The sequence below is a fragment of the Neofelis nebulosa genome, chromosome 10, assembly GCF_028018385.1.
Source record: "Neofelis nebulosa isolate mNeoNeb1 chromosome 10, mNeoNeb1.pri, whole genome shotgun sequence".
NCBI classification, from domain to species: domain Eukaryota; kingdom Metazoa; phylum Chordata; class Mammalia; order Carnivora; family Felidae; genus Neofelis; species Neofelis nebulosa.
The window spans coordinates 100,444,067-100,516,155 of record NC_080791.1 but is presented as its reverse complement, the minus strand read 5'-3'; the positions used below and the strand labels follow the sequence as shown (position 1 = coordinate 100,516,155).

Below are 72,089 nucleotides of genomic sequence, written 5' to 3'. Positions count from 1 at the left end.
TTAGTAAGCTCAGCAATCTGCAGACCAATAGACAGACAAGAAATTAAAGATATACGTGGGAAAAAAACATATTAAAAAAATAGTTTGCTGCAACCAGCTTTCCATCTGGAAGTTAGTACAATTGTACCTATAGCAGATTCTACATATAACATTTTTTAATGGACTAAGGTTTAATATAAAACTAAAGCAAGATTTATATTTACTCCCCAGTTAATAAAAGAAATGACTGGCTATGTTCAAGAATCCTTTTAACTAATAAATGAAATCCCAAGTGATGTATTTTACAACTTCAAAACATCTTAAGGATTTAAAAAGGATATCATAACATCAATAGACAAAAGCACTTAGGGAAAAGATTTACATTTTAAAGACATACACAGAGTTAATGTCAAAATGAACACAGAACTCTAAGCATTTAAATAAAGGACAAATGAATCAATGGCAAAGTTAGTAAATCATATAAACAAGTAATAAAAGGATTGGGCAACACAGGTATGCTTTCATGCTGAAACTCACTTATGAACAGAAACACAGGAACTGAAGTAACACTTCGGTAAAGAAATCGTTACTTGGACGCTTCAAAATCACTCTTTCAAGACGTGTGGTTGCTACATCATCCTCTAAACTTTCACAGATTAGCAAGCAATGTTCAGAGAACATATCAGTTGAAACTATCATGAGATTTACAAGGATCTCCCCATTGAAATATCCCTAAATAGTTACACCTGAAACTAATGTGCAGAAACACTGATGTTAGAGGAAGAAAATTTATTCTGGATCTTCGTATGTGAAAATAACCAAAAGAATATTACAGAACTGAGTCAATCCTCATACATGTTAGTAATCACAAAGAATGTCTAACATGGATGATTATCAGAACCACACAGAGGAACTTTTAAAGAACTGTGAATTCCCTCACGACCAAAATCGAAAATGTAAAGCCTAGGCTGCAATCTTACATCTAATTACCCTTCCTGGGTTACCTGCATACTAAGCCGTTCAGTTCACCGTGTGGGTTGTAGTCCATTCGTCCTTGTCTTTGGTACACAGGTGCCACCTCTGTGCACACAAAGCAGGAAAACAAACGCACCATCACTGGACCTTGAACCATTTCCATGTAAACAAGGCTTTCCATGCTCTCAGAAAGCCATTCATTCCAGTCTTTCAGAAAAAGGCTACCTCTTAATTGCTGGGTTTTTCAAAATGACTACAAAGTCCTGTAACCTAATCAAGTTTGACTCTTGACTGGGATAAAAGAGACCCCAAGTCTTCATTGTTGGCAGAATTTGTCCTAACAACAAATGAATGTTACACCAACATTGTGAGGTTACACAAAAGGGAGGGCTCAGCTGTATGGGAGAGAAAATTGTGATTTGTTTAAACAAAGATTTTTATATGGTTTGGTTTTTATGTCAATATAAGTAAAATAGTGAAATATCTTTGACAACATTCCACTCTCAATCAATTATACTGACCTGTCTTCACAAAGTACAGTTAATTTTGGATTCCCTGAATGATGGAGAATAACTTAATATACACACTTAATTATGTTCTAAGTCCATTGTTTCAAGTCCTGAAAGAGCCAGTTGTGTGAAGAGTGATACAAACACTCTCTGGTCAAGACAAAGGTCTAAACACTTTATCTGGGGATGGACTACAATACATATGCATGAGTCATTCAGTTGGTACATCTCCAAGAGTGATGCTTTCCTAATTAAATTCATTGGGACCTTCTTCTAACTTTGATCTCCAGAGATGCCACCTGCATCTCCAGAGATTCCAGCAGGATAATCACCATGTACAACAGGACTTCCAGAAACATGCCCTCTGGGGGTGGGATGCAGGGAAATCACAAAAGAACAGCTTGAGATGGAATCATCAAAAGGGAAATGTCCAGTATGGCCAGAAATAAAATACGTGAGAACTCTCTTCTTTAAAGCATGACCTTCAAAATAGGCAAAGCTATATCAGTTAGCTTTAAGCTACATCTTTGCACACTGGCACCTGAAGTGACTCCCAGAAGACGATGAATTTCAGAACAAGACATTTAAACTAGTCTTGGGGCTCCTGGGTGGCTCAGTCAGTTAAGCGTCCAACTTCAGTTCAGGTCATTCATGATCTCCTGGTATGTGAGTTTGAGTCCCGCATCGGGCTCTGTGCTGATAGCTCAGAACCTGCACTTGCTTCGGTCTTGCTCTCTCTCTCTCTCTCTCTCTCTCTCTCTCTCTCTCTTAAAAATAATAAAACATTGGGGCACCTGGGTGGCTCAGTCAGTTAATCGTTCGACTTCAGCCCAGATGATCATCTCATGGTCTGTGAATTCAAGCCCTGGGTCAGGCTCTGTGATGACAGCTCAGAGCCTGCTTCAGATTCCGTGTCTTCCTCTCTCTCTGCCCCTCTCAAGCTCATGCTCTGTCTCTCTCTCAAAAACAAACAAAAATGTTAAAAAGGTTTTTTAATTTAAACTTGTCTCAAATGTAGATAAAGCAAGCTTCCCCCAGAAAAGGAAGAGTTTGTCACATAGTGGCACACAGGCAAGTTGATAACATCTGTGTTAGTAAGGGAGGAGGGAGGGAGAAAAGAGTGTGGGACGATTCCAGTATCTCTGAGTGCTCAGGAAATGCTCACAGAAATGGGCATTACGGGAGCCCAGAAAACAATTGGCAAAGCATTTCAATAGACTGATGTCACAGATTTTGAGTCTGGAGTTCTCTCTTGCCCAGCAAGAGAGCAGATGCAGAATTGAATATAAGAGAGGCTAATGTCAGGGAAGAGATAAGAGCCCTGAGTAAGGATCCTTGCTCCATATTTACTGGATCAGGAGGCTTACAAACATGATGGACGTGCAGAATGAAACACGTGAGACAATGAAACAGTGATCATTAACTCAAGTGTGTGAGAGAAAGGGGGTTTCAAAGATATATGGTGTTAGGGGTTTGGCTCAATGCAAGACAAAATCCTGGCAAGGAGCAGATAGCTGTTTACAGCAGGCACCAGGCACTGGTTCTGTTCATCTTAACTGGCCTAGCGGATAAGACATATAGAGCATGCTACCTCAGGGTCAACAAGTCACTTTTTTTTTTTTTGATAATTAGCTCCAGACAATTTCACCCTGCTACGACAGATTATTTCCCTGTTTCCCTATTCTGGACGCTTTCGTCCTGTGGAAGGAGCTTTCTGCTCAAAGCTTTAGTTCTATGCTGAGGCACTTTTGCCTGTTTACTGATTCTCGGATACTTCTGGCCTAAGCCTTGTTAACCTATTGGTGCAAGCTCAGGGAATTCCTAAACGTATTTCCCACAGATTTAAATCATCCAGAATATATATAACAAAGTTCACCTGGGAATTGATAAGAACAATATAACAATGTTTCCTAATTATTTACAAATTAAGCAACGTAAGTATGAATTACCGTGGATTAAAGAAGAAATATCAGTGAATAGTTTTTTAAATAAATTTTAAGCAGAGATAATGAGGGATATGTGTGTGTGTGTGTGTGTGTGTGTGTGTGTGTGTGTGTGTGTGCTGGATACAGCTTAAGGAGTGCTTAGAAAGAAATGTATAGTTTTAATAGAAGTATTATAAGACAAGAGATATTACAGAAATGAAGTAAGCTTACTAGAAACCTAAAAAATGGAAAAGCAAAATAAACACAAAGAACATTGTAGAATGGAAATAGTAAATGAAAGAAATAATGGAAAGAGAAATTAATTAAATAGGAATTAGCATAGTATTAAAATAGAACAGAGAAAATCTATAAATCCAGGAATTAGTTCCTTGAAACATTCATAAAATTGATGTTCCTAGCAAAATGGATTAAGATAAACTAAGAGAAAAAAGAGATCAAAATCAGAATGAAGGGAGAGTCACTACTGCATTCTACTGACATGTAAAAGATAAAAAAAGAATACCATAAATGGATTTACGTTGGTAAACTTGCCAATTTAGAAAGTGGACAACTTCTATGAAAGAAACAACTTGCAGGTGTTGACCATGGTAAGTTCTTTATAGATTTTGGAACCTAACCCTTTATCTGATATGTCATTTACAAATATCTTCTCCCATTCTGTCGGTTGCCTTTTAGTTCTGTTGATTGTTTCCTTTGCAGTGCAGAAGCTTTTTATCTTGTTGAGGTCCCAATAGCTCATTCTGCTTTTATTTACCTTGTCTTCGGAGACATGTAAAGTAAGAAGTTGCTGTGGCTGAGGTCAAAGAGATCGATGCCTGTTTTCTCCTCTAAGATTTTGATGGTTTCCTGTCTCACATTTAGGTCTTTCATCCACTTTGAGTTTATTTTTGTATATGGTGTATGAACGTGGCCCAGTGTCATTCATCTGCATGTTGCTATCCAGTTCTCCCAGCACCATTTGCTAAAGAGACTGTCTTTTGTCCATTGGAGACTCTTTCCTGCTTGGTCAAAGACTAGTTGACCATATATTTCTGAGTCCGCTTCTTAGTTCTGTATTCTATTCCACTGACTATGTGTCTAGGTTTTTGCCAATACCATACTGTCCTGATGATTACAGCTTTGTAGTACAGGCTAAAGTCCAGGATCGTGATGCCTGCAGGATTGGTCTTCTTTCTCAGGACTGCTTTGGCTATTTAGGCTCTTTTGTGGTTCCATACAAATTTTGGGATTGTGTTTTCTAGCTCTGAGAAGAACGCTGGTGCTATTTTGATAGGGATTGCGTTGGATGTGTAGATTGATTTGGGTAGTATTGGCATTTTAACAATATGTGTTCTTCCTATCCAGGAGCATGGAATGTTTCTCCATTTCTTTGTTTCTTCTTCCAATTACTTTCACACATTTTCTACAGTTTTCAGAGTACAGAACATTTACCTCTTTGGTTAGGTTTATTCCTAGGAATTTTATGGTTCTTGGTGCAACTGTAAATGGATAGATTCCTTCATTTCTATTTATGTTGCTTCATTATTGGTGTATAGAAATGCAACCGATTTCTGGACACTGATTTTATATCCTGCGACTTTGCTGAATTCATGTATCAGTTCTAGCAGTTTTGCAGTGGGGACTTTTGGGGTTTCCATGTAGAGTATTATGTCATCTTTGAAAAGTGAAAGCTTGACTTCTTGCCCACTTTGGATGCCTTTTATTTCATTTAGTTGTCTTCTGATACTAGGACTTCCAATACTATGTTAAACAACAGCAGTGAGAATAGACATCCGTGTTATGTTCCTGGTCTCAGGGGGAAAGCTCTCAGTTTTTCCCCCAGTGAGGATGATATTAGCTGTGGGCCTTTCGTATGTGGCTTTTACGATGTTGAGGTATGTTCTTTCTGTCCCGACTTTCTTGAGCGTTCTTATTAAGAAGAGATCCTGTATTTTGTCAACTGCTTTTTCTGAGTCTATTGACAGGATCATGTGGTTCCTATCCTTTCTTCTATTAATGTCATGTATCACATTGATAGATTTGCAAATATCGAATGAGCCCTGCAGCTCATTGACACTCATATGACACTAAAACCACAGGCAAGAAAAGAAAAAATATATAAATTACTTTATCAAATTTAAGAACTTCTGTACATGAAAGGACACTATTAACAGAAAAAAGACAACTCACAGATGAGATAAAATATTAACAAATTATATAGTTGATAAGGTGTTAAAATCCAGAATACATAACAAATTTCTACATCTCAAAAATACAAACATCAAAACACCATATTGATTAAAAATGAGCAAAGGATGCTATAAAATTTGAGGTCAGCCATAAGAAAATATATGGAAAGACCTCAGGACAATGGAGGTTAAAGAACATCCTGCTAAAGAATGAATGGTTAACCAGGAAATTAAAGAAGAAATGAAAAATACATGAAAACAAATGCAGATGAAAATATGACAGTCCAAAATTTTGAGACACAGCCAGGGAAGTCTTAAGAGGGATGTACGTTACAATTCAGGCCTCTCTCAAGAAGCAATAAAGGTTCCAAATATACAACCTAACCTTACACCTAAAGGAGATCGAAAAGGAACAGCAAATAAAGCCTAAAGCTAGCAGAAATAGGGAAATAATAATTACACTAGAAACAAATGACATAGCAAAAACAACAACAACAAAACAGTAAAACATATCAACAAAGCTAAGAGCTGATTCTTAGAGGGAATTAAAAAAATTGATAAGCCCCTAGCCATACTTCTCAACAGTAAAGGAGGAAGGTCCCAAATAGACAAAATCATGAATGAAAGAGGAGAGACCACAATCAATACCACAGAAATACAAACAATTAGAAGAGAATACAACGAAAAATTATGTGCCAAGAAACTGGGAAATCTGGAAGAAATGGACATCCTCCGAAAAACTCACAAACTACCAAAAATGAAACAGAAAGAAACAGAAAGTGTGAACAGACCTATAGCCAACAAATAAATGGATTCAGCAATCAAAAATCTCCCCAAAAAGATGCCTGGGCCAGATGGCTTCCCAGAAGAATTCCACCAGATATTTAAGAAGAGTTAATACCTTCTCAAACTGTTCCAACAAATATAAATATAAGGAAAATATCCAAAAAAATTTTTGAGGCCCGCATTATCTTGATTCCAAAACCAGATAAAGACCCCACTAAAAGGGAGAATTATAAGTCAATATCCCTGATGAACATGGATGCAAAAATTCTCAACAAGATACTAGCAAATTTAATACACGAGTACATTAAAGGAATTATTTCCCAAAATCAAATGGGATGTATTCCTCAGATTCAGGGTTATTTCAATATTCACAAATCAGTCAACATGATAATAAAAGGAAGGATAAGAACCATATGATCTAGTCAATAGATGCAAAAAAAATATTTGACAAAATACAACATCCATTCTTGATAAAAGCCATTAACAAAGTAGGGATAGATGGAACACACCTCAACATCATAAAGGCCATATGCTAAAGACTCACAGCTATCATCATCCTCAATGGGGAAACACTGACAGTCTTTTCCCAATGGTCAGGAATAAGCCAACAATATCCACTCTCTCCATTAGTATTTAAGATAGTACTGGAAGTCTTAGCCTCAACAACAAGACATAAAAAGTAACAAAAAACATCCAATCAGCAAGGAGGAAGTCAAAATCTCATCATTTGCAGACAACATGCAGATGACACTATTTTCTTCGTAAGGTTTCTATGCGGAAAACCCAAAGTGCACCAAAAAATCACGAGAACTAATACATGAATTCAGGAGAGTCGCAGGATATAAAATCAACATGCAGAAATGTGTTGCATTTATATACACCAATAGTGGAGCAGCAGAAAAGGAAATCAAGGAATCAATCCCATTTACAAGGGGACCAAAAATAATATGATACCTATGGCTAAACCTAAGTAAAGAGGTGAAAGTGCTATACTCTGGGGGTGCTGGGGTGGCTCAATTGGCTAAGCATCTGACTCTTGATTTTGGCTTAGGTCATGATCAAACAGCTTGTGGGATCAAGTACACCTCAGGCTCTGCACTAACAGCATAGATCCTGCTTGGGATTCCCTTTCTCTGCCCCTCCCCAGCATTTGTGTGCTCGCTCTCTCTCTCTCTCATTAAAAAGGAGAACTACAGACCGATTTCTCTGATGAACATGGATGCAAAACTTCTCAACAAGATACTAGCAAACCGAATCCAACAATACAGTCAAAGAATTATTCACCAGGATCAAGTGGGATTTATTCCTGGGATGCAAGGCTGGTTCAATATCCACAAATCAATGAGATACATCACATTAATAAAAGAAAGAATAAGAGCCACATGATCCTCTCAACAGATGCCGAAAAAACATTTGACAAAATTCAGCATCTCTTGATAAAAACCCTCAAGAAAGTAAAGATACAAGGATCAGACCTCAAGATCATAAAAGCCATATATGAAAGACCACTGCAAATATCCTCAATGGGGAAAAACTGAGAGATTTTCCCCTAAGGTCAGGAACAGAACAAGGATGTCCCTCTCACCCCTGCTATTTAACATAACGTTGGATGTCCTAGCCTCAGCAATCGGACCCCACAAAGAACTAAAATGTACCTAAATCAGCAAGGAGGAAGTCAAACTTTCACTCTTTGCAGATGACATGATATTATATGTGGAAATCCCAAAAACATTTCACCGAGAAACTGCTAGAACTGACGCATGAATTCAGCAAAGTTGCAGGATATAAAATCAATGTCCAGAAATCGGTTGCATCATTTCTTCAATACGAAGCAACAGAAAGAGAAATCAAGGAACTGATCCCATTTGTGATTGCACCAAACCCCACAAAATACCTAGGAATAAACCTAACCAAAGAGGTGAAAAATCGATACACTGAAAACTATAGAAAGCTAATGAAAGACATTGAAGAAGACACATGCACATGCACACACACACACACACACACACACACACAAAGGAAAAATATTCCATGCTCTTTGATTGAAAGAACAAATACTTTTTAATGTTGATATTATCCAAAACAAACTACATATTCAATGCAATCCCTTTCAAAATAACACCAGGATTGTTCAACAGCTAGAACAAATAATCCTAAAATTTTATGAAACCAGAAAAGACCCCAAATAGCCAATGAAATCCTGAAAAAGAAAACCAAAGCTGGAGGTATCACAATCCCAGACTTTAGCCTGTACTACAAAGCCGTAATCATCAAGACAGTATGATACTGGCACAAAAACACATACTTAGATCAATGGAACAGAATAGAGAACCCAGAAATGGAACCACAAATGTATGGCCAACTAATCTTTGACAAAGCAGGGAAGAATATCCAATGAAAAAAAAAACAGTCCCTTCAGCAAATGGTGTGGGCAAAACTGGACAGCGACATGCAGAAGAATGAACCTGGACCACTTTCTTATGTCATACACAAAAATAAACTCAAAATTGGTGAAACCCCTGATAATAAGACAGGAAGCCATCAAAAGCCTAGAAGAAAAAAAAGGCATCGATCTCTCTGACCTCAGCTGCAGCAACAACTTAATGACATGTCTCTGGGGGTAAGGGAAACAAAAGCAAAAATGAACTATTGGGACCTCATCAAGATAAAAAGCTTCTGCACAGCAAAGGGAACAATCAACAAAACTAAAAGGCAACTGAGAGAATTGGAGAAGATATTTACAACTGACACATCATATAAAAGGTTAGTATCCAAAATCTATAAAAAACTTATGAAACTCAACACTGGAAAAACAAACAATCTGTGAATAAATGGGCAGAAGACATGAATAGATGCTTTTCCAAAGAAGATATCCAGATGGCTATAAGACACATGAAAAAATGCTCAACATCACTCAACTCATCACCAGAGAAATACAAATCAAAACCACAATGAGATACTACCTCACACCTGTCAGAATGGGTAAAATTAACAACTGAGGCAACAACAGATGCTGCCAAGGATGCGAAGAAAGAAGAACCCTTTTGCACTGATGGTGGGAATGGAAACTGGTGTAGCCACTCTGGAAAAAAATATGGAGGTACCTTAATAAATTAAAAATAGAAATACCCTAGGACTCAGCGATTGCACTAGTAGGTATTTACCCAGAAGACACAGGAGTGCTAATTCAAATGGGCACATGCATCCAACTGTTTCGAGCAGCACTATCAACAATAGCCAAAATATGGAAAGAGCCCAAATACCCAATCAACTGATGAATGGATAAAGAAGATATGGTATATATCTTCTATATATGGTATATATGTGGTATATATGGTATGTGTGTGTGTGTGTGTGTGTGTGTGTGTGTGTGTGTGTGTATATATATATATATACACGTGGATGTGTATATATATATATATACACACACACAACACATGTGTGTGTGTATATATATATATACACACACACACATATATGGTATACACATATATGTGTATGATATACATATATATGTATATATATATATATATATATATATATATATATATCATATATACCATGTGGTATGTGTGTGTGTATGTGTATATATATATATATATGTGTGTGTGTGTGTGTATATATGTGTGTGTGTATATATATGTGTATATATACATATACACACACACACATGAATATTACTCAGTGATCAAAAAAATGAAACCTTGCCATTTGCAACAACATGGATGGAACTAGAGTGTATTATGCTAAGTGAAATAAGTCAGTCAGAGGAAGACAAATATCATATGATTTCGCTCATATGTAGACTTTAAGATACAAAACAGATAAACAAATTAGACAAACCATAAGAGACTTAAATATAAAGAACAAACTGAGGGTTGCTGACAGGGTGTTGGGTGGAAGGCTAAAGGAGTGAAGGGCAATAAAAAGGACACTTGTTGGGATGAGCACTGGGTGTCACATGTAAGGGATGAATCACTAAATTCAATTCCTGAAATTATTATTACACTATATGTTAACTAACTTGGATTTAAATTTAAAAAATAAATCTTAAAAAAATTTTAAAAAAAGAAAACGCTTTCAAAGCATAGATGATGTTCCATATTACAATGAAAGCAATTCCATTTTATTCCTAGTTTTCAGTGTTCCAGGATGGCCACAGACAGAAAAACCTGTTGTTGAGGGTTTTTTACATAACAATGAAAACCAAAATTTTGTTTATACCAAAGCAAATCATTATTAAGTCTATCAGTACAAAGTACTTAAGTTGAATACAGCTATTGGGGGACACACTGTTATGCAAAATAACACATTTCTTTACCCATATCTTCAGTATCATAAAGACAAAATAAGACATTCTGTCTGCTCTTTGAAGAATGGCAAAAAATGTACATAACAGCTAATGAGGAAAAGCATAAAAATATGTTTATTATGGGATTAGTATGACTTTCTCTGCTCAAATCAGGAACCAGTATCTGTTTTCATCATCAACCATCCCATACAAGTTCATCCCAACCTGGGAAAACATCCAACGTCCCATTTAACAACATTTCTTACTGAAAGTATCCAACCAAACACAATAACATCTCCCATATAAATGTCCTGAATTACAAAAGCATAGGCATTGACCTCAGGAATGGAAAAAATCTTAAGGACAAGATGTATAATGCAGCTACAGAAAGTTGCTGCGCTGATAGAATAATGAACATTAAAATCTTTAAACTACTTTTTTGCCCCTGTAATTTGTTCTAAGTATGACACAAATTACTTTTGCATTACTTTAGGTGAAAGTAAATTTTCAAAGGTAGCTTGTTTTTCCCATTTAAAATTTTAAAAACTCTTGGGGCACCTGTATTGCTCAGTCAGTTAAGCATCTGAATCATGATTTCAGCTGGGGTCATGGTCTCACGGTCCTGAGTTGGAGACCAGCATGGGGCTTGGCTATGAGAGCATGGAACCTCCTTGGGATTCTCTCTCTTCCTCTATCTCTCTCTGCCCCTCCCCAACTCATTCTCTCTCTCTCTCTGCCTATATAAATATTTTCAAATTTTTAAAACTCTTGTTTCTAAGTCCCACTTCAATATAAACAAAGAAAAATAAGGCTACAAAGTGATATTAATTATCTTTTTGCTTGTAATAGTACAAATACCTGTGCCTTTTATTCAACCTCCAGAATTTCCCTATTGCATTGAGTCTTAATTCAAAAGACAATTTATTCTACATTTTGATGACTTTATGTAAACAAAAGAGAAACATCACTAGAGAATCCATTGATAGACTAAATTCATTGTCAGAATTTACAACCCTTTTGTTGCTTTAGGATTAATCATAGGGGTGCCTTGGTGACTTAGTTGGTTAAGTGTCTGATTTTGGCTCAGGTCATGATCTCACAACTTGTGAGTTCAAGCCCTGAGTTGGGCTCTGTGCTGACAGCTCAGAGTCTGGAGCCTGCTTCAGATTATGTGTCTCCATCTCTCTCTGCCCTCTTCACTCATGCTCTGTCTCTCTCATTCTCTCAAAATTACATTAAAATGTTCCAATAAATAAAATAATTAATCATAAATGTGTTCAGTGTTAGTGACACATTTATTCTACCTTTGGTTAAATTTTTACACCAAAATTTTTCCATAGCATTTTTTATCTCTGAACTTCTCAAGGTGTATATTAAAGGATTTAACATGGGAATGATAACCATATAAACCAGAGTTATGGATTTATCAATGGGAATGTTGGAAACAGGTTTAACATACATGAGAAAGGGGAACAAAAAGAAGAAAATCACTGTGGTGTAGGAGCTGCAGGCAGACAGGACTTTGCGCTCCCCTTCTGGTCTGTGACTTTTAAAATAATTTAGAATGACTCCATAGGAGACGAGCAGAAGGATAAAGATGACCATGCAGATGGCTCCACCATTGACAACCACTATGAGTAGGTGTTGGTGCAGGTAAGTTCCAATAATGGGCACGTGTCACAGATGAAATGGTCAGTGACATGGGGGCCACAAAACAGGAGGCTGTACACAAAGAGAAGTTGAACCATAGAGTGCATAAGACCTCCAGCCCAGGCCACCACCAACAGCAGAATGCAAACCTGTCGATTCATGATAGTCAAGTAATGCAGCGGCCGACAGATGGCCACATAGTGATCATAGGCCATCACGATCAGGAGGAAGACCTCAGAACCCCCAAACAAGTGTTCTAGGAAGAGCTGCCCCAAGCAAGCTGGGAAGGAAATTGTCTTTTTGTCACAGAGTAAGTCTATAATCAATTTGGGAGAGATGACAGTGGAATAAACAACATCCATGAGTGACAGATAGGTAAGAAAGAAGTACATGGGGGAGCCCAGAGAGGAGCTGTCAAAAACAGTCACCACAATGAGCAGGTTGCTCATTATTGTCACAATGTAGGTCAGTAAAATCATGACAAATAATGCTTTTTGCCCTTCAGGATCCCGGGTGAGGCCAAGGAGGACAAATTCCGTCACATTGTTACTATTTCCCATTTCCTCTTTCTATATGTCCTGTTTCAGGGATGAGAGCTCAGGACAATGCAATCTGTAATTAAATCGTGAACATGACTATAAATACGTCCATTGTTAAGAGCACATCTTCATCATTAAGTGTTTTCTACAGCAGTTTATACGCAATAAACAGTTAGTGGTAACTATTGAGTTCTTCCAAAATGCCTGTTACACCTTCCCTTGATGGTCCTATTTGTCTTCAGATGATCTTGTTGTCCTACAAGAAAGAAGTTCTATCTCTAAGTCTTAGGGGATCGTCTATAGAGAGGAGTAATCAAAAGCTCAGCTACCGACACAGATTTATTATAGCCTTATTTAAACTATGTCTGTTCTTGGCACAGAAGTCAGCAGTCACAAACGAGGAAAGGATTCCTGCTCTCCAGAAACTTACTTTCTGCTGGTGGCAATAAACGCTACATAAATCGGCATAGAGTCAGACTTTTGAAGTGGTAGTACGTAGTTGCAGTGAGTACCTTTACGGTGTGATGTATCCAGCACCAAAAATAGCCTCTCTTGTGTAATAATTCACTTAATAATACTATGGCATTCCACTATTAGATGTTCAGACTAGACTCTGATGTAAAGACTAGATTTAACTGTACCAAATAACTGCAAAACTATTTAGCACATTGTTCCCTATTACAATGACTTGGTATGATTCTCGATCAGCTTTGTAAGGAGTTGGAGTTCTCTCCATTTAATGTTTGCCCACCCCACAATATCTTAACACAAATAACTCTCTAGATTTTCAGCAAATACATTTGAACTGAACTGGAGAGACTTGCAATTTTCACAAACTGTTACATTAGCAACTGTTTTGCTTTGTTTCTTTTAACTCTGGCAGGATAGTGATAGATAGGAGAAACAGACACTGAAATGAGGGGTAGGGGACAATGAGACATGGTTTTGCTTATAATGCTTTATAGGTACTGAGAGTGCTCAAAAATACAACTTCGTTGCCCTGGTTGCAAAAAGCGGCACACTCAGGGGAAAAGTTCAAGCTCAGTGTAAGAAGACATGGGTTTGAGTCATCTTCTAAATGTCATTACAAGCTTGTCTCAGGTTGTTCATTGGAAAACAAAGGGGTCAAACTAGTCCATCTCTGAATCCTTTCCAGTCCAATGCTCTGTGAGACCTTTCCATCAGCCGCACCCCTCTATTCTACTGACATTTTTTTTCTTTTTTCATATTTTTGTAATTAATAAAAATTTCTAAGCTTATTACTGTTACTGTAGAAATGCTAGCCAGTGGTAAATGGATTTGATATTCACAATGATCAAAGAGGAGCAGATAGATGGGCAAATATGCAGAAAACACCTAATTTGAACATTAAAAAAATGTTTAAAAAAAGTAATAAATTGTGAGTTTCATATAGGAAAACATTGAAGTTAGGGAAGTCATATTAGGCAGTTAGGCAAATGAAAGGAGAACCAGTCTCAGGCTGACTTACCCAATCATATCCTCAGCAAAGGAGGTCTTTCCTCTAGGTGTTAGAATCTCTGTTCTAGAGGCCCTGAGGTTCAGAGGCAGGAGGCCTTGAGATGAGGGAAGTTACTGAGGTTGACATCGCAATTGTTGAAAAGATAGGTAATCATAGTTCCAGAGTCTGCGATGCAGTAGATGCTGTTGATCAAGGCCTGAATCTATGTCAATTGACACCATAATGATTTTCAGTTCATTAATTCAGTCCCTTAATTTGAATAACTGGTTCTATAAGAAACAAATTATTTTCTAGCAAGAACCTGCTTCTACATCAAATCTGGGTGCTTCCACACTTACTCATTTCCCCATGGCTTACGATGGGCCCCATTGAGCATCTTCATCTCCACATGCGTGTGATTGTATATTACATTTTCTAGGTCATAAGGATCATATATAAAGAGTCTTTAACCAACAAAATAAAAGGCAACTGAAGGAAAGGGAGACAATATTTGCAAAAGACATGTCAGAATAATAGTATCCAAAATCCATAAAGAACTTCTCAAAGTCAACACCCCAAAAACAAATAAAACAGTGACAAAATGGGCAAAAGACATGAATAGACACCTTTCCAAAGAAAACATCCAGATGGCTAAGAAACAAATGAAAAGATGCTCAATATCATTTATCATCAGAGAATATGAATCAAAACCACACTGAGATACTACCTCAGAACTGTCAGAATGAGTAAAAATAACAACTCAGGCAACAACAGATGTTGGAGACGATGCAGAGAAAGGGGAGCCCTTTTGCACTGTTGGTGGGAATGCTAACTGTTGCAGCCACTCTGGAGAACAGTATGAACGTTCTTCAAAAAATTAAAAATAGAACTATCCTACAACTCAGCAATTGCACTACTAGGTATTTATCCAAAGGATACAAAAATGCTGAATTGAATGGGCACGTGCATTCCACTGTTTATAACAGCACTATCAATAATAGCCAAAGTGAATATGGTGGAACAGCGTGGAAGTTTTTTGTGTGTGTCACGTCCATGAAATACAGCCAGACCAACGCTAAACCATCCTGCACACCTAGAAAACTGATTGGAGGATTAACACAACAATCTGCACAACCGGAACCAGAGAACTCACCAGGTACGCAGTGCAGAGAGGTGAACTTGGGGAGTGAGAAGCTGCAGTGGGCAGGGAGGTGCTTTTGCGGGCACAGAGTGGATAGAATTGGGGTGGGGATAGAATATGGGAAAAGCACCCCTCCCCAAAAGCAGGTGGAGAGAAAGTGGAAAATTGGAAACAGCTGCAGGGACTAAACTAAAAAGGGAGAAGGGAGAAAGGAGAGGGTTTAAATTCCATTAAGGCTGTAAGCAAGGGGAGCACAAAGTCTACAACTCTGCAGCTCAATACCTGGCGGTGCTCTGGTGGGAAGGGTGAATCCCCAGGAACAGAGTGGGGTCCGGGAGGTTCTTGGGCCACACGGGGAAAAGTGGTTCACTGCTGGAAGGACATTTGGTAGAGACTGTTGAAGCCACCTGGTCCCAGCAGACTCCAGAAGGCAGCCACACTCCCTGGTGCTGTAACAAGGTTGTTAAGGGTGAAGCCTGGTGCCAGATGTGTGTTGTGATTTTCCATAATCCCTGAAACACTGCTGCTACACTATCTCATGACCTTTTTCTGGGGCAGGCTGGCACCTGGCCGCAGTCTCAGGGCACCGGCAGCAGCAGGGTCCAGCAAGTGTTCCTGGGTGCAGCCAACATTTGGCCATTGCTCAATGAGACCCTCCCACAGAGGAGTGGAACGGGTCAAAGCTGCAGTCTTTCAGAAGTAAGGGGCCGGGGAAAACAGCCGCATCTGAGACAAAACTTGGGAGAGAGGTATTGCCTGGGGCTTGGTCACAGACAGTGAAAAAGTGGAGAGTGGACAAAAGCTTAAGACAGAGGACGGGTGTGCAATTGCTGATAGGGGAGAACAGAGTTCTGATACTAGTGACTGGGTAGCTGGGTGATGCCATTTTCACTGCTCCCGCACATACTCATACACACCGTATGAGCGCCACAACACTCCACCCCAGTAGGCTAGAAGCACCATCTAGTGAAGAGCCATTACACTAAGCCAGGCCCAACTGGGTCAACCTTGCTCTTCAAGAACACAAGTCTCACCACCTACTTAGTTCATGGACTATAAAGCGCTTCACAGTCTGACTTCCAGGGGAAAACGAAGTAATTTCAGTCCTATTTCAATCTGTTAGCAGGTCCATCTATTCAATTCTTTCTTTTTTTTTTTTTTCTCTTTTTCACTTTTCTTTTTCTTGAATACAGAAAGAGAAAAAATGCATTTTTATTTTCAATTTTTATTAAAAATATTTTCTTTAATTTTTTTCTACTATAGTCTTTACTTTTGTGTAAATTTTTCAAATTCTATCTTACTCCCATCATTTCATTTTAGTCTACTTCAATGTATTCATTTTTTCAAATTCTCAAATTCCTTTTTTTCCCCTTTTTTTCTCTAATCTGTCAAACCACTTTCAACACCCAGACCAAAACACACCTAGGATCTAGCATCATTTATTTGACTTGTGTGTGTGTGTGTGTGTGTGTGTGTGTGTGTGTAATTTTTAATTTTAATATTTTTTTAATTTTAATCTTTCTACCTCATTAATTCCTTTCCTCCCAAAAATGACAAAATGAAGGAATTCACCCCAAAGGAAAGAGCATGAAGAAATGACAGCCAGGGATTTAGCCAACACAGATACAAGCAAGATGTCTGAACCATAATTTAGAATCACGATAATAAGAATACTAGCTGGAGTCAAAAATAGATTAGAATCCCTTTCTTCAGAGATAAAAGAAGTAAAAAATAGAATGAAATTAAAAATGCTATAACTGAGCTGCAATTACGGATGGATGCCACGGCAGCAAGGATGGATGAGACAGAACAGAGAATCAGTGATAGAGGACAAACTTATAGAGAATAATGAAGTAGAAAAAAAGAGGAGATTAAGTCAAAAGAGCATGATTTAAGAATTAGAGAAATCAGTGACTCATTAAAAAGGAACAACATCAGAATCATAGGGGTCCCAGAAGAGGAAGAGAGAGAAATAGGGGTAGAAGGGTTATGTGATCAAATCATAGCAGAAAAATTTCCTAACCTGGGGAAAGACACAGACATCAAAATCCAGGAAGCACAGAGGACCCCCGATTAGATTCAACAAAAACCGACCATCAACAAGGCATGTCATAGTCAAATTCACAAAATACTCAAGCAAAAAGAGAATCATGAAAGCAGCAAGGGAAAAAAAGTCGCTAACCTACAAGGGAAGACAGATCAAGTTTGCAGCAGATCTAGCCACAGAAACTTGGCAGTCCAGAAAGGAGTGGCAGGATATGTTCAATGTGTTGAATCAGAAAAATATGCAGTCAAGAATTCTTTATCCAGCAAAGATGTCATTCAAAAAAGGAGAGATAGGGGCATCTGGGTGGCTCAGTCAGTTAAGCGGCCGACTTCGGCTCAGGTCATGATCTCATGGTCCGTGGGTTTGAGCCCCGCATCGGGCTCTGTGCTGACAGCTCAGAGCCTGGAGCCTGTTTCAGATTCTGTGTCTCCCTCTCTCTGACCCTCCCCCGTTCATGCTCTGTCTCTCTGTCTCAAAAATAAATAAATGTTAAAAAAATTAAAAAAAAAATAGGAGAGATAAAAAGTTTCCCAGACAAACAAAAACTAAAGGAGTTTGTGACCACTAAACCATCCCTGCAAGAAATTTTAAGGGGACTCTCTGAGGGGAGAAAAGATGAATATATATACCAGCGAAGAAATGGGCAGAAGACGTGAAAAGACACTTTTCCAAAGAAGACATCCAGGTAGCCAACAGACACATGAAAAGTTGCTCCACATCACTCATCATCAGGGAAATACAAAGCAAAACCACAATGAGATACCACATTACACTTGTCAGAATGGCTAACATGAACAACTCAGGCCACAACAGATGTTGGCGAGGATGTGGAGAAAGAGGATCTCTTTTGCGTTGTTGGTGGGAATGCAGACTGGTGCAGCTACTGTGGAAAACAGTATGGAGGTTCCTCAAGAAACTAAAAATAGAACTACCCTATGACCCAGCAATTGCACTACTAGGCATTTATCCACGAGATACAGGTGTGCTGTTTTGAAGGGACACATGCACCCCAATGTTTATAGCAGCACCATCAACAATAGCCAAAGTATGGAAAGAGCCCAAATGTGCATCAATGGATGAATGGATAAAGAAGATATGGTGTATATACATACCCCGGAGTATTCCTCGGCAATCAAAAAGCATGAAATCTTGCCATTTGCAACTACGTGGATGGAACTGGAGGGTATTATGCTAAGTGAAATTAGTCAGTCAGAGAAATACAAATATCATATGACTTCACACATATGAGGACTTTAAGAGACAACACAGATGAATATAAGGGAAGGGAAACAAAATAATATAAAACAGGGAGGGGGACAAAACATAAGAGACTCATAAATATGGAGAACAAACTGAGGGTTATTGGAGGGGTTGTGGGAGGGGAGATGGGCTAAATGGGTAAGAGGCACTAAGGAATCTACTCCTGAAATCATTGTTGCACTGTATGTTAATTTTTATGTAAATTTAAAAAAAATTAAAAATAAAATTAAAAGAAAAATGAAGACCCCCCCCCCCAAAATAATAGCCAAAGTATGGCAGAGCCCAAATATCCATCAACTGATGAATGGATAAAGAAGATATGATATGATGTGATTTTATATATATACATATAGAATGGAATTATAGTATATTATAATTATATATATTATATAATGGAAAATATATATATATATATAATGGAATATTGGTGAACAAAAAGAATAACATCTTACCATTTGCAACAATGTGGATGGAACTAGAGTATATTATGCTAAGCAAAATAGTTTAGTTAGAGAAAGACAAACATCATGATATCACTCATATGTAGAATTTAAGAAACAAAACAGATGAACATAGGTGAAGGGAAGGAAAAATAAGATAAAAACAGAGAGGAGAGCAAACCCTAAAAGACTCTTAAATACAAAGAACAAACTGAGGGTTGTCAGAGGGGATATGGGTGAGGGTAGGGCTCCATGGGTGATGGCCATTAAGGAGGGCACTTTTTAGGGTGAGTGCGGCATGTTATATGTAAGTGATGAATCACTAGATTCTACTCCTGAAGCCAAGGAGTAACATACTGTATCGAACATACACTGTATGTTAACTAACTTGAATTTAAATAAATAAATTCTTTAAAATATATAAAAATAAATAGTGTATATATATATATATATAAATATAAATACAAATAAATATCTGTATGTATAAATAAATATACAAATAAATAACTGAAGATCTTTCTTACATGCTAAGCCACACAAAATTGCTTACCTAAGTGTATTCATAGCTTACCTAAAATGTATGTATAGCTTTATGCTTGTGTTAAATATAAATCTCAAAAAGCATCTAAGCTTTTATCTTAAGAAGCTAGACAAAGACATCTAAAGCCAAAGTAAAAAAAAAAAAAAAAAAAAAAGATGTAATGAAGAAAGATAAAAATGAATGAAATTGAATACAGAGAGTAAACTAAAATAGCCAAAGTTGTGAAGTTGGGTATTTTATATTACAACTGATAACATTATAGCAGGTGAAATCAAGAGAAAATTACCAATATCAGGAATTGAAAAGCACATAAAATTGCACTGATGTTTCAGAGTTTAAAAAGTTCCAATTATTCTATAAATTTGAATCCTCAGATAAAATGTGTAAAATAAAGGAAAAAGACAACCTTCTGAAAAAGACTCAAAAATAAATAGAATTACAAAAGCTAAATACTCCTATATCTCTCCAAGAAATGAACTGTCCCTTTCTTGTAAACAACATGGTTGTGTCATAGAAAACCCTAAAGAATCTACAGAGATTACTAGAAATAATAAGTGGATTTAGCGAGTTTTCAGGAACACAAGGTCCAAATAAAACATTCAATTGCATTTCTATTAGTATCCATAACAACTGAAAACTTACACAATGCTAAACACCTTTTACATTAGTATTGGAAAAGAAAAGTACTCAGGAAAAAATGAGCAACATCCTCCCACTAAAAATTTCAAATATTTATGAAGCAAAATTTTGAAAACACCCCAACAAATAGATATCTTGTGTTCAGGAGCTAGAAAATTCAATATTGTTAAGACGCAATTCACTCCAAAATGATCTATAACGTGAAACCTCCAGCATGCCCTTTCAGGGATGTGGACGGTTGTATCTTCCAAAAAGGAGACAATGTCTTCCATCCTACATGCTGTTCCACAGTGTGACTTTGCCACCAAGCATTGACCTCCACACCACGTGTCATCATCTAGTTCTCCACCACCACAAATCTGGGTGTGCCTGCTCTAACCAGTATAAGATGGTGAAAATGACACTGGGCTGGTTTTGGATATAACCCTTAACTGATCTGACTCCTTCTGCTTTCTACCACTGAGGTCCCTGAGCACCATGTAAAAAGTCTGATTGTCCTGCTTGTGGTCCTGCATCTAACTGAATAGGGGAAGGGACCTGTTGGGTTCCTTCCAGTCGCCCTTTCAAAGCCACTCTGAACAGGAATGAAGCTTCCCTGGATCCTGCAGACCCCTCAGCTATCAGATGAATAACACAAACTGACTTCAGTCCATGCCCCATGAAGCAGAAGAAATATCCAGCCAACCTCGGCCAGAATTGCTGGCTTACAAGCAAAATGATTACCATAATAAGAGTAGCTAACACATATGTCACCTCACATAATTAGAATTTCGGTGTGGGATGAAACTATTTAAGATTCACTCTCTCAGCAACTATGTCTATATAATATATTATTGTTAACTACTGTACCCCGCTATACATTAGCTCCCCAGAACTTATTCATCTTATAACTAGAAAATTTTGTGCCCTTTGACTAACATCTCCCTATTTGCCCCACCCTCCAGGCCCTGGCAAGCACCACTCTCTGGCTTCTATAATCTGGGTTTTTAATTCCACATATAAATGAGATCATACAGTATTTGTCTTTCTCTGTCTAATTCTGCCTAGCTTAATGCCTTCAAAGCCTCTCATGGTGTTGCAATTGGCAGGATTTCCTTCTTTGTTTTACCTAATAATATTCTCTTGTGTATATATATATATATTATATAATATATATATACATATATATATTATATATAATATCTGATATTATATATTATGTATTATATATTATGTATTATCTGATATTATATATGTATTATATATTTATATAAATATATATATTTATGTTTCCATTCATTAATCGATGGACACTTAGGTTGTTTCCATGTCTTGGCTACGGTGAATAATACTGATGTGAACATGGGAATGCAGATATCTCCTCAGCATTCTGATTTCATATTCTTAGATATACACACAGAAGTGGAATATGTGGAATGTATAGTAATTCTATTTCACTTTTTTGAGGAATCTCCATAGAGATTTCTAGAGTGCTAAAACAATTTATATACCCAACAGCGAACTGGACTCCCTCTTTTTTTAAAGTTTTTATTTATTTCTTTTGAAAGAGAGAGCAAGAGAAAGAGAGAGCATGCACACAAGTAGGGGAGGCTCAGAGAGAGAGGTGGAGAGAGAATCCCAAGAAGGCTCTGACCTGACAGCACATAGCCCGATCTGGGGCTCAATCTCACGAACCATGAAATCTTGACCTGAGCCCAAATCAAGAGTCAGACACTTAACTGACTGAGCCATGTAATCTCTTTTCTCTTTGATAACATCCATCCTAACAAGTATGAGGCAATATATCATTGTGGCTTTTAATATTTTTAATGTTATTTATTTTTGAGAGAGAGAGAAAAAGAGAGAGAGAGAGCACCTGCAGGGAAGGGTCAGAGAGAGAGAGGGAGACACAAAATTGGAAGCAGGCTCCAGGCTTTGAGCTATCAGCACTGAGACTGATGGGGGGCTTGAACTCAGGAGGCTTCAAGCTGTGAGATCATGACCTGAGCCAAACTCAGCCACTAACTGACTGAGCCACCCAGGCACCTCTCATTGTGGTTTTGATTTGCATGTCCCTGATGATTACCAATGTTGAGCACACTTCCATGTTCCTATTGGCTATTTGTATGTCTTCTTTGGAAAATGTCTTTTCAGGCCCATTGCCTAATTTTTAACCAGGTTTTTGTTTTGTTTTGTTTTTTGATATTTGGTTGCAAAGTCTTTCATACATTTTGGATATTAACCCCTTGTGAGGTATAAGACTTGCAAATATTTTCCCCCATTCCATAGGTTGCCTTTTCATTGGGTCAGATGCAGTCTGGATTTACAACTTGAGATCCTGAACTTCAAGCTGATGTCAGGATGAGATGAGATCTTAACTGGCTTAAGACCTTCTGTGTCCTCCCTCCGGAAGTCCTGAACTGCCATTTTACAAGTCTGACAAACTCACTGGAGCGACAGGCTATATGGAGAAGAAAAAGGGGCCAGAGGAGCCCGGTCTTTCAGCCATCACTGCCAGGGCACCACTTACATGAGTAAAGTCATCTTAAATACTCCCTAAAAGCCACGCAACCTACTGAATACCAGAGAGGGACCTCAGTCCATGCCACATGGAACAGAAGAATTGTTCAGTCAAGTCCTGCCAAAATTCATATGTGCTCAGATTCAGACCTGTGTATGGCAAGATATAGCTCTGTGTGTAGACAGATACAGTCCTGTGTGTGATCAGATCAAATGCATATATATACACATATGCATTCGTATGTGTAGTCAGATACTGATCCATGTGCTGTCAGATACAGACCTCTGTGTGTTCACATACAGACACATATGTGACGCTGGATACGACCTACATATCATTGAATATGTACCTACATGAGGTCAGATACAGATCTCTGTGGTTGAATTGTGTATTGTCAAATACAAGTACAATTGTGTACTTGTGTATTGTCAAATGTAGGCCTATCAACATTGCATACAAACATACACCAATGCCTTTGAGGACTGTGCTGTAACTCATGCCAGCAAAAGACACTAAGCTCTTTCCAATCAGCTCTTTGAAAATGTGAATCAAAGGTAAATAAGGCAAGCCACTTTTAAAATAAGAAAACCAAAAGGCAAGATGCCTGTACACTCTATGAAGATGATTACAAATTTTTATCGAGACATTGAACAAGCCTTCATAATACATGTCTCTTTCTGGATGGTAAAAGAAGATATTAAAACATGCCGTTTTCCTCGAAATCAATGTGGAGGGTCATGAAATTCTAAATATTTTAAGAGAAGTTTTCAAACTAAACAAAATAAGCCTGAAGCTTATCAGGAAAAATAAATGTTTATAAATGGCAAGAAACTTGAAAGGGGTGAGTATTTAAGAGCGATTATCCCTATGAGGTATAAAAACAAGTGAAAATCCTTGACTACTGATATAGAATGTTAGTGGTAAAGAATGACACCAAAGGTAAAGAAGGAGGAGGCGGAGGAGTCAGCAACAGAAGAGGAGGTGAAATGGCCCCCAAATCAAACCTACTAGTTGTATAAAATTTGACATATTAAATGGAAAATTTTCAATTACTAAAATTAATAACACTGGCAGATTATTTATCCTGTTTGAGGAAAACAGGATTATACATGTCTTCATCGCAAACAAAAGCAAATTCTAGATAATTTTAAAAGAAAGCTTTTTGGAGCCCCAGGATGGCTCAGTTGGTTGAGTGTCCAACCCTTGATCTCAGCTCAGGTCTTAATCTCAAGGTCTTGAGTTCAAGCCCCACACCCAGTGTGGAGCCTACTTTAAAAAAATTAATTGATTAAAATAAAAGCAGTAATATAAAAGAAACTTTTCTGAGAGTTATTTTTTTAATGTTAAAATGTATAGATTCACTGAATATAAATGAAATTTTCCAAGAGTGATGCAATAGAAGAAATCAAAAAGTAAAAGAATAATACAATATAATGTCTTTATATAAAAACACCCATAGTTACAGCAAAACAACATATTTGTAACAATATCAAAGAATACTAAATATTTGTAGAAGAAAATATATATATATATATTTATGTTTAATGAAGAAAAGACTCAAATTCTTACTCCAATAGATCAAGAATTCAAGACTAGGCTCTTTTTGCTGTGCCCTTACATGGCAGAAGGGGCAAGTGAGTTCTATCAGGTCTGTTTTTACAGAGACACTAACCTCATTCATGAGAGCTCTCCTCTCATGACGTAATCACCTCTCAAAGGCCCCACCTCCAAACACCACATATCATAGAGGACGTAACTCATGAATTTCGAGGGGAACACTAATATTCAGTGCATAGCAACATGCAAAAGTTGATGACTTAATTATACAAATTCTAATAAAATCAAATGTTTAATCTTATTTAAAGAATAGTGTTATGTTTGGGAAGACTTTGCGACGACATAACAAGTCTTCAGGTAATAATAATAGGGATGAAAATCAGGATATAAAGTTTCTCATACACTGTGATTTACCAGGGAAAAGGTTCCATGTCCCCATAGCCTGGGCACCTCATGGATCCAGACTAAGTAACAGAGGCAGAACCATGAGTTTCTTTGACCACATGATTCCTACTGTAGTAGGGACAGATAATATTTTCTTTCAAGCCTAATTGAGAGAGGGAGGCTTATGAAAGAGGTCTCTGTTAAATAAATCAATATATATTATGGCTTCTTTATTACCTAATAATCTGCATTCCATTAAGAGCAGAGGTCAGAATGGCATGCCATATCGTCAGCACTTTTCTTTTCTTTTTATTTTTTGTGTTTATTTATTTTTGAGAGACAGAGAGTAAGGGAGGGGCAGAGAAAGAGGGAGAAAGAGTTCCCAAGCAAGCTCTCTGCTGTCAGAACAGAGCCTGATGTGGGGCTTGAACTCACAAACCCTGAGATCATGACCTGAGCCAAAACCAAGTGTCGGACGCTTAACCAACTGAGCCACCCAGGCACCCATTGTCAGCACCTTTCTTACCAATGATATCACCCAAATATCTGGTGTCAGATTCTGTGTTGCATATTTAAACCTCATGGATTATGTACTATGATAATTTTATATATGAAAGGTAAGGCCTGGGTCCCTGTAGGAGGCGACTAAACACTGTAAACAAAAAAAGATGTGGGGGCACTGAAAAAATGGCAGAGAATTATCAGATATACTAAACTATGTAGGAAATTTAATGAATCACTTCTATGAACTATAACACTAAACAAAGTCATTCCACTTTAGGAGATAATAGGATCCCCCACTCAGAAAAATGAGTAAAACTTACTTATTATATCTATCTCTTTTGTTCAGATTTTTTTTCTACAATTAGCTTCCTTATGATTAATATTCTACCTAGGAAGCAGCATTCCTCCTCAACCTTAACGTGCTAAGGAACATGAACAAAATTATATACTTAAATGTCTTGCAGATACAAAAATAAGATCTATACTTCAAGTCTTAATATGAGTTGTTTTTGTATGGGAGGAGTGGACCAAGGATTTATGTCCCATTTCTGAATTTCTTTCTCTGAAATATATAGAGCACTATGAATTCTGAAAGTGAACAATTACGTAAGAGCGAAAAGCGAAAAATGTCCACTAACAAAAATAAATTTATAGTGTTAACTACAGCATAACTGATCACATAGAACTTAAACCTATAGTTTCAATAGAGACATTTTATATGCAAAAGCTATACATCGACTTTCCTAAGAAATTATGAAAATCTTAGAAATATGTTTTGACCATTGGAAGTACTTACATCTTAAATGCTTTCATCATGCACAACTTTAAACCTGAGGAGGAACTTACTACAAATAAATAATCCTTTCCTGGATGGAGCAAACTCTTCATTGAAAAAAAAAAAAGGTGATACATTTCTCTTCTGCCTCATTTTCTTCTTCTGGTCCAGAGCTTCTTCATGGCATTTTTCATCTCTCCATTTCTCAGAGTATAGATTAGGGGGTTCAACATAGGGGTGATAACTGTGTAAAATACAGTCAAGGATTTATCAATGGGTAATGTAGAAGGAGGTCTCACATACATGAAGATGCAGGGGACAAAGAAGAGGACCACCACCGTAATGTGGGAGCCACAGGTGGATAAGGCTTTGCGCCTGCCTTCCTGACTAAGGTTCTTCAGAGAGTGCAGAATGACCCCATAGGAGATGAGCAAGACCGTAAAGATGACCACACAGATTGCCCTATCATTGGCAACCACAGTGAGGCCAATAACGTAAGTGTCAGTGCAGGCAAGTTTTAATAATGGGTACATGTCGCAGATGAAGTGGTCAATGACATTGGGACCACAGAAGGGAAGGTTGTAAACAAAGAGAAGTTGAACAACAGCATGCAAAAAACCTCCAACCCAGGCCAACAGCAGCAACAAAACACACACCCGTTGATTCATGATGGTCAAATAATGCAAGGGTTTGCAGATGGCCACATAGCGGTCATAGGCCATGACCACCAGAAGTAAAATCTCTGCACCACCAAACAAGTGTCCTATAAAAAGCTGGGACATGCAAGCTTGGAAGGAAATGGTTTTCTTCTCATAGAGTAAGTCTATAATCATATTTGGAGTGACTGTAGTAGAATACACAGCATCCATAAATGATAAGTAACCAAGAAAGAAATACATAGGAGCATCCAGGGTTGGACTGACCACCACGGTCACCACAATGAGGAGGTTGCCAACCATTGTCACAATGTAGATGAGCAAGAATACAACAAATAATATTTTCTGACCTTGGAGGCTCTGAGTGAGCCCCAAGAGGACAAACTCAGTCACATTGATCCTATGTTCCATATGTCCTTTTGTCCTTATATCAGAGTTCAGGAGAAAATTAGCCTTAAATATAATTATGACTAGTGACTTCCTGAAACTTTAACCTAAACTTTTTATTCATTCAACAAATAAATATTATAATTTCTTATGTCCCACTACTTTCAGAAATTATAGTATACAAGGCTGATTAGAGCATGCTCCCTAGGCTCAGCAATATTGCAGATTAATGGAGAGACAAGTAATTAAAGACCTTTGGGGGAAGGGGAATATTATTAAATAAATGGGTTGCTACAAGCAGCTTTCCATCTGGAAACTAGTACAATTGTACCAATAGAAGATTCTTCAAATAAAAAATTTTAATGGATTAAGGTTTAATGAAAAACTAAAGCAAGATTTATACTTACTCCCCAGTTAATAAAAGAGGTGACTATCTATATTCTAGAATCCTCTTAACTAGTAAATAAAATCACAAATTGATCTATTTTACAATTTCAAAACATCTTAAGGATTTAAAAAAAAAGATACCACAACATCAATAGATGAAAGTATTTTGGAGAAAATATTTACATTTTAGAGGACATACACAGAGTTAATATCAAAATGGACACAGAGCTCTAAACATTTAAGTAAATGACAAATGACTCAGTGGCAAAGTGAGTAAATCATATAAGCAAGTAATAAAAGGAATGGCCAACAAATGTATGTTCTGATGCTGAAACTCACCTATGAACAGAAACATGAATTGACGTAACACCTGGCTTATGAAAGTGTTCCCTTGGACTCTTCAAAATCACATTTTCAAGATAAGTGGATGCTACATCATCCTCTAAACTTTCACAGGTTAACAAGCAATTCTCAGAGAACACATGAGTTGAAACTACCATGAGATTTACAAGTATCTGCCCATTAAAATATCCCTAAATAGTTACACCTGAAACTATGTCTAGAAACACAGATGTTAGAGAAAGTGCATTTATTGTGGATCTTTGTATGTGAAAATAGCTAAAAGAATATCACAAAACTCAGTCAATCCTCACATATGTTAGTATCCCAAAGAGTGTCTAACATGGCTGATTTTAAGAATCACACAGGAGAACTTTTAAAGGACTGTGAATTCCCGCACCACCAAAATCTAAAATGTAAAGCCTAGGCTGGACTCTTACATCTAATTAACCTTCCTGGGTTACCTGCAACTAAGACAGCCATTCAGTCCAAGGTCTGGGTTGTAGTCCTTCTCCCATGTATTTTGTACGCTGATGACACCTCTGTGCACACAGAGCAGGAAAACACATGCACCATCACTGGACCTTGAACTGTTTCCATGTGAACAATGTTTTCCATGCTTGCAGAAAATCTCAGTCATTTCAGTCTTTCAGAAAAAGGCTACCCCTTAAATTGCCGGGTTCTTTTAAAACAAATACGAAGGTCCTGTAACCTAAACAAGTCTGAATCTCGACTGGGAACAAAGAGACCCCAAATCTTCATTGTTGGCAGAATTTGTTCTAACAACAAGTGAATGTTAAACAAACATTGTGAGGTTAAAAAAAAAGGTCAGCTTTATAGGAGATAAAATTGTGATTTGTTTAAACAAAGGTTATGTGGTTTGGTTTTTATGTCAATATAAGTAAAATAGTGAAATATCCTTTGACGACATTCAATTCTCTATCAATTACACTGGCCTGTCTTCACAAAGCACAGTAAAATTTTGGATTTCCTGAATGATGGAGAATAACTCATATACATACTTCATTATGTTCTGAGTCCATCATTTCAATTCCTGAAAAAGCCAGTTGTGTGAACAGTGATACAAACACTCTCTGAGGTCAAGACAAATATCTGTAAACACTTTATCTGGGGTTGGACTACAACACATATGGATGAGTCATTCAATTGGTGCATCTCCAAGAGTCATTTTTCCCTAATTAAATTCATTGGGACCTTCATCATAATTTTGAGAGTAGACCCTGCATCTCCAGAGATGCCAGCAGAATAATCACCATGTACAACAGGACTTGCAGAAACACGTCCTTAGGGTGAGGGGACGGGGTGGATCACAAAAGAACAACTTGAGATTGAGTCACCAAAAGGGAAATGTCCAGTGTGGGCAGGAATAAAACATGTAAACACTCTCTTCTTTAAATCATGACTTTCAAAATAGACAAAGGTGTGTCAGTTAGGTTTAAGCTACGTCTTTGCCCACAGAAACTGCACTGACTTCCAGAAGATGATGAAAACAAATTTCATAATAAGCCATTTAAAACCATCTCTAATGTAGATAAGGCAAGCTTCTCCCCTAAAAGGATAGTCTTGAGTTTGTCACATAGTGGCACACAGGTAAGTTGATAGCATCCGTGTCAGTATTGGGGGGGGGGGGGGAGGGAAAAAAGAGTGTGGGAGGATTCCACTATCTCGGGGTGCCCAGGGAAAGCTCACCAAAACAGATACACAGGAGCCCAGAAAACAAGTTGCAATGCATTTCAAAGAACTTAAATCATACAGAATATATATAATGAAATTCAGCTGGAAATTGATAACAAAAATATAACAATGTTTCCTAATTATTTACAAATTGAGCAACATAAATCTGAATTACCATGGATTAAAGAAGAAATACCAGTGAATAGTTTTTAAAATAAAATTTCAACAGAAAGATAATGAAAGATGTGTGTGTGTGTGTGTGTGTGCGCGCGCGCGCTGGATACAGCTAAAGGAGTGCTTAGAAAGAAATGTAGAGCTTTAGGTAGAAGTACTAGAAAACAAGAGATATTACAGAAATGAAGTAAGCTTCCATCCTAAGAACCTGAAAAAAGGGAAAGCAAAATAAACCCAGAGAACATTGTAGGATAGAAATAGTAAATAAAATAAATCGTGGAAAGAGAAATTAAATAGAAAGTAGAAGAGTATTAAAATAAAACAGAAAAAATCTATAAATCCAGGAATATGTTCCTCAAAAGATTCATAAGATTGATGTTCTTAGCTAAATGGATTAAGAAAAACTAAGAGAAAGAAAAAGGATCAGAATCAAGAATGAAGGGAGAGCCATTACTGCATTCTACTGATGTGAAAAAGATAACAAAAGAATATCATAAATGGTTTTATGTTGGCAAACTTGTCAGTTAGAAAGTGGACCACTGCTATGAAATATATGACTTTCTAAACAGGCACAGAAAAATAATTAAAAATGAATAACCTGGGGCACCTGGCTGGGTCAATCAGTAGAACCTGCCACACTGGATCCCAGAGTGATGAGTTCCAGCCCGCCATTGGTGTAAAGGTTACTTAAGTCAAATAATAATATTTTTAATGGAATATTCTAATACCATTAAATTATTTCTTTAAAATTCTTCCCCTCCCAGGGTGACTCCCTCTGTTGGGGGAGCATGTAGCTCTCAGTCTTGGGGTTGTGAGTTCAAGCCCCATGCAGGGTATATAGATTACTCAAATAAACCTAAAAAAAATCCTTCCCCTCCAAAATAAAATTTCACTCCTATACAGCTTTATCAAGGATTCTATATAAAAATTAATTAAAATATAGTACCAATCTTATATAAACAAGTTCAGGGAGTGTGGGGAAATTAAAATACTTCGACTCATTTTATGCACTCAGCATAACCCTAATACCAGAAAGAAACAATAATAAGAAGATATTAAGGGAATTATAAGAAAAATAATCAGACTAATATCTCACATTAGCAGAGACACAAAATCTTGAAGACAATATTTAGTTTCTTTTGGATTTTTTAAAATTCTTACTGTTAATGTTTACGAGGCAGGTTTGGAACAGCGCTCAGCATAGTGCTAATTACATCCCACTACTGGGGCATGATCTTTGTAATTTACTCAACCCAGTGCCCTGCCCTGTGAACTAGGAGGTTGCCCAGCTGGGAGAACAAGCACCACTCCTGGACCAATGAGTACCCGGCACTCCTCCCTAATGTACCCAGGAAAACTCCACCCAGGTTCAAGTAGTTTCCTCAAATGCAGCACTGATCCCTACTCTGATGAACAATCCAGGGGGATCCTAACAGCTCTTTAGAATTTTCTCTCTCTTAGTATCTTTCTGTGAGAAGGAGAGGAGAAGGAGAATAATAATGAGACTTCAGCACTCAACGTGCATGGCACAAACAAGCTGCCTGTCCTGTTATTTTATTGTGTCTAGGAGGATATTTCCCTCTTATGGGGGCAAATATCAGTTGAAAGTAGGGAAAGATAGGGGTGCCTTGGGGGTTCAGTCTGTTAATCTTGTTAGTCTTGATTTAAACTCAGGTTATGATCTCACAGTTGTGAGATCGAGCCCTGCGTCAGGCTCCATGAGTGTGGAGCCTGCTTGGGATTCTCACTCTCTCCCTCTCTTTCTCTCTCTCTCTCTCAATAAATAAATGAACACTAAAATAAAAGTAAAGTAGGAAAGGGAAAGCTAAAACCTGGGCTTTCCAAATACAAATAACCCTTGACCCTTTACAATTCTGTTGTTCAGACTTCTAGAATAAATAGGGCTGCATAAGTCTGAAATTATGACAGACTTATCATGTTTTTTTAATTAAAAAACTATAAAGAGGAGGGGCGCCTGGGTGGCTCAGTAGGTTAAGCAACCAACTTCGGCTCAGGTCATGATCTCAGGGTTTGTGAGTTTGAGCCCCGCATTGGGCTCTGTGTTGACAGCTCAGAGCCTGGAGCCTGCTTCGGATTCTGTGTCTCCCTCTCTTTCTGTCCTTCCCCTGCTCGTGCTCTGTCTCTCCCTGTCTCTCAAAATAAACAAAGTGTTAAAAAAAAAAAAAGAAGATACATCTCCAGGCACAGCAAAAAATAAGAGTCATTAGATACTATCCACTCAATTTATGCAAATAAAGTTGAAAGCCTGAATGAAATGGACAATTATCTAAGGAAATATAATTTACCTAAACTAAAAAATGGTAAAGAAAGAAAAATTAATGGACTGATGTCTGTGAAAGAAATCAATGAAGTGGACCAAACACTTGGGAGAATTCCAGCTAAGAAGCAGCTGTAGGTTGTGATTAACAACACATTGAATTGATTCTGGCATTGACACTCTCTCAGGGTGGTGGCCATCAGTAAGTTACTTAACCCCCCAAAACCTCCAACTCTACAAGAAGAAAATGGGCCCAATTATACTATCAATCTCATCGTGTCATTATAAGGAACAAATGAGTAAACATACATGTGTTTAGAAAAGTTCCCCCAAAATAATCGACAATAAATGCTAGGTGTAATTGTTACTCACAAACCTTCAAATAAAATGTCATCCCAAAACCGTTTAAACTGTTCAAGAAAATAGATTATTTTAAAAGAAAACTCCCAATTCTCTGAGTCCCCAACCATCCCCATACGCATATTGCTTTTCTAGCCCTCTGTGATGCAGTATGCCTCACCACACATGGGGACCGAGGTCTGGTACTGAGAGCCCTGGATCCCAGGAAACAGGGCATGGCCAGAAAGGTACCACCCCCTCACCTGTCACGCAGAGCACATTCATGGAGAAATTTGTACTAAACCATTTATAGATGACCCACTTCTAGGTCAAGGCTTCATACATAGCACAGCAGCTCTCTCACGGCAATCTACTGAAAGTCAGCCCTTGGACACCCAGTTTGTACTAAAAAATAGTAATACAGAGACAAAATGCAACGTCTAGTCATGAGAAACACCTTTGGCAGATTAGGAATAGAAGTTAACTTTTCCAATATGTTACGAGGCATCTCCAAAACCCTATAGTTAACATCATACTTAATCACGGAAACCTAAATGCTTTTCTTAAGATCATGAACAAGGATGGCCTCTCTCACCATTCCTACTCAACACCAGATGTAAGTCCTAATGGGAGCAAACAGGCAAAATAAAGAAATAAAATGCATCGTACTGGAAAGAATGGAATTAAAATCTCCCTATTCACAAACAAAATAGTTGATTACCTAGAAAATCTCAAAGAACCTACAAAAACAACTACTATGAGTATAATAAGGTCATAGGATACATACATGGTCAAAAAAATTAATCATATATCTATAAACTAACAAAAAAAGCAATTTGAAATTGTAATTTTTAAATGCACCATCTAAATTAACAATACAAATTGTGAAATCGTTAGGCATAAAATACATAAATACATGCTGTAAGATGCTTACACTACAAAATACTGATGAAAATGACAAAGGAAAACTAAATATGTGGAGACATATACCATAGTCAGGAACTTGAACACTCATTATTATTAAAATCTCAAATCTCCTCATATCGATCTGTAGATTCAAGGCAATTCTCAACAAATCCCACTAAGTTGTGTGTGTGTGTGTGTGTGTGTGTGTGTGTGTGTGTAAAAATTAACAAGCTGATTCAAAAATTTATATAGAAAGGTCAAATAACTAGAATAGCCAAAATTAATTTTGAAAAGAACAAGTTTAAGAACTTGTACTATCTGCTTTCTAGACTCAATATACAGTATTGGAAAAAAGATACATATGAGATCAATGAAATGGAGAAGTCTACAGACAGACCCTCATATTTAATGACTTTTGACAAATGCACAGAGGCAATTCAGGATAGAAATGATAGTCTTTTCAACAAATGGCTCTGCAATAATAAGATACCTATTTGCAAAAAGGGAACTTTTGATCAATACCTCAAACCATAAATAAAATTTAATCCAAAATGGCTCACAAAGTTAAATGTTTAACCTAAAACTATAGGACTTCTCAATGTGAACATCAGAGATGTTTGTGACCTTAAATCAGGCAAAGATTTCCTAGGTATGACAATAAAACCATGTTTAAATTTTAAAAAATGATGAATTGGATTCCATAACACAGAAATTCTGCACTTCAGAAAATATTTTGAAGAAAATGAGTCACTTCTCCCAAGCCTTACAGAAAAGAAGTATTCTGGAGGTGACTGACTGGCTGGTTCAGTGGGTAGTGCAAACCACTCTTGATCTCAGGGTTGTGAGTTCAAGCCCCACATTGGGCATAGAGCTTGCTTTAAAAAAAGGGGGGGACAGGAAGATGGTGATGTATGAGGATGCTAGGCTCACCTCTTCCTGCTGATTGTGTAGATTCCATCCACATTGGCCTAAATAACCCAGAAAACTGCCAGAAGACTAGCAGAACAAACTCCCTGGAGCTAAGCATAGACAAGAGGCCCACAGAAGAGGATAGGAAGGGCAGAGAGGTGGTGCGTGCTACACGGACTGGCAGGAGGGAGCAGGGGCGGTGGAGGGGCAGTCCAACCAGCAAAGCAGAGCCCCCAAAGTCTGGAATGCAAAAGCAGAAGGTCCGGACTCTATGAGTTCTGACAGCCAGAGGGACTTAACATCTGGAATGTTAAAAGTCAACATCTCTGCTGTCAGAGAGCAGGGAGGGCGAGAGGATACCAGGAGGGAGAGTTGTTGAGCCCCAAAAGGACAGAGCTCAGCTGGGGAACAAAGGCACTGGCAAGCGCCATTTCCCTCTCCATCCCCCAGCTGAAATTCCAAAGGGAAGCAGTTCCCCTCACCAACTTGCCTGCACCAGGCAAACGCCCAACACTGTGCTTCTGTGGATCCATCCCTCTGACGGGCCTGCCTCCCTCCCGGTGCTGCAGGGCTCCTCCCGCAGGGGACCACCAACAGCAAAGTGAGCTACACCTGCCCCTCCCACCCCTGTACACCTTGCAGATCCACCCCGGCTAATATGCCCTTGGCCAGATCCCATCAAAGTAGCACAAGCCTGGCAGTGTGGAAGCAGCCCAGACAGGGGCCACACCACTCCACAGTGAGTCCTGCCCCTGGGAGAGGGGAAGAAAAGGTACACATTAGTCTGTGGCCCCAGCAGTGGGCTGGGGTCAGACATCAGTTCTGACTGCAGCCGCACCCACCAACAAATTTTCCTCTGGACAACACAGAGGAGGTGCCCTGCAGTTTGGAGCTACCACAGGGACTAGCCAAAATGACGAAACAGAAGAATGCTCCTCAAAAGAAACTCCAGGAAGTAGTGACAGCTAACAAATTGATCAAAACCTATTTAAGAAATTAGAATAATTTAGAAAAATAGAATAATAGAATAATTTAGAATAATAGAATAATTTAGAATAATAGTCATAAAATTAATCACTGGGCTTGAAAACAGCATAGAGGACAGCAGAGAATCTATTGCTACAGAGATCAAGGAACTAAAAAATAGTCATGAGGAACTAAAAAATGCTATAAATGAAGTGCAAAATAAAATGGAGGTGGCCATAGCACGGATTGAAGAGGCAGAGGAGAGAATAGGTGAATTAGAAGATAAAATTATGGAAAAAGAGGAAGCTGAGAAAAAGAGAGATAATAAAGCCCAGGAGTATGAGGGGAGAGTTAGAGAACTAAGTGATGCAATCAAACGGAACAATATCCCTATCATAGGAATTCCAGAAAAAGAAGAGAGAGAGAAAGGGGCTGAAGGTATACTTGAACAAATCAGAGCTGAGAACTTCCCTGATCTGGGGAAGGAAATAGGCATTGAAATCCAAGAGGCACAGAGAACTCCCTTCAGACATAACTTGAATCGATCTTCTGCATGACATATAGTGAAACTGGCAAAATACAAGGATAAATAGAGAATTCTGAAAGCAGCTAGTGATAAACAGGCTCTAAATTATAAAGGGAGACCCATAAGACTAGTGGAAGACCTATCTACTGAAACTTGGCAGGCCAGAAAAGAATGGCAGGAAATCTTCAATGTGATCAACAGAAAAAATATGCAGCCGAGAATCCTTTATCCAGCAAGTCTGTCATTCAGAATAGATGGAGAGATAAAGGTTTTCCCAAACAAACAAAAACTGAAGGAATTCCTCACCACTAAACCAGCCCTACAAGAGATCCTAAGGGGGACTCTGTGAGTGAAATATTGCAAGGACTACAAAGTATCAGAGACATCACTACAAGCATGAAAACTACAGACATCACAATGACTCTAAACCCACATCTTTCATAATAACACTGAATGTAAATGGAATAAATGCTCCAACCAAAAGACATAAGGTATCAGAATGGATAAAAAAAAACAAGACCCATCTATTTGCTGTCTACAAGAGACTCATTTTAGACCTGAGGACACCTTCAGATTGAAAGTGAGGGGATGGAGAACTATCTATCATGCTACTGGAAGTCAAAAGAAAGCTGGAGTAGCCATACTTATATCAGACAAACTAGACGTTATTTTTTTTTAATTTATTGTCAAATTGGTTTCCATACAACACCCAGTGCTCATCCCAAAAGGTGCCCTCCTCAACATTCATCACCCACCCTCCCCTCCCTCCCACCCCCCATCAACCCTCAGTTTATTCTCAGTTTTTAAGAGCCTCTTATGCTTTGGCTCTCTCCCACTCTCAACTCTTTTTATTCCTTCCCCTCCCCTATGGGTTTCTGTTAAGTTTCTCAGGATCCACATAAGAGTGAAAACATATGGTATCTGTCTTTCTCTGTATGGCTTATTTCACTTAGCATAACACTCTCCAGTCCCATCCACGTTGCTACAAAGGGCCATATTTCATTCTTTCTCATTGCCACATAGTACTCCACTGTGTATATAAACCACCATTTCTTTATCCATTCATCAGTTGATGGACATTTAGGTTCTTTCCATAATTTGGCTATTGTTGAGAGTGCTGCTATAAACATTGGGGTACAAGTGCCCCTATGCATCAGTACTCCTGTATCCCTTGGGTAAATTCCTAGCAGTGCTACTGTTGGGTCATAGGGTAGGTCTATTTTTAATTTTTTGAGGAACCTCCACACTGTTTTCCAGAGTGGCTCCACCAATTTGCATTCCCACCAACAGTGCAAGAGGGTTCCCATTTCTCCAGCATCTATAGTCTCCTGATTTGTTCATTTTGGCCACTCTGACTGGCGTGAGGTGGTATCTGAGTGTGGTTTTGATTTGTATTTCCCTGATGAGGAGTGATGTTGAGCATCTTTTTATGTGCCTGTTGGCCCTCTGGATGTCTTCTTTAGAGAAGTATCTATTCATGTTTTCTGCCCATTTCTTCACTGGATTATTTGTTTTTTGGGTGTGGAGTTTGGTGAGCTCTTTATAGATTTTTGATACTAACCCTTCAGACAAACTAGACTTTAAATTAAAGGTTGTAATAAGAGTTGAAGAAGGGCATTATATAATAATTACAGGGTCTATCCATCAAGAATAACGAACAATTATAAATGTCTATGTGCTGAATACAGGAGCCCCCAAATATATAAAACAACTACTCACAAACATAAGCAACCTTATTGACAAGAATGTGGTATTGTAGGGGACTTTAACACCCCACTTACAGAAATGGATAGATCATCTAGACACAGCATCAATAAAGAAACCAGGGCCCTGAATGATACATTGGATCAGATGGACTTGACAGATATATTTAGAACTCTGCATCCCAAAGCAACAGACTATACTTTCTTCTTGAGTGCACATGGAACATTCCCCAAATAGATCACATACTGGGTCACAAAACAGCCCTTCATAAGTATACAAGAATTGAGATCATAATCATGCACACTTTCAGACCACAATGCTATGAAACTTGAAATCAACTACAGGAAAAAGTCTGGAAAACCTCCAAAAGCATGCAGGTTAAAGAACACCCTACTAAAGAATGAGTGGGTCAACCAGGCAATTAGAGAAGAAATTTAAAAATATATGGAAACAAACGAAAATGAAAATACAAAAATCCAAATGCTTTGGGATGCAGCGAAGGCAGTCCTGAGAGGAAAATACTCTGCAATCCAGGCCTATCTCAAGAAACAAGAAAAATATAAAATACAAAATCTAACAGCACACCAAAGGAAATAGAAGCAGAACAGCAAAGACACCCCAAACCCAGCAGAAGAAGAGAAATAATAAAGATCAGAGCAGAAATAAACAATATAGAATCTAAAAAAAACTGTAGGGCAGATCAATGAAACCAAGAGTTGGTTTTTTGAAAAAATAAACAAAATTGACAAACCTCTAGCCAGGCTTCTCAAAAAGAAAAGGGAGATGACCCAAATAGATAAAATCATGAATGAAAATGGAATTATTACAACCAATCCCTCAGAAATACAAGCAATTATCAGGGAATATTATGGAAAATTATATGCCAACAAACTGGACAACCTGGAAGAAATGGACAAATTCCTAACACCCACACACTTCCAAAACTCAAACAGGAAGAAATAGCAAACATGAACAGACCCATAACCAGCGAAGAAATTGAATCAGTTATCAAAAATCTCCCAACAAATAAGAGTCCAGGACCAGATGGCTTCCCTGGGGAATCTACCAGACATTTAAGGCAGAGATAATACTGATCGTTCTCTAGCTGTTCCAAAAAACAGAAAGGGAAGGAAAACTTCCACACTCATTCTATGAATCCAGAATTACTTTGATTCCCAAACCAGACAGAGACCCAGCAAAAAAAGAGAACTACAGGCCAATATCCCTGATAAATACAGATGCCAAAATTCTCAACAAGATACTAGAAAATCAACTTCAACAGCATATAAAAAGAATTATTCACCATGATCAAGTCGGATTCATTCCTGGGCTGCAGGGCTGGTTCAATATTCGCAAATCAACCAATGTGATACATCACATTAATAAAAGAAAAGAACAGAACCATATGATCCTGTCAATCGATGCAGAAAAATCATTTGACAAAATTCAGCATCCTTTCTTAATAAAAATGCTCGAGAAAGTCAGGATAGAAGGAACATACTTAAACACTATAAAAGTCATTTAAGAAAATCCCACAGTTAACATCATACTCAATGGGGAAAAACTGAGAGCTTCCCCCCTGAATTCAGGAACACGACAGAGATGTCCACTCTCACCGCTGTTGTTTCACATAGTGTTGGAAGTTCCAGCATCAGCAATCAGACAACAAAAGGAAATCAAAAGCATCAAAATTGGCAAAGATGAAATCAAGCTTTCACTTTTTGCAGATGACATGATATTATACATGGAAAACCTGATAGACTCCACCAAAAGTCTGCTAGAACTGATACATGAATTCAGCAAAGTTGCAGGATACAAAATCAATGTACAGAAATCAGTTGCATGCTTATACACTAATAATGAAGCAACAGAAAGACAAATAAAGAAACTGATCCCATTCACAATTGCACCAAGAATCATAAAGTATCTAGGAATAAACCTAACCAAAGATGTAAAAGATCTGTATACTGAAAACTATAGAAAGCTTATGAAAGAAATTGAAGAAGATACAAAGAAATGGAATAACATTCTATCCTCAAGGATTGGAAGAATAAATATTGTTAAAATGTCAATACCACCCAAAGCTATCTACACATTCAATGCAATCCGAATCAAAATTTCACCAGCATTCTTCTCAAAGCTAGAACAAGCAATCCTAAAATTTGTATGGAACCACAAAAGACCCCAAATAGCCAAGTAATATTGAAGAAGACCAAAGCAGGAGGCATCACAATCCCAGACTTTAGCCTCTACTACAAAGCTGTCATCAAGACAGCATGGTATTGGCACAAAAACAAACACATACACCAATGGAATAGAATACAGGCTCCAGAATTGGACCCACAAAAGTATGGCCAACTAATCTTTGATAAAGCATGAAAGAATATCCAATGGAAAAAAGGCAGTCTCTTTAACAAATGGTGCTGGGAGAACTGGACAGCAACATGCAGAAGGATGAAACTAGACCACTTTCTTACCCCATTCACAAAAGTAAACTCAAAATCGATGAAGGACCTGAATGTGAGACAGGAAACCATCAAAACCCTAGAGGAGAAAGCAGGAAAAGACCTCTCTGACCTCAGCCGCAGCAATTTCTTACTTGACACATCTCCAAAGGCAAGGGAATTAAAAGCAAAAATTAACTATTGGGACCTCATGAAGATAAAAATCTTCTGCACTGCAAAGGAAACAATCAAAAAACTAAAAGGCAACCGACGGAATGGGGAAAGATATTTGCAAATGACATATCGGATAAAGGGCTAGTATTCAAAATCTATAAAGAACTCACCAAACGCTACACCCGAAAAACAAATAATCCAGTGAAGAAATGAATGGACACTTCTCTAAAGAAGACATTCAATTGGCCAACAGGCACATGAAAAGATGCTCAACGTCGCTCCTCATCAGGGAAATACAAATCAAAACCACACTCAGATACTACCTCATGCCAGTCAGAGTGGCTAAAATGAACAAATCAGGAGACTATAGATGCTGGCGAGGATGTGGAGAAACGGGAACCCTCTTGCACTGTTGATGAGAATGCAAACTGGTGCAGCCACTCTGGAAAACAGTGTGGAGGTTCCTCAAAAAATTAAAAATAGATCTATCCTATGACCCAGCAATAGCACTGCTAGGAATTTACCCAAGGATACAGGAGTACTGATGCATAGGGGCACTTGTAGAATGCATTGGGCATTCTACCCCAATGTTCATAGCAGCACTATCAACAATAGCCAAATTATGGAAAGAGCCTAAATGTCCATCAACTGATGAATGGATAAAGAAATTGTGGTTTATATACACAATGGAATACTACGTGGCAATGAGAAAGAATGAAACATGGCCTTTTGTAGCAACGTGGATGGAACTGGAGCGTGTTATGCTAAGTGAAATAAGTCATACAGAGAGAGACAGATACCATATGTTTTCACTCTTATGTGGATCCTGAGAAACTTAACAGAAGACCATGGGGGGAGGGAAAAGGAGGGGAAAAGTTAGAGAGGGAGGGAGGCAAACCATAAGAGACTCTTAAAAACTGAGAATAAACTGAGGGTTGATGTGGGGTGGGAAGGAGGGGAAAGTGGTTGATGGGCATTGAGGAGGGCACCTGTTGGGATGAGCATTGGGTGTTGTATGGAAACCAACTTGGTAATAAGTTTATTTTTAAAAAATGAAAATGAGTGGTGCCTGGGTGGCGCAGTCGGTTAACCGTCTGACTTCAGCCAGGTCACGATCTCGCGGTCCGTGAGTTCGAGCCCCGCGTCAGGCTCTGGGCTGATGGCTCGGACCTGTTTCCGATTCTGTGTCTCCCTCTCTCTCTGCCCCTCCCCCATTCATGCTCTGTCTCTCTCTGTCCCAAAAATAAATAAAAAACGTTGAAAAAAATTTTTAAAAAAATGAAAATGAAAAGACAAGAACAGACTGCAAGAAAACATTTGCAAATTATATATCTGAACAAGGGCTTGTTTTCAAAACCCATAAAGAACTCTCAAATTTCAAGAATAATAAACAACTCAGCATATAATAGTCCAAAGAACTGAGCAGACATTTCACCAAAGAAGATACATAAGTGGCAAAACAGCACATGAAAACTGTCCAAAATCATTAACTATTCAGGAAATACAAAGCAAAACCACAACAAGGCATCACTACTGACCTAGTCAAAGGACAGAATTAAAAACTTGACAATACCAAGTTCTGACAAAGGTAGAGAAAACCTAGAAATGTTATTCTCTGCTGGTAATATGCTACCCTTTGGAAAACAGTGTAAAAGTGTTTTATGAAATTATACACTCACCATAAGACCCATCTTGCCTGCTCTTAGGAACGTATCCAATTGTAATGGGAACTTACATTCATGCAAAAACCCATACATGAATATTTATAGTAGTTTCACTCATAATTTCAAATATCTGAAAATAACCCAATACCTCTCAACCGAAAAAGGGATAAACAGACTCTCATATATCCATAAGATGGAATAGTGCTCAGCAATAAAAATCAATGAACTACTCATAAACACAGTGATATCCATAACTCTTAAATGCATAATAGTAAGAGAAAGAAGCCAGATTGAAAAGACTACATACTGGACATGATCTTATATATAAATAACCCTAAATGTTCCACCAAAAACTGTTAGAACTAATAAACAAATTCAATGAAGTAGCAAAATCCAAAATCAATATACAAAATCCAGCTGTAGGGGCACCTGCGTGGCTCAGTCAGTTAAGCATCTGACTTTGGCTCAGGTCATGATCTCATGGTTCATGGGTTCGAGCCCCGCATCAGGCTTTGTGCTGACAGCTCAGAGCCTGGAGTCTGCTTCGGATTTTGTGTCTCCATCTGTCCCTCTCCTGCTCACGCTCTGTCTCTCTCTGTCTCTCAAAAATAAATAAATCTAAAAAAAATTTTTAATAAAAAAATGTTTAAAAATCCAGTTGCATTACACATACTAGCAATTAACCATCCAAAAACCAAATTAAGAAAATCTCATTTATAATGCCATCAAAAAGAATAAAATACTTAGGAATAAATTTAACCAAGGAAATGAATAATTTGTACCCTTAAAATGATATGACATTGATGAAGAAATTAAAGATACAAATAAAAGGAAAGATATCCTGTGTTCATGGATTGAAAGAATAAATATTATTTAAATGTCCATACTATCCAAGTTAATCTGCAGATTCAATACAATCCCTATCAAAACTCCAATGGCAATTTTCACAGAAACTGAAAAAAAAATCATAAAATTCAGAAAGAATTCCAAAGACCCCATGTAGCCAAAACAATCTTAAGAAAGAAAAAAGCTAGAGACATCACAAAATATATTACAAAATTACGGTAATCAAGAGTATAGTTCTGGCATTAAAACAGGTATGCAGACCCATGGAATATAAAATAAAGCTCAGAAATAATTACATGTATATACAGTCAATTGATCTTTGAAAACGGGGCCGGGAACATACTGTGGAGAAAGGAAAGTTACTTTGTTATGCTTGGAAAACTGGATATCAATATGCAAAAGAATGAAATTAGACCTGAGCTATTGTTTGAACATTTGTATTCCCCAAAACTCATATTTTCAAATCCTAATGTCCAATGTAATGGTATTAGGAGGTGTGCCTTTGGGAGGTGATTAGATCATGAGGGCAGAGCTCTCATGAATGAAATTAATACCCTTATAAAAGAAGCTTGTTGGTGAGGCTGTAGAAAAGGTGAAACCTTTATAAACTGTTGGTGGGAATGTAAATTGGTGCAACCACTGTGAAAAACAGTATGGAAATTCCTAAAATAATTAAAAGTAGAACTATTCCTATGATGTAGCAATCCTACCTCTAGGTATATATATATCCAAAGGAAATGATATCAGTATCTTGAGATATCTGCACCCCCATGCTCACTGAAGAGTTATTCACAATAGCCAAGATACAAAAACAACCCAAGTGTCTGTTAATGATGAAGGGACAAAGAAATGAGGCATATATAAACAGTGGAATATTATTCAGTCATAAAAAGAGAAATTCTGCCTTTTGAGACATGGATGAACCTGGAGGACGTTAAGTGAAATAAGCCAGATACATAAAGGCAAATACTATATGACCTCATTTATATGTGGAAGCAAAAAAAAAGTCAAATTTATAGAGGCAGAGGGGAAATTGTTGATTGCCAGGCACAAGGAGTCGGCAAAATGATGTTCAAAACCTATAAACTTTCAGTTATAAGATGAATAAATTCTGAGGATCTAATATACAGCATGGTGTCTCTGGTTAATAATACTCTTATTATTTACTTGAAATTTGCTAAGAGTACATTTTAACTGGTCTTACCATTTAAAAAAAAAGAAAAAATATGTGAGGTAATAGATGCGTTCATGAGTTTGATTGTGGTAACCACTCCACAATGTGTACATATATCAAATCATCACATATTGCATCTTAAATCTATACAATTTCAATTAGTCAATTATACCTCAATAAAGGTAGAAGAAAAAAGGACTCTATCTGGATGATTCAATTCATATGACATTCTGGGAAAGATAGAACAACAGGGATAGAAATAGATCAGAATTGGCCAGGATCTAGAGGCCAGAGTAGAAGGGGCCTACAAAGATACATGGAGAAATGTTTTTGGTGATGAAACATTCACATACTGATGGTGATGGTGTTTACCATACCATACATAACTGTATGTATTTGTCAAAACTTGGGGGAACTTAGACTAAAAAGGATGAAATATGTACTATGAAGATTATATCTTATTTAAAAGTGGGGAAAAAACATTTTCTACACTGAAACAACAGACACTTGGAAAACATAATATAAGATTCTATTTGCAAAAGAGCATAAAAGAACTTTACTCAAAAAGACTACATTTACAAAGAAACACACTAGGTCTATATGAATATCAAAGAAGGTTTGTTAAATGAAAAGACCTACCCAGTTTTTGGATGAGAATTCTCAATTCTCTAAAGATATTAGCTCTTTCTAAATCAAATCGCATTGAAAATATTAATTAAACTTAGTTTTTACTAGAGTAACCTATTAAATTTTTATGTTAAAACATAAATATGAAAGAATAGACACAGTTCTGATAAGAAGTAGTATGGAGTACTAGGCTTGTCAGATATCAAGGTGTCTTATAAATAAAGTGCAATTACATTGTATCTTAAATGGCACATGAATAAAAAAAATGGAAAATAACAGAGTCTTAATTGGATCTAAGCATATGCCGTATTTTAGAATACAAACTTAGGGTATCAAAGCAATGGGGGAAAAGAAGGATACATCTGTACAAATACCTAGAAAAATAAATAAAATTCAATCTCTAGTAACTCCTTACATCAAAATGTAGATGGATCAAAAAATTCAATGTAAAATATATGACCACAAAACAATGAAAAAGTTAAATGTTGGAAAGCATGTGGAAGAATATTTTGTTAACACTGAAATAGTGAAAGATGTTCTGAGCAAGATACAAAAGCCAAAGAAATTATTAAGAGATTTGATTATATAAATGTAATAATATTTCTACATGACCAAAAATATTCTGCATGCTATAATAATATCCAAACTGAATCATATCCAAATTGAATATACACATACAATGGTGAAAGGGATAGCTTCATCACTGTATGACTAAATCACACAAATCCACGTGGAAAAGATCAGCAATCAAATAAAGCAGGTAAAAGTCATTAATATATAATTCACAAAAGAATAATATAATAATTTTAAACATATGAATAGATGCTCAAGTTCAATTATAGTTACTGAATTTCAATTAAAGTAATGAAACACAAGTCCTTTAATCAGATTCTAAAATACCATAAATGGTTGTCAAGCACTGGTTGATGAGAATGTGCACAAAAAGGTGTTTTCTAGACCAAGGGAAGTAGTGTAATTTGGTCCAAGCTCATGGATGATATTTGGGCAATAACTCCATTATCAACGATTTCAAATACACATACCAAATGATGGAACAATTCCACTTCTAAAACTCATACTTGAAAACTTTCACAAAGACAGAGTTATTGACCATAGAAAAAGGCTCAGGAACATGAAAAGGACTGGAAACACTAATTTTACTGTATCTTTATAGAGAAGTTTTAGGCAGTATGAGGAACCTGAGAATGAATTACATCTATAGACTGATATGGAAAGATCTTCAGAGGCTGAGTAGTAAGTGCACAAGTTATACACAGAGACATAAACACAAACACATATATGGAAATATGATTTTATTAGTAAAGATTATTAATTGAGAAGTCTTAGAAACAATGATACTCTTAGTATACTGATTACATATAGAAGAACAGGGAGAATACAGTGAGAGATGGGGAGGATGTTTATTCCATACTATGTCCCCTTAGTATGGATTCTATTTTTAATGTTTATTATTATCTACTATACTTTCAAATATATCTTAAAATGTTGGGGCACCTGGATGGTTTAGTTGTTTAAGTGTCCTACCCATGACTTCAGCTCAGGTCATGATCTTGTGATTCATGAGATAGAGTTCTGTGTAGGGCTTTGCACTGACAGCAAGGAGGCTGTAGGGGGTTCTCTCTCTGTCCCCCACCTCCACTCTTCTCTCTCTCTCTCTCTCTCTCTCTCTCTCTCTCTCTCTCTCTCTCTCTCTCATAAAATGAATAAATAAACTTTTTTAAAGTAACTATTACATTAAAATCTCGTATGTAATGGAAAGAAATTAAATAGAGAAGAAAGTCTATATAGCAACAAATATTTTAACAATGAAAAGAATATAAATAAAAGACAAGAAACTGAATAGAAATAAAATTAAGAATGAAAATAAGAGTAATAAAAGTAAATGGAGCAACTAATTATGAATTAGCGTAACTCTGTATTTCACTTATGTTTTCATTGCAGATTATTTATTGACTCCAACTGTAAATGCATTTACAGTAAAAAGGACTTCAACACTTGAGAAGACTGGCCCTAATGCTAAGTTACTCCCTTCTTGAGGGATGATACACTCACTCACTACTTCATGTGCACATTCTCCTCCACAGCTGCGTTATAGCATTTGTCATCTCAGAATTTCTCAGAGTATAGATCACGGGGTTCAGCATAGGGGTTATGACTGTATAAAACACACTCACTGATTTGTCAATGGGGAAGGTCTTAGCAGGTCTCACATACATGAAAATACATGGCACAAAGAAGAAGACCACCACAGTGATGTGGGAACCACAGGTCTGGAGGGCTTTCTGCCTCCCTTCCGGACTAAGGTTCTTTAGAGAGTGCAAGATGACACCATAAGAGATGAGCAAGAGCACAAACACAATTGTGCACATCATCCCTCCGTTGGCCACCACTAACAGGCCAATGACATATGTGTCAGTACAGGCAAGTCTCAGTAAGGGGTACATTTCACAGATGAAATGATCAATGACATTGGGACCACAGATTGGGAGACTATAAATCGTGCTAACTTGAATGGCTGAATGCAGAAAACCTCCAACCCAGGACCCTACCAGCAGCACAACACACACCTCTTGCCTCATGACAACCACATAACACAAGGGCTTACAGATGGCCACATAGCGGTCATAAGCCATCACCAGCAGAAGAATGACCTCTGATCCACCGAAAAGGTGCTCTGTAAATAGCTGGGTCATACAAGATTGGAAGGATATGGAGTTTTTCCCAAACAACAAGTCTGAAATCAATCTGGGGGAAATAGTAGAGAAATAAATGACATCCATAAAAGATAAGTTAGCAAGAAACAACTACAGAGTTGAGCCCAGGGTCTTACTGACAGCTAGAGTCACCACAATGAGCAGGTTGCCCACCACGGTCAAAATATAGAAGAGCAAGAATATAATAAAGAGGACCTTGTGTCCCTTTCCATCCTGTGTGAGGCCTAAGAGGACAAAGTGGGTTACGTTGTTTCTGGATGCCATCCAGTCTGCATAGGAGCTGACTTCTCACATTAGAAGCAGGTGATCTACAAAACAAGGCGGGGGGGGGCACTTAAATGCATTATAAGATTAATTTTTTATTGATTAATTCAATTAAAGAATGTAGAAGGACTACCTGTTTGTGTGGAGTGTTTCATAGATGCTGCGGTTTCCAAGTTGACTAAGCCATGCTTTCATATACTCAGCGATAAATACATAATAATCACATCAATGTAATAAAAATATTATGAAAAGGGTTACACAATGCAAAGATCATGGGTAAGAATATATCAACCAAAGAGTAAATGCAATCAGAGAAGACTTCCCGGAGAAAACAAGGCTTTAGCTGACTTTTAAAGGGAAAATGGAAGGACAAGAAAAGAGAACAAGGGAATTCACAACAAGATGCACAGTTTATAAAGTCACAAAAGTAAAATACTTGAGACCGATTTAAGGTAACTGACATATTCAAATTGAATGGATCAAATTAGGAATGGAAGGTCACTTCCCTGGTTGGATATGCCCCATTTTCCTGACCAATAAATGTGGAAGCATTCCACTATTGTGTCTCTCCCTTAACTTCATATATGCAACATCTCCAACTTTGGACATCTCCAATTGGGTATCAGTTCAGGACTTATAAAACCAATTTTTTACTTTTCAGCAACAAACATAGGTGGTCCCCACCTCATTAAATGGAACCATCTTCCATGTCATTGCTCAGACAAAAAACATCACAGTGCCCTTCTTGTTTTCTAGCTCTTATATCACATATTGATCTCTTCAACAAATCTTTAACCTCCTTTAAAATATATCACAAATTTGGGGCACCGGCAGCAGGGGGCTCAGTCAGTTAAGCATACAACTTCAGCTCAGGTCATGATCTCATGGTTTGTGAGTTCAAGCCTCACGTAGGGCTCTGTGCTGACAGCTTGGAGCCTGGAGCCTGCTTCAGATTATGTGTCTCCCACTCTTTCTCTGCTTTCCCCAATGCTCTCTCTCTCTCTCTCTCTCAATAATAAACATTTAAAAATATATGTATATATCACAAATTTAATCATTTCCCTCCCCTCCCCACTTCTTATGTCCCACCACACTAGCCTTGTCCCTCCCCTTTCATTCTGGCTTCCATCAATTGGTTCTCTTGATGCAACTTAAAAATGATCCTTTTTAAATATGATTCTGGTCTATTACTCCACTGCTCACAATGCCTACAGTGGATTCCAATCACACACTCACAACTTAATGAATCACAGTTCATCTTACAGTTACAGGAATTATAATCCCCATTTCATAGTTAAACAAACTGAGGCTCATCAGATCATCTAATTTATTTTCCCAAGGTCACCCATTTTTAAGTGATAAAATTAGAATTAGAATGAAAGTTTTCTTTATCTCAAAGTGATCTCACTTTTACATAATAAAGATAGTCAACACAATTACAAAAGCTGGTTTCCACTATTTACTGTTAGTCTTATCTTGTGAAGGCAAATCCACAATCTGAAGGAACACTTTTTACTCATTTCCAACCACCTGGATTTCCTCTGTCATCCAGTTTGACAAGAGAGGACAAAAAGTTGCATTATTATGTGAGGATATATTTTATTTCAATCAACTGTCTATCCATTTTCTCTGTAGAGTCTCCTTCTTATTCAGAAGGTTGTTTTTATTTGCACTGTAGATTACATCCTAGGAATTTCATGGTCTACACAGAAAAACAAAAATTGATCACATTAGGATAATTTATCAAAAAGACAAGGAATTCCTATCCTTACATAAGGAGAGAGCCACCAGCCATTTCCCAAGGAGACCTTCTCAGGTAATTTCTTTCCCACTAATTTCTAAATAGAAAATACCATTCAGTTAGTGAGTCCTTATCATTCTATAGTATTGGTTTGGGCAGAATAGTTGACTTGAAATTTGAGAGACACCCTTGTACTTTTTATTAAGCAATATTTTAAGCCTAAGAAGGACCTCCTGAAAATTTTATCAGTTCTAGCATCTTCTTCCCCATACAGGCAAAGATAACTGGACATTTCATCCCTTCTGACCACATTCCTCATTAAGTTATAGGATTGGAAAGTGTCCAAGACTGATTCTTGCTTAATTACATAATTCACTCAGATTTTCACAAAAGTTTGAAAGCACATCTAAACGTAAGATACTACTAGACTAAATCACATAATGAAGGCCTATAAGATATAACATGGAGCAAAAACAAAACAAAACAAAAAAAGCTTTAAAACCATTAGGAGACCTTTGCCAGTCAAGAATAAAATTTCAGCCATTATTTTGTTCCAGTAAAGATTAATTTATCATATATTTCCCCACTTGTCATATAATGTTTTTCCTTCATTTTATTTAATACTCAATTAAATCTGCCTAGAAGTGTTGTTACATATTTTAAATATTTATTCACAAATTTTAATGTAATCACTATTCAAGTTTTTTTGTTTAAGTATTTTTCTTATATGGAGCAACTCTTTAATGATAGGAAATGTACTAAGAGTGAGGATCCAGCAATTAACGATGGGAAAAATCATGTATAAGGTCCTTCCTGAATGAAGCCTATATTCTCATAATAAAGCCAGACAGTAAATAAGGGGACAATGTAGTAAGCTAATTACACTCTTCATCAGTGCTAATAAGAGAGCAAACAGGGTACTCAGAGAGAATTCTACTATGGAGAAGGTGACCAGGGAAGGCCTTTCTTCAAAGTTGATGCTTAAGCTGAGATCCACAGGATAGAAAGTGGCTACCATCAGAAAAACTGTTATAGTAAAATTTAGTAAAAATTGAGTAAGCAAAATAACCTCATGTCACTAAAAATGTCACAGGGATTTTTTATCCCAGTGCCATGTTGAAAAGGAGGGGTGATCATGGGCACTTTCATCTTGTTCCTGACTGGGAAAGCTTTCAACCTTTCCCTGTTGAGTGTGATGGTACCTGTGGATCAGTCATACGTGGCCTTTCTTATGTTGAGGTACATTCCTTCTACACCCAATTTGTTGGGAGTTTTCTGGTTTTGGTTGTTCCGTTCTGTTTTGTTTTGTTTTCACAGAAAGACGCTGAATTTCTGTGCTACCAATGACAACCCAGAGAGAGAATTAAGACAATACTTCCATTTACAATAGCTTCAAAGAGAGCAAAGTACTTGAGGATAAACTTAAACAAGGAAGCAAAAGTCTTGTACAATGAAAAACTACAAAATGTTGCTGAAAAATATTCTAGAAGACACAAATAAATGGCATGAACTGATGTGGCTCATGTTATTAATGAACTCATGAGTTATTAATGAACTCATGTGGCTCATGAACTGATGTGGCTCATGTTATTAATACTACCTAAAGTAATCTACATATTGAATGCAATCCCTATCAAAATCCAAAAAAAAAAAAAAGTTTTTTGTTGAAATAAATAAATCCATCCTAAGATTCTGGTGGAAACTCCATGCAGCCAAGATAACCTTGGGAAACAAACAAACAGTTGGGGACTTCCTGGTTCTAAAACTTATTACAAAGCTACAGTAATCGAAACAGTATGATGTTGGCATAAAGATGGACATAACAATGGAATAAAATACAGAGCCTATAAATAAACTTTTGCATATGTCTTCAAATGATTGTCAACAGGTGACAAGAACAGTCATGGGGAGAGGACAGGTGGTTTAAAAAAATGGTGCTGTGAAACTGGATATCCACACAAAAAAAAAATGAAACTGAACGCTTAATGCACAGCATATACAAAAATTAACTTAAAATGGAACAAAGACCTCAACTACTAGACAGAACTATGAGAGTCTTGGAAGAAAACATGAAAGAAAAATTCATAACTTTAGGTTTGGCAATAATTTCACGGGTAGGACACCAAAACCCCAGGCAAGAAAAGAAAAAATGCATAAATTACTTTATCAAATTTAAGAACTTTTATACACCAAAAGACACTATCAACAGACCGAAAAGGTATCCCACAAAGGAGAGAAAATATTTGCAAATGATATATTTGATAAGGTATTAATATCAACATTATATAAAGAACTACTGCATATCAAAAAATAAAAGAACCTGATGAAATACGAGCAAAGGGGGGCATCTGGGTGCCTCAGTAGGCTAAGCGTCCAACTCTTGATTAAGGCTCAGGTCATGATATCACAGTTTGTGAGTTCGAGTCTCACATGAGTGGCTGCAAAGACAAAGCCTCTCACACATGCCACCTGAAAGAGGAAGCCATATCCCTGTCACTCATGATGATGTCATAGTACAGGGGTTTGCAGATGGCCACATGGATGCTCAGCAAAGACTTAAGTCGTGTATTTCCTGGCAGAGATGGTTTTCTTACAGCAAAGGTGCCAGTGCCTGAGAGCGCAGAGCATGCTTGGGATTCTCTCTCTCCTCCTCTCTCTGCCCCTCCCCCACTTGCTCTCTCTCCATCTCAAAGTAAATAAATAAACATTAAAAAAAAATTTTTTTAATGAGAAAAGGACTTCCGTAGACATTTCTCCAGAAGAGACGCATGAATGCCCTATAAGCACATGAAAAGATGTGCTTACATTACATTAATCATTTTCCTTAGGAAAGGCGCTTCAAAACCATCGTGCAATACCATTTCACATCCAACGGGAGAGCTATTACCACAAAATGTAATGATAACAACATATGTAAGAAAGTGGAGAAATGGGAACAACCGTGCATTCTGGTGGGAATGTAAAATGATGTAGCTGCTATGGAAAATGTTATGGTAGTTCCTAAAAAATTAAGCAAAAAATTATTATATGATCCACAATTGGGGTATATACACAAAATCATGGAAACCACAGTCTCAGACAGATATTCCTATATCTACATTCATGGCACTATAATTCATAATAGACACAAAGTAGAAGCAGCCAAGGTGTCTACTGACAGATAAATGTATGAACAGTGTGAGGTTTATGTACACAACGGGTTATTATTCACCCTTAAAAATGAAGGAAATTCTGACACATGCTAACACATACATTCACTTATTGAGTGAAATAAGACAGTCACAAAAAGACAATTTAACGTATGATTCCACTTACATATGGTGCTTAAAGTAGCCAAATTCATAGACAGAAAGTAAGTAGAATGGTATCTTCTAAGGCCCAGAGAAAGGGAAACAGAGAATTAATGTTTAATGAGTGTGGAATTTCAACCCGGGAAGATGAAAAAGCTTTGGACACAGATGGTGCTTGTGTTTGCATAACCAAGATGAATTAACTTAACTAACTATCATGACAATGTGAATTAACTCAATGCCCCTGAACTATGCACTTACAAATGGCTACAACTGCAAGTTTGTTATTTGTATTTTACTACAAGTTAAAAACTAAGTGTAAAAACTAAGTTGACTTCATTAAAAGGTGCATGATGTCAACACAAAGCACAGCACGATAGCAAGAGTACATGCAGAACTCTTTGGCTTTACGTACACCTCTTTAGAAAGTAGTATGTCATTCAACAACAAAGCTAGTAAACGAAAATCTCCAGAGCTGTGTCCTGATAATCTGCATTTACAAGAACTCTAATTCGGACAGTACGTTAAACTTTGACAATCAATTAGACATACATAAGTCTAAATACGCTATTTTTACAATGATAAATAATTTCCTGCCTGGACCTTTCCTCACAGTGCCTATATGTGAAAATAAACATACTTGGGACAAATAGTGTTCATGTGCCTCTGCACCACAGAAAGTATCTTCTTATCTCTTTTCCATTAAAGAGACCAACATTTAATAAAGTTATGGATATCTCTGTTACCTTTTTTCCTCCAGAACTTCCTCACGGCATTTTTCACCTCCAACTTTCTGAGTGCACAGGTTTAAGAAGTTTAACAAGGGAGTTACTGTGGTATACAACCCAGCCACAACTTGATCAGTGGAAAAGGTGGTGACTGGGTGCAAATATATAAATATACGGACACAATATTAAGACCACCACAGTGACGTGAGGGACATGGCTTTGTGTCTCCTCTTGAAGCTATAGGTCTTCAGGGAGCAAGAGTAGTAGAAGATGACCACCTATGAGACCATCAAGAAGAAAATGTTAACAGGTCAATGAACCCACTGTCGACAGCAACAAAGAGACCAAGGGTACGATTGGGTCCATGCAGACAACTTTCAAAAACGGGTTTACATCACACACAAATGGTCTATGACATTGGGGCCACACACACACAGCCACACTGTGAAGAGAACCTGAATGGCTGCTGGGACAAAGTCTGTAGCACATGCCACCTGAAAGAGGAAGCCATATCCCTGTCACTCGTGATGATGTCATGGTGCTGGGGTTTGCAGATGGCCATATGGATGCTCAGCAAAGACATAAGGCATTTACTTCCTCAAAGAGATGGTTTTCTTACAGAAAAGCGCCAGGCAGCATTTCGGGGGGGTCATGGAGGATGAACAGCAGACTTCTAGAAGGGATAAGTCATACAGGTGGAAAATGGAAGCAGTACCCAATGTTAAATGTCAAGACCCGGTGGGGGATAACAGTTCTCAGCACTCGGAAGAGGTAAATTTCCTTAATCTTCTCTAACTGAATCTTCTTGAAAATCATAACTGACTTTTGTTTTAAAACTATGCTATTTTAAACCTGTTTAACTTCATTGTAAACTTATTGTAACATTAAACTTGTATTATCTTATTTAAATGTAAACTTACTATTTCATTTTAAACTTGATTTGGAAATGTAAATATGCAAAACTAGACATAATTCTGAAAAAGCATATTAAGGAGGGACTGCTGGTCTCATCACATATCAAAATGTGTCATTGTATCAAAGCAACTATATTTCATATCAACTGGGACATGAATAAAGAGATCAATGAGACAGAATTGATTCTTGAATTGGATATAAACATATATGGGGTTTAGGAATATAATATCAGGATTTCAAGTCAATGGCAAAAAGAAAAATATGCAACTATAAAAAAAATCTTAAATTTTAGAAAATCCACTAAAATTCTATCTCTTTTCAACTCATAGATCAAAATAAATTCCAAATGCAGCAAAAGTTCTAATGCATGATACATAACCTCAAAAATACTTTAAAAATTAAGTGCTCAAATATAGTTGAAGAATATTTTGGCATGAACAAAGAGTCTTTAAAAAAAATCCTTATTGGATTTAAAAGAAAACATTGGGCACCTGAGTGGCTCAGTCAGTTAAGCATCCGACTTTGGCCCAGGTTATGATCTCACAGCTAGTGAATTTGAGCCCCACACTGTGCTCTGTGCTGACAGCTCAGAGCCTGGAGCCTGCTTCGGATTCTGTGCCTCCCTCTCTCTCTGCCCCTCCCCTGCTCAAGCTCTGTCTCTGTCTCTCTGTCTCACAAATAAGTAAACATTAAAAAAATGTTTTAAAGAAAACATCATTACACACCAAAAGCATTCTACAGAGTATACAAAAGTTAAAAACACACCAGTAGTCAGAAAGATAATACTTACATTCACAATAGTAAAAGGGATCCTTTCTTAGAATGTAATCAGTAAGAATCAGTATGGAAATGAGCAACAATTGAATGAAATAGGTAAAGGTATTAACAGATGATTCCCAGAAAAAGAAATACAAACCATATTCAACATCTGGAAAGATAAACTAAACAATAAGAAAGATTACAGTTTAGTCAGATTGTTCTATGCCACAAATATTCGTCAGCTACAGGTGGTTGAGAATGTGGCCTGAAGTACCCTCACAGACGGTGAGCATCAGTGTAGCTACTGGGACAATCTCTGGGACGGCACTTTGGCGATACCTATGAATATCGACACTTAACTATGTGATCATTGTTTCAAATACATATCTCAACAATTCCACTCTTAGGAACTCATACTTGCACTTATTCACAAGCATACAATTATAGCAAACTTCTTTGTCAAAAAAAAAAAGGTTAGTAAAAACATGAACAGGAATGGATATATTTATTTTAGTATATGTTAATAAGTAATGTGCAGTACAAGAAAAACTAAGAGATCTCTATGGACTAGTATGCAATATCTTCAAGATGTTGCAAATGATTTCACTTATACGTGGAATTTAAAAACAAAAACAAAAACCAGGAACAAACTCACGCATACAGAGAACAAACTGGCAGTTGCCAGAGTTGAGGGGGATGGAGGGATAGGCAAAATGGGTGAAGGAGATAAAGGGTACAGAGTTTCACTTATAAAATAAATACAACACAAGAATAAAAAGTATCGCATAGGGAACACATCCAATATGTTGTAGCAACTTTTTATCTTAACCCATGGAAGCTACCATGATCATAATGAGCATTTCTTAATGTACATGATAGTTCAGTCACTATGTTGTGTATCCGAAACTAGGATAATATTGTAGGACAATTTTTCAACTGAAAAATCAAAAATAAACAAAACTATCCTAAACTTAAAAGTTTATTTTTTAAAAAGTCGATAATAAAAACAAATATTTAAATACACAGAGAAAAATTTGCATACATAAATACAAATGATGTTAATACCTCAAGAGGCTTAAGAAACAGATTAAGTGACTTCCTCTGGGGAAAGAGGAATAGAGACTGTGTTGAGAGGTGAGTAGGTAATTTATTCCCATTATGTAAAGTGTTCTCTTTTACTATTCATTATTATCCATTACACATCAATTTTTCTTGTAAAAGTAAAAGTGTTACACAAAATATTTTGCAGATAAGGCAACAGAAATTTACTGAACAAGACAGTCTATGCATCATTAACATTATAATTAGTATAATAAAAAGAATTACCTGAAATAACAAGAATATAAGTAAAATATTACTAAGTATCAAAAAAATTAAAAAACATAAATTGATTGAAAATTAACCAGGAAAATTTGCTAAATAATTACCTATTGTTGAAACCTTGCTATGAAGGTTTTGCACCTTTCTAAATGAAGCAATCTCCAAGGGATAATGGACTATAGATTCTACCAGGGAGGGAAATTGTTATTAAAGCACAATTATCCAGTTCACCCTTTAAAAATAATTAAGTTCTTTGAACAAGGGAACTCAGAATCATTTTAAAAAGACATCTGCATTCTTATAAAATGGCATCCAATGTCACATAATTCTCTTCATGGTGGATAATGCACTTATACACCAACAGATACGACATTTCTCATCCAGAGCTTCTTCATCGCATTTGTCATCTCAGAATTTCTCAGAGTATAGATCAGGGGGTTCAGCATAGGGGTTATAACTGTAAAAAACACACTCACTGATTTGTCAATGGGGAAGGTCTTAGCAGGTCTCACGTACATGAAAATACATGGCACAAAGAAGAAGACCACCACAGTGATGTGGGAACCACAGGTCTGGAGGGCTTTCCGCCTCCCTTCCGGACTAAGGTTCTTTAGAGAGTGCAAGATGACACCATAAGAGATGAGCAAGAGCACAAACACAATTGTGCACATCATCCCTCCGTTGGCCACCACTAACAGGCCAATGACATATGTGTCAGTACAGGCAAGTCTCAGTAAGGGGTACATTTCACAGATGAAATGATCAATGACATTGGGACCACAGAATGGGAGACTATAAATCGTGCTAACTTGAATGGCTGAATGCAGAAAACCTCCAACCCAGGACCCCACCAGCAGCACAACACACACCTCTTGCCTCATGACAACCAAATAACGCAAAGGCTTACAGATGGCCACATAGCGGTCATAAGCCATCACCAGCAGAAGAATGACCTCTGATCCACCGAAAAGGTGCTCTGTAAATAGCTGGGTCATACAAGATTGGAAGGATATGGTATTTTCCCCAAAGAACAAGTCCGAAATCAATCTGGGGGAAATGCAAGACGAATAAGTGACATCCATAAAAGATAAGTTAGCAAGAAACAAGTACATAGGGGAGCCCAGCGTCTTACTGACAGCTATAGTCACCACAATGAGCAGGTTGCCCACCACCGTCAAAATATAGAAGAGCAAGAATATAACAAACAGAAACTTCTGTTCCTTTCCATCCTGTGTGAGGCCCAGGAGGACAAAGAAAGTTACATTGTTCTTTGATTCCATCCAGTCTGTATAGGACCTGATTCACATATTAGATGTAGGTTTCCTAGAAAACAAGGAGGGAAACTTAAATGCATAATAAGATTAATCTTTTATTGATTCATCAATTAAAAAAAAGTAGAAGACGACCTGTTTGTGTGGAGTATTTCACTGGTGCTGTGATTCCCAAGTTAAATAAGCCATGGTTTCCTACACTCTGAAAGAGCATATATAATTATTGCCAGTGTAATAAGTGACACACAGTGTAGGAATATATCAATCAAAGACAATCAATGAAGACATCCCAGAGGAAGCAATGCTTTAGCTCAGTTATCTAAAGCAAAAGTGGAAGGACAAAAAAGAGGACAAGAGAATTCCATGGAAAGGTGCACAGTTCTTAAAGTCACAAAAGTGAAAAACTTGAGAACCATATAAGGTAACTGGCATATTTCTTTTTTAAATTTTTTTTTCAACGTTTTTTATTTATTTTTGGGACAGAGAGAGACAGAGCATGAACGGGGAAGGGGCAGAGAGAGAGGGAGACACAGAATCGGAAACAGGCTCCAGGCTCCGAGCCATCAACCCAGAGCCTGACGCGGGGCTCGAACTCACGGACCGCGAGATCGTGACCTGGTTGAAGTCGGACGCTTAACCGACTGCGCCACCCAGGCGCCCCGGTAACTGGCATATTTCAAGTGAGGGGATGAAATTCGGAATGGAAGGTCACCGCCCTGGAGTGTCTCATCCCTCTTTATTAGGGTTTTTGGTTGGATATCCCCCTTTTCCTGACCAATATATGTGAAAGCATTCCACTCTTATGTCTCCCCTTAATTTTTAAACTTCACATATGCAACATCTTTAACTCTGGACATCTCCAATAGGATATCAGTTCAGTACTTATAAAACTAAATTTTTCATTTTTCACCATAAATCTAGTGTTCCACAATTCATTAAATGTCATTGCTCAGACAAGAAATATCACAGTGCCTTTATGTCTTTCTTATCTTCATGTCACATATTGATACCTTTAACAAATGCCATTAATGCCCTTTAAAACATATCACAAATTTGATCATTTCCCTTCCCTCCCCACTTCTCCTGACCCACTCCATTGGTTTCCTGCCACATCCCTCCCCTTGTACTCTAGCCTCCATCAGTACATTCTGCTCATGCAGCCCAATTGATCCTTTTTAAATCAGATTCTGATCTATCACTCCACTGCTCACAATGTCTACAGTGGATTCCAATCACACACTCAAAACTCAATGAATCACAGTTCATGTGACCATAAGATGAGCTATAATTCCCAGTTCACAGATGAACAAACTGAGGCTCAGATCAACTAGTTAATTTTCCCAAGGTCAGCCATTTTTAAATGATTAAACCAGAATCGGAATCAAAGTTTGCTTCATCTAAAGATGATCTCACTTTTACATAATAAAGAGAGCCACACAATTGCAAAGGCTGGTTTCCACGACTTACTTTTAGTCTTAACTTGTGAAAGCAGGTCTACAATCTGAAGGAACGCTTTCTACTCATTCCCAGCAACCTGGATTTCTTCTGTCATCCAGTTTGACAAGAGAGGGCAAAAGCTGCCTTATTACTTGAGGATATATGTTATTTCATTTGGCTGTCTATCCGTTTTCTCCATAAGGTCTCCTGGTTATTCAGAAGGTTGCTTTTAGATTTTAGACCACTTCCTAGGAATTCCATGGTCCACAGAGAAAACAAAAATTTATCACATTAGGATAATATATCAAAAAGGTAGTGAACTAACTATCCTTACATGAGAAAAATAGCCACCAGCCATCTCCCATTTTTCTCAAGCAACTTCTTTGCCTCTAATTTCTAAACAGAAAAATACCATTCAACAGCTTAGTCATCCTCACTCCATAGTGTTGGTTTGGTCAGATTAGCCGACTTGATATTTTAAAGAGACATGCTTGGGCTTCTCCTTAAGTAATGCTTTAAGCCTAACAGAAACGTCCTCAAACATGTGGATCAGTTGTTAAGAGCATAGCCTCTTCTTCCCCATGCAGGCAACCATCACTGGACATTTTATTCCTTCTAACCACATTCCTCATTAAGTCCCACAATTGGAAAGCTGCCAACACTGATTCTTGCTTAATTAAATTCACTGGGAATTTCCACAAAATCTTTTAAAAATACCTATATAAAGATACTATTAGGCCAAATCACATAATGAGGGTCAGAAAGATGCGACATAAACAAAACAAAACAGACAAAACAGTTTTAGAACCATTGTAAGAAGACTACTGGCAGTCAAGAATAAAATTTCAAGCCAGTCATTTTGTTTTAGGAAAGATTAATTTATCATATATTCCCCCACTTGCCATAGCAAGTTTTTCTTTCCATTAATATTCAACTTATGCTGCCTTGAAGTGTGGTTAGATGCTGTAGATATTTATTCACAGATTTAGACATAACAACTATTTATTCAATTAGTACTTTTTTTTCAAGTTGGACCTCCTATTTGTTGCTAGGAACCATGCTGTAAGTGAGGGCACAGCAATTAATGAAATACGGGAGAGAATTATGCAACAGGTCCTTCCTGCTTGGACCTTACATTCTCATAGCAGAGTCAGGAAGTGAATAGGGGGACAATTTAGTAAGCTAATTAAAGTCTTCATCAGTGCTAATAAGAGACCAAACAGGGTACTCAGGGAGAATTCTACTATGGAGAAGGTGACCAGGGGAAGGCCTTTGTTCAAATTGAATGATTGATCTGAGATCCACAGGATAGAAAAGGGCTACCATCAGAAAAATTGTTACAAGCAGTAAAATTAAGAAACATTACAAGCAATCTGTTCTCACTTTACTGATGGCATGACCTATAAGTAGAAATGCTAACAATTTCACAGGGATTTTTATTCCAGTGCTATTTTGAAAAGCAGAGGTGAGCGTGGGCACTCTGATCTTCTTGATTGTAGTGGGAAAGCTTTCAACCTTGCCCTGGTGAGTGTGATGTTACCGTGGATTGCTCATATATGGCCTCAATTATGTTGAAGTACATTCCTTCTCTTTTTTTTTAAGTTTATTTATTTATTTTGAGAGGGACAGAGGGGTGGGAGAGTCAGACAGAGGGAGAGACAGAACCCCAAACAGGCTCCACACTGTCAGTGCACAGCATGACGTGGGTCTGGAGCCCACAAACTGTGAGATCGTAACCTAAACCAAGATCAAGATTCAGACACTTAATGGACTGAGCCACCCAGATGCCCCAAGGTACATCCCTTCCATATACAACTTGTTGAGATGCTTATTTTATCATGAAAGATAATGAATATCTGTGCTACCAATGAGCAACCCACAGAGGATTAAGGAAACAATTCCTTTTAGCGCAGCATCAAAAAGAACAAAGTACTTAAGAATAAACTTAAACAAGGAAGTAAAAGTCTTTATACGGAAAACTAAACAATGCTGCTGAAAGCTATTCTAGAAGACACAAATAAATGGAAGAGTTTCATGAACTGATACAGTTCATATTAAGATGTCAATGCTACCTAAAATAATCTACAGATTCAATGCAATCCCGATAAAAATCCAAAAAGTATATTTTTTGCTGAGATAAATCCATCTTAAAATTCAGGTGGAAACTCAAGGCACTCCAAGCAGCCAGAATAACTTTGGAGAACAAACAAACAAACAAACAAACAAACAGACAAATGGTTGGAGGACTTCCTGGCTCTAAAACTTACTACAAAGCTACAACAAACAAAACAGAATGATATTGGCATAAATAGGGACATAACAATGGAAGAAAATACAGAGCCTGGAGAGAAACCTTTGCATATGTGTTCAAATGATTTTCAACGGGTGACATGAACATTCTTGAGGAGAGGACAGGTGGTTCAAAACATGGTGTGGTCAAACTGGATATCCACATGCAAAAGAATGAAACAGAACCCTTCATGTACACCATTTACAAAAATTGACTCAAAAGGGATCAAAGACCTCAATTGTCAGCTAGAACTATGAAACTCTAGAAGAAAACATGACAAAAAAGTTCATGACTTTGGATTTGGCAATGATTATTTGGGTACAACATGAAAACCACAGGCAAGAAAAGAAAAAACACAGAAATTACTTGATCGAATTTAAGAAATTTTGTACATCGCAGAACACTATCAACAGAGAGATAAGGCATCCCACAAACAACAGACAATATTTTCAAAGGATATAGTTGATGATGTGTTAACATCCAGAATATATAACAAATTTCTACATCTCATTAACACAGAAAAACACCATCGTGATAAAAAATGGGCAAAGGGCTCTGTGAAATTAGAAGACAACCACAAGAAAAATTTGGTCAGCCCTCAAACACATGGAAGTTAAAGAAAATCGTACTAAAGAATGAATGGTTACCTAGAAAATTAAAGAAGAAATAAAAAATATATGGAAGCAAGTGAAAATAAAAACATGAAAGTCCAAAACCTTTGGGATTAGCAAAGGCAGTCCTAAGAGGGAAGTATACTGCAATCTAGGCCTTTCTCAAGAAGCAAGAGAGGTCCCAAATACACAACCTAATGTTACACCTAAAGGAGGTAAAAAGGGAACAGCAGATAATCCTAAAGCCAGCAGAAGGGAAATAATAAAGAGTAGAGCAGAAATAAATGATATACTAACAACACCCCCCCCCCCAGTAGAACAGATCAATGAAAATAGGACCTGGTTCTTTGAAAGAATTAATAAAACTGATAAGCCCTTAGCCAGACTTTCAAAAGAAAAGAGAAAGTACCCCCCAGAAATAAAGTCATGAATGAAAGAGATCACAACCAACACTTCGGAAATGTAAACAATTATAAAAGAATATTATGAAAAATCATATGCCAACAAAGTCAGCAATCTGGAAGAAAAGGATAAATTCCTAGAAACATATAAACTACCAAAACTGAAACAGGAAGAAATAGAAAATTTGAACAAACCAATAACTGGCAAAGAAATGGAAACAGTATTGAAAAAATCTCCCAACAACAACAAAAAAATCCAGGGCTAGGTAGCTTGCCAGAAAAATTCTACCAGACATTTAATTTTTTTTAAATGTTTGTTCATTGTTGAAAGACAGAGACAGAGCATAAGCAGGGGTGGGGCAGAGAGAGAGGGAGACACAGAATCTGAAGCAGGCTCCAGGCTCTGAGCTGTCAGCAGAGAGTCTGATGTGGGACTTGAACTCATGAACTCTGAGATAATGACCTTGTGGGACCCAAGGAATTTAACAAAAATCCCCTACCCCTGGACAAGCAGAGCAAGACTAACTCCATTTTGTGCTACACCCACCATCTCATGTATAACCCCCACATGACCTGCTTATTGCTTAAGACACTCCCCCACCCTAGTCAAGCCACTGAGCACACCCTTACTGGAAACCGGCTCAAATAATGGAAGTCCTAGTCTCAGCAATCAGATAGCAAAAAGGAAATAAAAGGCATCCAAATTGACAAGGAAGAAGTCAAGCCTTCACTATTCCCAGATGACATGATACTCTCTATAAACCTGAAAGATTCCACCAAACAATTGCCAGAACTGATACATGAATTCAGCAAAGTTGCAGGATACAAAATCAGTGTGTAGAAATCTGTTGCTTTTCTATTTATTAATAATGAAGCAGCAGAAAGAGAGAAATTAAGGAATCCATCCCATTTACAATTGCACCAAAACCCACAACTTACCTAAGAATAAATGTAAACAAAGAGGATAAAGATGTCTACTCTGAAAATTATAACAATACCAATACTGATGCAAGTAATTGAACAGAAAGAAATGGAAAAACATTTCCATGCTCATGGATTGGAAGAACAAATACTGTTAAAAATGTCCATACTACCAGGGGCACCTGGGTGGCTCAGTGGGTTAAGCGTTCGACTTCAGCTCAGGTCATGATCTCACAGTTCGTGAGTTGGAGCCTGTGTCAGGCTCTGTGCTGACAGCTTGGAGCCTGGAGCCTGCTTCAGATTCTGTTCCTCCCTCTCTCTGCCCCTCCACCCAACTTGTGTGCGCTCTCTCTCTCTCTCTCTCTTTCTGTCTCCCTCTCTCGCAAAAATAAAGAAACATTTAAAAATATATTAAAAAATGTCCATACTACCCAAAGCAATATATGGATTTAATGCAATCCCTATCAAGTACCACCAGCATTTTTCACAAAGCTAGAACAAACAATCCTAAAATCTGTATGGCACCACAAAAGACACCAAATAGCCAAAGCAATCTTGAAAATGAAGAAATCTGGAGGCATCACAATTCCAGACTTCAAGCTGTAGTGATCAAGACAGTATGGTACTAGCTCAAAAACAGACATGTAGATCAATGGGACAAAATAGGAAATCCAGAAATGGACCCACAACTCTATGGTCAACTAATCTTCAACAAAGCAAATTGAAAATGGAAAAGATGGAAAAACTCCTCTTCAACAGAGTGTTGGGGAAACTGGACAACAACATGCAGAAGGATGAAATTGGACCACTTTCTTACACCATGTACAAAAATAAATTCAAAATAGATGAAAGATCTAAGTGTGAGACAGGAAACCATCAAAATCCTAGAGGGGAACACAGGCAGTAACCTCTTTGACCTCGACCATACCATGTCTTCTTACTGACATGTCACGGCTGGCAAGGCAAACGAAAGCAAGATGAACTATTGGGTCTTCATCAAGATAAAAAGCTTCTGCACAGCAAAAGAAACCATCAACAAAACTAAAATCCAACTTAAAGAATTGAGAAGATATTTGAAATGACATATCTGATAAAGGGTTAGTATCTAAAATTTGTAAGGAAATTATCAATCTCAACATCCCCCGAATAATCCAGTTAAGAAATGGGCAGTAAGGTGTGAATAGACCTTTCTCCAAAGACTTCTAGATGGCTAGCAGATGCATGAACAGGTGTTCAACATCACTCATCATCAGGGAAATACAAATGAAAGCCATGATGAGAAACCACCTCACATATGTCAGAATGGCTAACATTAACAACACAAGAAACAACAGATGTTGGTAAGGATGCAGAAATATACCGCTGGTGGGAATGCAAACTGGTACAACCACCCTGGGAAACAGTATGGAGGTTTCTCAAAAAATTAAAAGCAGAACTACCCTATGACCCAGGAATTGCACTACTAGGTGTTTACCCAAAGGATATAAAAATAGTGATGCAGATGGGCACGTGCATCCTGATGTTTATAAAAGCATTACCAACAATAGCCAAATTGTGGAAAAAGCCCAAACATCCATTGACTGATGAATCGATAAAGAAGATGGGCATATACAATGGAATATTACTCAGCCATGAAAAATAATAAAATCTTGCCATTTACAACAATGTGGTTGGAGAGGGAGTATATTATGCTAAGTGAAATAAGTCAGAAAGACAATACCATATGATTTCACTGATGTGGAATTTAAGAAGCAAAACAGGTGAACATAGGGGAAGGGAAAAAAGTAAGGGAGGCAAACCATAAGAAACTCTTAACTATAGAGAACGGACTGAAGGTTGCTGGTGGGGAGGTGGTGGGGGAATGGATTAAATGGTGATGGGCATTAAGAGGGCCACTTGTGATGAGCATTGGGTGTTGTATGTAAAGGATGAATCACTGAATTCTACACTTGAAACTAAGATTACCTTATATGTTTACTAGAATTTAAATAAAAACTTAAATAAATGAAAAATTAAAAAAAATAAGAAAGTTGAGGGGCACTTGGGTGGCTTAGTCGGTTGAGCATCCGACTTCGGCTCTGGTCAGGATCTCACGGTCTATAGGTTTGAGCCCCACGTTGGACTTTGTGCTGACAGCTCAGAGCCTGGAACTTGCTTCAGATTTTGTGTCTCCCTCTCTCTCTGCCCCTCCCCTGCTCATGTTCTCTTTCTCTCTCAAAAATAAATAAACATAAAAAAAATGAAAAAAACAGAAAGTTGAATTTACATAAGAAAAACAGTCCACTGAAGAAGGAACAAATTAAATAAAATGAAATGTTTTATTTATCACTAAAAAATAAATAAATTTAAACTTCCAAGAAGTTGCAAACATAATATAGAATTCTCACATAGCTTTCACCAGTAGCACAATAAATTAGATGCTCAGTAAACATACTAAAATGTAAGATAAAAATCATTTACTAGAATGAAATTTTAAAAAACTCTCTTATTGGGGAGGCAAACCATAAGAGACTCTTAAATACAGAGAAGAAAATGAGGGTTGTTGGAGGGTAAATGTGTGGGGGACAGGTTATGGGTGGCGGGCATTAAGGAGTGCACTTTTCCAGATGAACACTGGGTGTCATATGTAAGAGATGAATCACTGGGTTCTACTCCTGAAGTGAAGACTACACTATATGTTAACTAACCTGAATTAAAAAAAAAATCTCAAAAAATTGGGTATAGAAGGAATGTAACTCAACATAATAAAGGCCATATATGACAGATCCACAGCTAATATGACACTCGAGTCAAGGTTGAAAGCTTTCCCACTACTATCCGGCACAACACGAGAGTGCCCACACTTACCACTCCTTTTCAAAAGGGCACTGAAATAAAAATTCCTGTGTAACTTTTTAGCATTTTCTACATATAGGGCATGCCATCAGTGAAGTGAGAACAGATTGCTTAATTTTACTACCTGTAACAATTTTTCTGATGGTAGCCACTTTCTATCCTGTGGAAGAAAAGCCTTCCCTGGTTATCTTCTCCATAGGAGAATTCTCCCTGAGTACCCTGTTTGCTGTCTTATTAGCACTGATGAAGACTGTAATTAACGCACTAAATTGTTCCCTTATATACTGCCTCCCTCTACCATGAGAATATAAGGTCCGTGCAGGACCATGCAGGAAGGACTATTTGCATAATTTTTTCCTATTTCATAAATTGCTGTATTCTCGCAGCACAGTTCCTGACAGTAAATAAGCCCTCCAAATTAAAAAAAATTGTAATTGAATAAAGAGTTATTATGTTGAAATCTGCAAAAAAATAAAATGCCCAACCCTACTTCAAGGCAGCATAAATTGAGTATTAATAAAAGGGAAGAGAAACTTGCTATGGGAAGTGGAGAAATACATGAAAAATAATCTTCCTAAAACAAAATGACTGGGCTGAAATTTTATTCTTAACTGGCAGTAGCCTTACAATGGTTCTAAAGCTATTTTTTTTTGTTCATGTCACATATTTCTGACAGTAATTATGTGATTTGGCCTAATAGTATCTTTACATAGATATTTTTGAAAATTTTTGTGAAAATTCCCAGTGAATTTATAAGCAAGAATTGGTCGTGGACATTTTCCAATTGTAGGACTTAATGAAGAATGTGGTTAGAAGGGATAAAATGTCTAGTGATATTTGCCCGTATGGGGAAGAAGAGGCTATGCTCTTAACAACTGATACACATTTTTAGGAGGTTTCTGTTGGGCTTAAAGCATTACCTAAGGAGAAGCCCAATGATGTCTCTTAAAGTATCAAGTCTGCTAATCTGACCAAACCAACAGAATGAGGATGCCTAAGCCATTGAATGGTATTTTTCTATTTAGAAATTAATTGGAAAGAAGTTACTTGAGAAAAATCTCCCTGGGAGATGGCTGGTGGCTATTTTCCTTATGTAAGGATAGGAGTTAATCTTGTCTTTTTGATATATTATCCTAATGTGATAAATGTTTGTTTTCTGTGTGGACCATGGAATTGCTAGGAAGTCATCTACGGTATTAATAAAAGCAACCTTCTGAATAACCAGGAGAAACTCTGGCGAAAATGGATAGATAGTCGAATGAAAAAAAAATATGTCCTCAAGCAATAATGCAGCTTTTGCCCTCTTGCCAAACTGGACGACAGAGTCAAATGTGTTCCTTCAGATTGTGGACATGCCTCTATAAGGTAAGACTAACAGTAAATAGTGGAAACCAGCCTTTGCAACTGTGTAACTATCTTTATTATGTAAAAGTGAGATCACTTTGAGAGAAAGCAAACTTTGATTCCAATTCTAGTTTTATCACTTAAAATGGTTGACCTTGGGAAAATTAATTAGATGTTCTGAGCCTCAGTTTGTTCAACTGTGAAATGAAGATTATAATTCCCTTTACTGTAAGATGAACTGTGATTCATTAAGTTCTGAGTGTGTGATTGGAAGCAACTGTAGGCATTGTGAGCAGTGGAGTGATAGATCAGAATCATATTTAAAAAGAATCCATTTTAAGTTTCATCAGGAGAACAAATTGATGGAGACCAGAATGAAAGAGGAGGGACGTGGTAGGAGGCTAGTGCAGTGGGCCAGAGGAAGTGGGGAGGGGAGGGGAATGATTAAATTTGTGATAAATTTTAAAGGGGATAAATATCATTTGTTAAAGGTATTAATATGTGACGTGACCGCAAGATGGCATGAAGGACACTGTGATTATTTCTTGTCTGAGCAATGATGTGGAAGGTGGTACCATTTAGTGATGTGGGAAGCATCTATGTCTATTGTGCAAAAAAAAATTAGTTTTATAAGTCCTAATTGATATCCAATGGAGATTTCTGAAGTTGGAGATGTTGCATATATGAAGTTTAACAATTAAGGGAGAGACACAATAGTGGAATGCTTCCCCATTTATTGATCAGGGAAAGGAGGCATATCCAACCAAAGATCCTAATAAAGAGGTCTCAGTGGGGGAAGAGACAACCTAGGGAAGTGACCTTCTGTTCCTAATTTGATCTACTCACTTTGAATATGTCAGTTACCTTAAATGGGTCTCAAGTTTTTCACCTTTGGGACTTTATAAACTGTGCATCTTTCCATGAAATTCCCTTTCCCTCTTCTCTTGTTCTTCCACTCTTCCTTTAAAACTCAGGTGAAGCATTGCTTCCTTTGGGAAACTTTTTTGATTCCCATTTGGTAGATATATTCTTACCCTGGACATTTCGTGTTCTGTATTTTTATAATGGCACCTATTATATTGGTGATTATTATGTATGATATCACTGAGTGTAGGAAACCATGGCTTATTCAACTTGAAATCCTAATGTCTATGACACATGTCACACATGTGAGACAAATAGGTACTCCTTCTACATTCTTTTAATTGAATGAATCAATAATCTTATAATGCATTTATCTTCCTTGTTTTGTAGATCAGCTGCTTCTAATATGAGAAGCCAGCTTCTATGCAGACTAGATGGAACCAAGGAGCAATGTAACTTATTTTATCCTCTTGGGCCTCACACAGGATCCAAAGGAACAGAAGGTCCTTTTGGTCGTGTTCTCACTCTTCTATATTTTCACTGTGGTGGGCAACCTCCTCATTTTGGCGACTGTAACTGTCAGTAAGACCCTGAACACACCTATGTACTTGCTTCTTGCTAACTTACCTTTTATGGATGTCATTTACTCCCCTTCTATTTCCCTCAGATTGATTTCAGATTTGATATGTGGGGAAAATACCAGGTCATTTCAACACTGTATGACCCAGCTGTTTACAGAGCAGCTTTTTGGTGGATCAGAGATCATTCTTCTCTTGGTGATGGTTTATGACCTCTATGTGGCCATCTGTAAACCCCTGCATTATTTGTGTATCATGAGGCAAAGGGTGTGTGTTGTGCTGCTGGTATGGCCCTGGGTTGGAGGTTTTCTGCATTCAGCCATTCAAGTTAGCACTATTTATGGGCTCCCATTCTGCGGTCCCAATTCATTGATCATTTTTTGTGTGACATGTACCCATTACTGAAACTGGTCTGTACTGACGACCATATCATTGGCCTGTTAGTGGTGGGTGATGAAGGACTGATCTGCACAATTGTGTTTGTGCTCTTGCTCATCTCTTATGGTGTCATCTTGCACTCTCTAAAGAACCTTAGTCCGGAAGGGAGGCGGAAAGCCCTCCAGACCTGTGGTTCCCACATCACTGTGGTGGTCTTCTTCTTTGTGCCATGTATTTTCATGTACGTGAGACCTGCTAAGACCTTCCCTATTGACAAATCAGTGAGTGTGTTTTATACAGTCTTACCCCCATGCTGAACCCCCTGATCTACACTCTGAGAGAAATTCTGAGATGACGAATGCTATGAGGAAGCTCTGGAGGAAAAATGTCACATCAAGTAGTAAAGGAGTGCATTATCCACCATGAAGAGAATTACTTGACATTGGCCCGCATTTTCTAAGAATGCAGAAGACTCCTTAAAATGATCCTGACTGTCTTTGTGTCAAGTTTTAAGTTAATTATAAAGAACGAACTGGATGATTGTGCTTTAATAACAGCTTCCCTTCCAGTAGAATGTAGGTCGATAATACCTTGTGGATCAGTTCATTTAGAAAAGTGTAATTCCTTTATATAAAAGGAGTCAACATTCCAAAGGCAAGGGAATTAAAAGCAAAAATAAAGTATTGGGAGCTCATCAAGATAAAAAGCTTCTGCACAGCGAAGGAAACAATCAGCAAACCTAAAGGCAACTGACAGAATGGGAGAGGATATTTGCAAATGACTTATCAGATAAAGTGTTATTATCCAAAATCTATAAGGAACTTATCAAACTCAACACCCAAAAAGCAAATAATACAGTGAAGAAATGGGCAAAAGACATGAATAGACACTTCTTCAAGGAAGACATCCAGATGGCCAACCGACACATGAAAAAATGCTCCATGTCACTCATCATCAGGGAAATACAAATCAAAACCACAATGAGATACCACCTTACACCTGTCAGAATGGCGAACATTAACAATTCAGGCAACAACAGATGTTGGCCAGGATGCGGAGAAAGAGGATCTTTTATGCATTATTGGTGGCAATGCCAGCTGGTGCAGCCACTCTGGAAAACAGTATGGAGGTTCCTCAAAAAATTAAAAATAGAACTACCCTTTGACCCAGCAATTGCACTACTAGGCATTTATCCACGGGATACAGGTGTGATGTTTTGAAGGGACACATGCACCCCCATGTTTATAGCAGCACTATCAACAACAAAGTATGGAAAGAGCCCAAATGTCCATCAATGGATGAACAGATAAAGAAGATGTGGTGTATATATATACAATGGAGTATTCCTCAGCAATCAAAAAGATTGAAATCTTGCCATTTGCAACTATGTGGATGGAACTGGAGGGTATTATGCTAAGTGAAATCAGTCAGTCAGAGAAAGACAAAAATCATATGACTTCACTCATATGAGGACTTGAAGAGACAAAATAACGAACATAAGGGAAGGGAAACAAAAATAATATAAAAACAGGTAGGGGGACAAAACAGAAGAGACTCATAAATATGGAAAACAAATTGAGGGTTGCTAGAGGGGTCGTGGGAGGGGGAGGGGTTAAATGGGTAAGGCACATTAAGGAACCTACTCCTGAAATCACTGTTGCACTATATGCTAACTCATTTGGATGTAAATTTAAAAAACTAAAAAATAAAAAAAAGGGCCACTGATGGAATGGGAAAAGATATTTGCAAATGACATATCGGATAAAGGGCTAGTATCCAAAATCTATAAAGAGCTCACCAAACTCCACACCTGAAAAACAAATAATCCAGTGAAGAAATGGGCAGAAGACATGAATAGATACTTTTCTAAAGAAGACATTCAGATGGCCAACAGGCACATGAAAAGATGCTCAACGTCACTCCTCATCAGGGAAATACAAATCAAAACCACACTCAGATACCACCTCACATCGGTCAGAGTGGCTAAAATGATCAAATCAGGAGACTATAGATGCTGGCGAGGATGTGGAGAACCGGGAACCCTCTTGCACTGTTGATGGGAATGCAAACTGGTGCAGCCGCTCTGGAAAACAGTGTGGAGGCTCCTCAAAAAATTAAAAATAGACCTACCCTATGAACCAGCAATAGCACTGCTAGGAATTTACCCAAGGATACAGGAGTGCTGATGCATAGGGGCACTTGTACCCCAATGTTTATAGGAGCACTTTCAACAATAGCCAAATTATGGAAAGAGCCTAAATGTCCATCAACTGACAAATGGATAAAGAAGATGTGGTTTATATATACAATGGAATACTACTTGGCAATGAGAAACAATGAAATATGGCCCTTTGTAGCAACGTGGATGGATCTGGAGAGTGTGATGCTAAGTGAAATAAGTCAGACAGAGAAAGACATGGATACCGTATGTTTTCACTCATATGTGGATCCTGAGAAACTCAACAGGAGACCGGGGGGAGGAGAAGGGGGAAAAAAGTTAGAGAGAGAGACGGAGGCAAAACATAAGAGACTCTTAAATACTGCGAACAAACTGAGAGTTGATTGGGGGGTGGTGAGGGGAAAGTGGGTGATGGGCATTGAGGAGGGCACCTGTTGGGATGAGCACTGGGTGTTGTATGGAAACCAATTTGACAATAAATTTCATATTTAAAAAAAGGAGTTAACAATAGGTAATGAATTAATGAAGAAATTTTTAAATGATTACACTTTTTATCAACATGTTTTTTCCTGATACTTAGTATTATTTTTAGTTAGATTCTTATCATTTAAGGAAATTCTTTTTATTTTACTATTTATAGTATTTAATGATGCATAGATGGTCTTGCTAAGTAAATATCTGTGGCCTTTTATGTAAAACACTTTGACATTTGTTTTTATAAGAAAAATGGATGTGTAATGGATAGTAATAAATAATTATAGAGAAAACCTTATATAATGGAATAAAATGAGAATAAATTACCTACTCATCTCTCAGCACAGTCTCTAGTCTCTTCCTCAGAGGGCGTCATTTAATCTGTTTCTTAAGACTCCTGTGATAATAACGACATTTGTATTCAAGTATATGTAATGTGAATTTTTCTCTGTGTATTTAACTTTTGCTC

General features: G+C 37.5%; 3 protein-coding genes and 2 pseudogenes across 3 annotated transcripts; 1 reads left to right on the top strand and 4 right to left on the bottom strand.

The window, feature by feature from the left end:
- Window positions 1-11,926: 11,926 nt before the first annotated feature.
- LOC131488777 (olfactory receptor 4A16-like) lies at window positions 11,927-12,864 on the bottom strand (the record flags this gene model as incomplete). Its single annotated transcript, XM_058690611.1, is given in 2 exon segments — window positions 11,927-12,291; window positions 12,294-12,864. Coding segments are annotated over 2 exon segments (936 nt in total), but the record flags the coding sequence as incomplete, so codon positions are not given.
- Window positions 12,865-26,239: 13,375 nt separating this feature from the next.
- Window positions 26,240-27,169, bottom strand: LOC131488776 (olfactory receptor 4A15-like). The gene has a single exon (XM_058690609.1). The coding sequence runs from the start codon at window positions 27,155-27,157 to the stop codon at window positions 26,240-26,242; it is 918 nt and encodes a 305-aa protein (XP_058546592.1). The 5' UTR covers window positions 27,158-27,169.
- A 9,920-nt stretch (window positions 27,170-37,089) lies between these two features.
- LOC131488775 (olfactory receptor 4A47-like) lies at window positions 37,090-47,284 on the bottom strand (annotated as a pseudogene).
- Window positions 47,285-56,387: 9,103 nt separating this feature from the next.
- LOC131488774 (olfactory receptor 4A47-like) lies at window positions 56,388-57,317 on the bottom strand. The gene has a single exon (XM_058690608.1). It carries the CDS (start codon window positions 57,315-57,317, stop codon window positions 56,388-56,390), a length of 930 nt encoding a protein of 309 aa, XP_058546591.1.
- An 11,128-nt stretch (window positions 57,318-68,445) lies between these two features.
- LOC131486649 (olfactory receptor 4A47-like) lies at window positions 68,446-69,393 on the top strand (annotated as a pseudogene).
- Window positions 69,394-72,089: the final 2,696 nt, after the last annotated feature.

Bases quoted from the DNA above. Each gene is read 5' to 3' on its own strand.
- LOC131488776 (XM_058690609.1), bottom strand. From the start codon at position 27,157: ATGGAACATAGGATCAATGTGACTGAGTTTGTCCTCTTGGGGCTCACT.
- LOC131488774 (XM_058690608.1), bottom strand. From the start codon at position 57,317: ATGGAATCAAAGAACAATGTAACTTTCTTTGTCCTCCTGGGCCTCACA.